This window comes from Marmota marmota, unplaced genomic scaffold, assembly GCF_001458135.2.
Source record: "Marmota marmota marmota unplaced genomic scaffold, marMar, whole genome shotgun sequence".
NCBI lineage: Eukaryota > Metazoa > Chordata > Mammalia > Rodentia > Sciuridae > Marmota > Marmota marmota.
Window position 1 is genome coordinate 6,582 of NW_026000146.1, and position 68,520 is coordinate 75,101.

At 35.0% G+C, this 68,520-nt stretch overlaps 1 pseudogene; it reads left to right on the plus strand.

The window, feature by feature from the left end:
• Positions 1 to 9,539: 9,539 nt before the first annotated feature.
• LOC107161009 lies at positions 9,540 to 18,540 on the plus strand (annotated as a pseudogene).
• Positions 18,541 to 68,520: the final 49,980 nt, after the last annotated feature.

Genomic DNA, 68,520 nt, shown 5'->3' on the forward strand with positions numbered 1-68,520 from the left:
CTAACAACAACAATTAGAGCAGGACAAGTTTATGTAGCTCATAGTTTCAGGTCTCACTCCACTGACCACCAACTCCATAGCTCTGGGGCCAAGGTGAGGCAGAACATAGTGGGGGAAGTGTAAGGAGTGGGAAAGCAGCTCAGCATACGGCAATGAGGAAGCAGAGAGAGAACTCTGCACACCAGGGACAAACTATGAACCCCAAAGGCATGCCCCCTCTGATTGACTACTTCTAGGTCTACCCTACTTGCTACAGTTACCATCCAGTTAGTCCATACCAGTGGATTAATGCACTCATTAGGATTAAGCTCTCAAAACCCAATCATTTCACCTCAAAACTTTCCTGCATTGTCTTATACCTGAGCTTTCCAGAGACAACTCATATCTAAAGTATGACCTTCTCTTACCTTTAAATAAGCCTCCCATGAATTCTAAGGACATGTAGAATGTAGGCCATTTCTTGCCAGAATAACACGAGTGGCTTCTAATCCAATTCCCAATAAGGTACTTACTTCAACCTCAAAACATCATGGACACAGCCTCTATTGTCTGCATTTTTCCACACATTCTGGTCTGACCTCACATTAGTATCACCCACAAAGCTCTGTTCTAGCACTCTAGGCTTTCTCTAGCCTGTTTCTCCAAGCTTTGTCAACATCTTCTGAAAACCAGTTCCAAAGCCTTCTGATTCACATGAGCAGGCAGGGTCACATTTTTTTCTGGGCTAATCAGTCATCTGTCACAGTACTAAAATATCTGGGATCAACACCACGAATGGAGGAATGATTAATTTAGACTCATTGTTTGGAGGTTACAATCCATGATTGCTTGGTCCTCTTGCCTTTGGACCTGAGGCTGGGCAGTATAATATGCTGGAGGAAAACTGCTCACATCAATGTGGCCAGGAAGCAGAGAGAAAAAGAAAGGGCGTAGGGATAGGGAAAGGCTCAGGTCCCAATATTCCATTCCAGAGAACAACCCAATGACATGATTAACTTCCATTACATCCCACCTCCTACAAGCTCCCCTTACCTCTCAATAGCACCATCCACTGGAGACCAAACTTTTAATTCATGAGCCTTTCTCAGATGGTGATTATCCAACCCTTAGAAGGGACTGAGAATCCCTCACTTATTCCTTCTACCATCTCTCTCTCTCTCTCTCTCTCTCTCTCTCTCTCTCACACACACACACACACACACACTCACACACATGTACCATCATGCTCAGGAACCATCCCTGGGTCACAGCCAGAAGGAGAATCTGCCTAAGGAGCCAGGCACAGAAAACATCATGTGAGTCCCAGGAAGGAAGGACATGTTGTGGTGTCCCCTGGTGGCCACCTTGAGCATGCAGCTGATAGGTCAGCCACTCAATGGGAAAAGAGAAAATAAAGAAGGTGGCAACACAATATGAGACAAACATGAAGCAGGGATTTGTTTCCTACAGGAAAACAATGCTTACCCTTCAGAAAAGAAAAAAAAAATATTACTTCAACACATGACCCCATGGAACATAGCTACCAAAACAGAAACTGAAATCTTCTCTGAGAATTGGGGTCCCTGGAGGTCCTGACTAGCTCTGAAGCCTCAGGTTTCCACAGGGAAGAGTTATCTGAACTCCACCAGCAAACACCACACAGGGCACAGGTGGTAGCGGGCAGTGGTTCTGCAGGCTTTCAGCTCATTTTCAGTTGTCTATGAATCTCTATTGATTCATATGTGGTTCTGAGAATTGAACATTCCCAATGAAGAAACTAACAGAATCCATAAACCAATTTGCAATTCCTACTGTTAGGAGCAATGCTGTGGATCAGAATGACCAGGATCAACACTTTCCCCAAAGGGTCCCTGATGCCCCACTCATAATACATGTACAATCTCCAAGATATGAACATACAGTTGTCTGAATACATTTAATTCACATGGATGCCCAGTATTAATAACTGTGCACACAAACATCCAACATACACACACACACACACACACACACACACACACATACATGAGGTTTGTTAGTAAACTTTTAATAAGATATATAGGGGTAGGTAAGAAAGCCTTTTCTTTTAGTGTATGAGGTATATCTATCTCAGACTAATTTCAACCTAATGACCTGATGCCCCTGAATACCAAACTGAAAGGGATGGATGGCATCAGCTACCATAGCTGGTTCCTGGCAGTTCCAGCCCACTAAGAATATGTACACAAAATTCACCTGCCCCCAGGGTACTAACCTGAATTCCATCCACAAATACACAAACCAAACCACATTGACATCTCCATACAAAAATGCACTGCATGGCTTCTGAACAGATGAACATCTGACATCTCCACCCTACACATACAGAAACACCACCTGTTACTACGTGAATTTTGGAGAAAAATGCCCTATTCTTCCTAAATATTCATGTGTGTTCCCACAATTGAGCATACACATACAACATGGGCTGGGCACATACCTCTAAAAAAAACACACTGCTCATATATACCCAATGAATACCCTAAAGCCACAGACTCTGGCCTATAAAACCAGTCATTGCTTGCACTACACAAAACAGAACCACATGAAATCCCGCAGTTCTAAATTACATACATTCCACAACACCTGAAGAAAATCTATTTGGAAGCACACTATGAAACTCTCACATCTGCCAGAGTATGCACTCCAGGAACCCCCATGAATTCAAGACATGCTCAGCCACCAACAACCTAGACTTCACAAATGCATGAGACTAAACCATAATTATATACCAGAACTATACACATGTAATAATACCACCAGAATCTTTAAGAATTTTATGCCACAATAAACACAAACACAATTCCTGAGCATCTTGTGTACACACAGATTCTAAATACACACATCCAAAAATCCATAAACATACACCTAATCACATGGGGGGTGCCTACCCACATAATACAAAAATGCTAATCTTGCATGCATGAGGCAGATTTCAATACCAGCACACGAGAAAAACCATGCACACATTAATCTCTATACACAGATCAATATATACATAATTTCCACACAGGCAAGACAGACACAGATATATATCCAAAACGTGAATACAGATATTCTCCCAAACACTACATAGTATTCTACGTATTCAGAAAGCACCCTGCCAACCTCACCAGCCAAACATTCCTATCTATATCTAGAAATGTCACAGCATTCTCCAAAGAAATACACTTTCCTAGCAACCTCACTCCCAATGAAGGAACTAACAGAAACCACAAACCAATTTGCACACACAAGATCTAGCTCCACCTGATCATATAAAATACACATATTCTCACTTACAAATCCCAGATAATCATGGGCAAGTAGGATACACTTTACCTCTACTCCAATTCAAAGAAATAACTGTATCATATATCCCTAACACATATAAACAAAATTCCCACAGTCCCCTGTGTAAATACACAATGTCACCTTTCCATCACATACATATATCCTCAATTTTCAGTTACAAATAACTTTCTACTTAATACATATATGGCCCTAGAAAGCATACATCAACTGTCATGTCCCTTAAATACACATACTAATGGACACCTAATTATTTTTCTTCTCACAACTATTGTTACTACCTTAAACACAAATACACACACACATACACACACACATACACACACCCACACACACACACCCCTGAGGTGTGGTAGTTAATACAAATTCAGTACACAAGTAACTCTCCATAGGCACCTCATTTCTACATGGTGACCCATTTCAAACAAATATGCAAATATACCCATATATACACAAAATATTATACTATCTTCATATACAAGCTCACACAGTCCCAAATACGAAGAAATAACTCCTTGTCTTCCAAAATACAGAAACGTTCCATCTCCACACCACACAGTGAATATATTCATCCTACTACTCCACCAAATTGGTAACTGACCAGCCTTCACACACTCAAGTACATATACATGAATAATGAAAATAAAATTTAGTCAAAATCCCACATACCAAAACACCATGTCTGGAATATACAAATACCCCTCCTCCACTTCCCAATTATAACAATCACAATACAAACCCAGAGATATATACCCAAACACATTCATTTACATAGTCCATATGCAAACACACATATTACACACAAACTTCCCAGGGTGCATTCATTCATGGGTCAAAACAAATATACAAGAAGACCACAGGGAAATATTACAGAAAAAAAATTACAAACACCTAAGCCCAACTCCCTGAGTTTATGCTCCTTACTTCTCACACCCTCTAAATATACGAGTACCACTTTCCTTTGATCTCATGTATCCACCCACATACCACCCACACTGTGAACACATACCACATTATCGTCAGTCAGTTGAAAACAAAGCAAGGTCCAAATTATGAATGCAATATCAACACATTAGGGACACCACCACCCCGCCAAAGTAACAGTGAAAATATCTGAAGCCCTCTGAATTCTTACCATCCCTCCAGGACCAGCACAGAATCTCATTTTCTCATCTAAATAACCACCCCATGATTTTCATGCCCATTAAAATGAAAGGAAAATTTTCTGGCATCCAGAAATACATACAAGGACTCGCCAACATCCCACCAACACCCACATGAGAGCATATAATCAATTTTACTGTGCAAAATTTAATAATAAAATATGAAACTCTTTATTGTAAAACAACCTGTGGTCAAATGTTTCTCCTGTAGTCATTTAGTTGCTTTCTCCAGACTTTTCCACCAACAGCCAACCTATGAGGGCACATCAATCGTGATGTGACCACATCAGACTCAGCAAAATCAGCTCAGTATTCCATTTTGCAAAGTCACTAACATCATGAAAAATGAGCGTCTTTCTCCTGACAACCCGGATGCCGGCTGACAGTGTCTCTAACATTCACAGCTCTCACTGGGGAACAAGAAGATGACCATCACCACTTTGTCTTACACCCCCCAGGAGCTGCTGACCTGCTGACCGGGACCACTCTTCTCAAGCACTGCAGAGGCTTCTGGGAGCACCAGCGCCACTCAGGCTGCAAGGGACATGGACCACGTCTTGACGTTGGCGCCGCACTGGTCAACATGCCCATCACTTCTGGGCCTGGCGGCATGCGGCACAACACAGGCCTGGTCGGGGTGGCCCACGTTTGTCGGAGGTGAGGAAAGGCCTGCTCCTCAGGCTTCCCAGCGAGGCGCACGGGCCTGGGTGGCGTTGCCAGCGCAGAGACACACCCATAAGGAGGCTGACTGCCCTGCCCGCGGAGGGAAGATTGGGCAGGGACACACGGGAAGGGAGAAGTTCGCGGGTCCAGTACCTCGGGGGCCTTATGGGACAGGTTCTGGACGCCACTATGGGAACAATGGCTGACGGTTGGGAGTCCGCTGTCCCTGCTGGTGCCTGCAACTTGCCCCGCTGGAACAGCAACCAACGCTGAAGCCCTTGGATGGCAGCCCGGGAACGCTCGCTTCTAGCGAAGTGCGTGCGCGCGCATGCGTGAAGGCTGCAGGAGGGGAGCCAGGAGTGCTGTGCAGGAAGGGAGGAAGTGGCTACGGAAGTCTGCAAGGCGAAGCCTGTGAAGTTCCTTGTCCCAGAGCCTCTGGGCTGGCCCTTCTTTCAGGGAGCGTCTGAAATGCCAAAGTGATTTTCACTGTTACATACCAGCCACGCCTGCAGTAGGGACCACCCTGCTGCAGTACTTGGAAGCAGAGGGTCCTCATTTGGGCTCAGTGTTTTTATGCCCTCCACACTACTTCCCTTTGATTCATGTTCACTCCTCCAAACAGCAGTGTGTGCTTTCCTCCTAGTCCATCTTTAGGTCCCATTAAAGAACAGTTCTGGCAAAGAACTATCTTGGTCACACTAAAGGAGGCAGACACGTTCCTTAGCCATTCCCACAATGTTTCTCATTAGGTAGACATCCATGTTCAGAATTTTCATTTTTTTTTTTTTTACCCTTCAACAATCAATGTTAGTTCAGACGTTAGAAGAGCAATGGTCAGATAGTAGAAAAAAAGGACATTTCAGTGAGCCAGTTTGCACAAATTGAATTTGGCTAGTGTTATTATATGTGCACTTTTGGTCTAGCAGCTTGAAACAGTGCAAAACTGCATGGGGTAAGGGACGAGGCTCAGTGGCAAAGCACTGACCAAGAGTAAGCAAGGCCCCTGAATTAGATCTGGGTCTAGCAAATAAAGCTTGCTTTGAAAATTTTGTCTCCGGCATTCATTACAGTAAATAATTATTTAAAAAAAGATTGGAATGAACAGAAGAAGATAGTTGTTCTATACTGCATATTTCATATCACTGGTTAAAAAAAGAAAAAAGCCTCCCACCAGCTATATTATCAGTGATATCAAATAATAGATAACAAGTGAAGGAAGAATGAAAGAAGTTTCTTTTTAGTGCCTGAGTATCATGGTTCCCCTCCCCATTCATTGAAAAGACTCATAATAAAGTGTTGAATATTTCATGATCATCCAAGTGTGTGTTTTGCAGAGGAGGGATGGAATTTATAACACACACACACACACACACACACACACATTGTACATAAAAAGCAATCCACACACAATACAGTTTAAAGTATTGACTGTTTATACCCATGTTTATACCCATGATTGTGTGGCTCATGGAAGCCATGGCTTACTGGTCCTGTCCATCAGGGAGAGCAAAGACGATTGGGGTGTTGAAATAGAGGGGCACCTGTCAAACCACTCTCCTGTGGATTTTAGAAACTACTTCAAAATGACCCAAAGGCACACACCACTTGTGTCACTTCTGAATTGCCTGAAGGGAACTTGAGGTTCTTCTATACCTACCAGAGCTCTTCATGGAATGTCTGCCCAGCCCCCACCCAGGCCAGCTGCCCTTGCACCCCCCCCCCTGCAGAACTTCTGGACCCAACATTCCACTGGGGTTTACACTAAAACTTTGCCCAGCTTGGCTCACTTTGACCCTGAGCATCTGTTACAGGCAGGTCACTCTCTGGGTCCTATTCTGACTTTTACCACTGTGAAGACTGTGAGACACTGTTCCCAGTGTCCCGACCTTTAGAAGGAGGTAAGCCTGGGGGGTCAGGGGTTTGTTATCTGACTACAAGTCACCCTGTAAATCCTTGGAAGTTAGAATGGAATATTTCTCTTGTGTTCAACTCATTGACCAGAAGTAAAGGAAGAAAAGAGACTTAGACAATGCATTTGACATGGCCCAGAAAGCCCAGGAAACACTGGTACTACTCATGGGGAGGAGGACTCCTAAGACCCAGGTCCAGACAAATCAGGGGAAGTTCACTGGGTCAGTAGAAAGGAGAGAGGCCAAGGGATTGATTCCTTGTAGAATGGACATAAGTCACTGCATGGCTTTTTAGGCAGTCACAGGTGGTGTCACGGTGGTGGTCAGTTAGGGCTCCATGGAGATGCTGAGCCCCGTGTCCATTCTTCATTCACATGAAAGCTGCCTGTGATATCATTCTGAGAGGATTGGCTGAGAGTCTCAGATCATAACTGGGTAATGAATAGAAATGTTCTTAGCTAGAAAACTGTCCAGAGGGGTTCTTAATGACCACAAATGCAGCCTCTGGGTGAGGCTGCAGGGCACTCCAAGTGCCAGAGCCCAGGGTACCTCACCAACTTCTTGCCCAGAAAAACTTTACCTTCCATTCTGACAGCAGGTGTCCTTGATTCCTGAAGGGCAGGATACCCAGGAAACTCAACCAACATAGATTTGGGTCTCTGTGAGGTCTTCTGAATTGTTATCACTTTCACACTCTCTATGTGTAGCCTCAGCTCATTGTTTTTACATTGACACAGACACTTTGCTTATCTTCCTGGTTTTCTCTTCCATGAAAGGGGAGCACATGTGGGGTGTTCTTCATTTTCCAATATCAGGTTTGAAGATGACTGGGTTCTAATGAAGACAGGAAGGAGTATAGCACACAGTTAGGAAGGGGCCCTACTGGAACTCTCATTTGAAGTTAGGCAGGTGTCCTGATTAATACGTGCAAATATTGAAGTTTGATGGACCTCCCATTTCTCGACTGTGCTCTGTGTAATGTTCTGATGAACAGGAATGTGCACCCAACAACCTTGCCAAAGGTAGCAGCTAGCACAGGCCTGAATCTGTGTGACACTTTCCTTCCTATTACTGGGAGCGCAAAGGAAAAGGACCTCAGAATGGCTCCAATTCCCAAAGCCAATTAAACAAAATGACCAGTGTCTGTGAAAATCTCTGGGAAACCCCAATCCTCACCATCCCATCAACTTCATAAACCTCAGTGGCCTTTCCTGGTCAGCCCAGGAGAGGATCTCGGGAACTCAGTGTCTATCACGTAGACCTCTTCCCTGGAAAAGGAGCTCCCTGCATGATGGCAGAAACCAGTGAACACTAGGGACACAGGTGGCCAGAATTTGACCCCCATTAGTATTTCCTGTGGGAAGTGCTGGGAGAAAACCACATGCTGGGCAGGATGTGCTTCTGGGTGAACTTCAAGATTCCTCAGCCTCTAGGTAGGCAGAGATCTAATTCAAGTGTCTTTTGTTTGTTTGTGGAAGCCTAGGAAAGAAGTAGAGGGGTAAACAAGGAGTAAACAAAAGGAAGCCTGAGGAGGTGATAGGGCAATAATCTTTAGAAACAGTCATCTTCACTAGTGACCTTCGAGTACCTTCATCTTTCCTGGAGAAGATCCCTTTCCTGTTGGTGAGCATGCAGCTGGGCATGGTGCCACTGAGCAGAGTCAAATTGATCCATTTCTAGTAAGTCACCTAGAAGGCCAATGGATTTTCTGCAAAGGATGCACAAGGCGTCTCTCAGAGGCAGGGAAAACTGAGGTGTCATGGCCAACAGATAGCGTTCAGGGAATCCTGGTATACTGAAAATTAGTTTTCTCAGTGTATAACTATGACTAATGGAAAACAGCATGAAATTCATTAAGGGACATTTTCAAAGTGCAAAATTTCCCTGCCCACAGGACCCTGAGCTCTTAGCATTTGTCCTCAGAGTCCCATTGACTAAGGAACTGGAGGTCCTTAATCCTATTGCCATTTTCCCTCCTCCACTCCCCCCTTTGCTCTGCCTCCACAGCATCTGCATCACGGGGACCAGGCAGGAATTTCAATCCTGAGGCCCACATGTCTGCATTCAAGGGCCTGCACTTTCTTCCAGCTGCCCCTGTGCCAACACACCACCCATTCTGGGAGCCACTCCTGGCACCATGTGTGACTTCACCCATCTCCCAGGATAAACGTCTGGTGCTTTCCACTTACCCTGGACAGCCATATGTGCCTAGGTTGTTCACCTATGTACAATATGGGCCACAACTGAGGCCAGTAGGGCCTCCTCATATTCAGAACATTACCCACACTCAGGCACCCCTCAACTGGAGGGCCCCAGAGGCCTTCTGTAGGGGTGTGGAGCATCCTGCTCCATTCCTCATGGCACCTTCTGCACTGAGGACCACTGTGCCTGCCTCATCCAGTGGGGGATCCAAAACTGTGGGATCCACTGGCACTTGGGCTTTCTTCCTCCAGCACTACGACCATTTGCCCAGCTGGTCCCCATCATGTTCCCAATGAATGCACACCAAAGGCCAGGTACATTGTATGCGGCGGGCACACCACCCACCTTCCCGGCTGTGGTGCCACCAGGTGACTCCAGCAGACCTCACAGTGTCTATGAGAACTTCAGGCCCTGGCACCACTTCAAGACCCTGGTCCACAGGCACCTTCCTCAGACTCCCAATGTGGGAGTAGTTTCCTGCTACTTCGTGTGAGTATTCTCCTCAGGATTATCCTTGAACTCTGCAAGGAGGAAAAGCATGGGTTGTAAAGAGGAGGCTGGGATGTAGGGAACTGGAAGAAAGGTCCTGAGGGTGGGGGACAAGCTGAGACACCTGTATTCACAGACGCACTCATCTCACACCAGGGAATAAAAAGACAATCTTTGTTTTCAATGATCATGACCATCACATGGAGGACTCAAGGTCAGAGGTGGTTCCTGGGATAACGGGAGACGGGAAATGAAGTTGGCTGTCTCACTACACATAATGGTGTCTCCCCCAGTCATTGCACCTTCCACTATAGACCTGATTGTTCCCAGCATAGGGGACATCACAACCACAAGTGGGGTTAGGGGTGCTGGCCCCAAAACAGAACTCTATGGATACCCACGCACATTGTCATGAACTCCTCATTGAGACCCTCTGGTGATGTGGTACTTGGGGGAAACTGTCTTTGGATAATGGATGGAGATGTTCATCTTTGCCCCAGTTTATAACCATGCTCCCAGTCAATTCTGTGCACTGTCTTAGTCAGCCTGTGCTGCCAAGTATGACACTATGGAACATGTGAACACAAACACAGGCATTCCTTTCTCACTGTTCTGGAGTCAGCTTTCCCAGATAAAGGGTGCCTGACCCAAAGTCCTGTAAAAGCTGTCTCTTCTCTTTGCTTGAAAAGACAGCTGGTTCTCCTTTGTCCTCACATGACTGACACCTCTTCAGTGTCTCTTCCTTCTCCAGGAAGGCCACTGATGTCCTCATGAGGCCCCACCCTCAGGATTTCATCTAAGCACTAAAGCCAATCTCCAAATACCATCACATTGGGGGTTAGGGCTTCAACAGGTTTATTTGGAGAATAAAAACATTCAGCACATAGTACATGACATCATTGAGGAATCCAAGCACAATCATACTGGTCAATGCAGCCCTTGGTGTTAAGGTCTGGTATAAGTTTCCTGGAGTCCCAATGCCAATACATTGAGTTGAACATGATGGGGCAAATGTAACAAAGGTAGGAAGGTATGTTGGCTTGGTAAGCTGAGAAAAGAGTCACATTGTGGATGCTGATCCTGATGAATTCCAGCCCAGTGCTTCGGTCTCTGTCCCAACGGGAGCCCACTATAACCATGGAAGAAGGCCTGCAGAAGGGTTTGCAGGAATGTCAGTACACAAGCGACTTTGACCGGATGGTCTTCTATGACACTGCAGAAAAGTTAGACATTTTTCAACACCCAGAGCCTACTGGTGGGGGATCATTGTTTGCAGATCAAGGTCTGGTACAGCGTGTCACCTACCTATGTGTTGGCTCCGCCACATCTAGCTCTCCAAATAGTGGCTTCCTCTAGCTCGAGAGCTGGGAATTCTCTCTGCAACAATCTCAGAAGCTGCAGCCTCCATAATTATGATTCCAACTCTGCCTTGAGGTTCAGGATCAGGATGGGGGTGAGTAACCAGCCCAGTCAAAGGATTTCCTGCTTTGCTGGCTCTGCAGAGAAAAAAAAAATTGCATTAGATTCACTCAGGCCACCTGCCTGGGAACTGGCACCTCTTTACAAGGTGGGGTCAATCATAAATCATGAAAGTGACCACTATTTCAACCTGATGTTCCAGAAGAGGGTGGCAGTGGGGAGTGTATCATCAGGGTCATCAAGCACCTCAGATGCCTCAAGGACATATCTTGGTCTTTACTGCCTTTGGGAAACCGAAACTATGAGGCACTTTTTTATGTAATTGGGACTTTTCATTTTCATGCTCATGTTCCTGACAGGAGGCATGAGTATGTTAAATGCCAAACCAAATTAAATTTCAGATGGCCAGAACCTAACAGGTAGTTCATACTTTGAAGGCTCTTCTACTACCCCTCAGCATATCAAGGACAAAGTAGAAAGATGCTCTACTATCTCAGCACATTGAGGACAAAACTGATAATGAACAACGATTATTCTCAAAAATGTCATGAGAATTTTAGGCACCACAATGATTATATCAACTAGAACCCAAGCCTATATTTCCGGCTTCTCAGAAAACCTAATCATTATGCTTATTGAACAAAACCCACCATAGGTAGTTTAATTTTGATTAAGGAAAGTTATGTTGTACACTTAGGAAAGTTAAGACATATAAGGATACATTCTTTTCGTTTCTATAAACCTTCTTTTACTTCACTTAGAAATTTATGGTGAGCATATTTAATATTGGCGGAAAGTGGACTGATGTTCAGAACTTATTTTTAATTGCAAAAGATTATAAAGATATAAGAACTAGTGTACCTGACTGAGAAAAAAAGAAACTCTTTGAGAAAGCAGCTCAACCAATTTTATAGGAACAAATTTATGAATTAATTAAAGTAGTTTTATAAGACATATTCTTAGAATAATATTAGAAGTATTATTCTATTTAGATTCTGGTGTTTAGAATTGTTAGGTTTTTAGTTTTATGGGTTTCTGATATGTTTTAAGAATGGTTTATAAACTTTAGGATATTTTAAGTATAAGATTTAAAGGGACTTTTTTAGATGGGAATTTTAGATTATAAATAAAAGTGCAGGTGTACTTTAAAACTTAAAATTTAATGATACATTAGGAGATTGAGAGACTTGTTATGTAGTTTGGCATTAGTTAATAAGAAAATAGTACATCTTTGCAAAATCTGAAAAAAATGTAAATTAGTGATGCATTTTATTAATTATTGATAGCTAAAAATCACATCCTGGAAAAATGTAAATTGATGTTACATTTTTTCATCCTCCTAATTATGGTTAAGGAAACATTATGTCTTGGCAAAGTTTTGAAATTGTATAATCAATGATGTATTCTGAATTTATAATGATGAGAAAAATTGCCATAAAAGATGATCCAGAGACAGCTTCATTAGAGCTCTCTCTCTCTGGAGATTGCTCCAACCATATGATTCCTGTCTCATCTTTTCGCTGATGCCACTCATCTTTCAGGACTCCCTGGACTCCGCTAGGCCTTCACCCTGGCACTCCTGCATGTCTCCCTCTTTCCTGCTCTTTTTTCTTTCTCCCAGTGAGGTGGTTGTTTTAAGTGGCAAATGCCTAAACTGCAGAGCCCCAGGCCAAGCCCCTTGAGGTTTTATTTTGAGGCTTTAGTTTTTTGGATAGCTGGGCTAATTTGTTCATTAATTTCATAGAAAAATAATTCTTGAAACTATATGCAATGACCTTAAATATTTTTGGTTGTCATTGTATCTAGTGCTTTTGTGTTTATTTTAAACTATGGATTTTTTTCTTATACAATTAATTTAATTTGGACATCATATAGTTTTGCATTGTAACAGGTTTGCTAGTATGAATTTCTTTATTATTTTTACATATACAATTGGCTGTCTTTCAGTTACTTGTTTATAGTTCAAAGATTCTTTTTATATTATTTTTATATGTTATTGTCACAAACACCCTGAAAAGTATGTAGGACTACATTATCTTCATGATTTGACTAATAAGGAAACAGACACAGATCAAATTACTTTCCATAATAAAGTTAGTGATAAGAAATTCTAGGATTTTTAGGTAGGTCTTGATGCCTGGGACCCCTTTGAAGTCCTCAGTTTGATTTTGTTGTTGTTGTTGTTATTCCATGTAATCTTCCTAAAAACCCTTGAATAGAGTAACTATTCCCACTTTATATATAAGGAAGCTGGTTTAGGGAGATTAAATTGTTTATTCAATGTCATCCAACTCATAATGTAATTTTTGCTGTTTGCATTGAACTGTGTTGTCTCTTGAGGTATTCTTCAAAAAATAAAATTGACAATTTATGAATAAACTTACCTAATCTATGCTTACATGACTAAACAGATCCCTTGACACATAGTATAATTTGCTGCTGGATTTGGTTGTTAAATTGAATGAAATACTGCTAAGATTTGAAATACTGAAAGTTTACTGAGTTTTCTTTAACCATAAGGTATCACTGTTTGCTATTTAGAATATATTTTCAAGCCCACTAAATCCAACAGTAGTCCCAGAGCTAGCTCTCAGCTGTTTTTTGAGTATAGCTAAGGCAGGTGGCCAGGATTTATATTGCCATCCTTATACAGACGGATTTTTGCAAGCCTCCCATTTATCTCATTTTCTAACTGTAATCCATGAAGAAAATGAGATAAACTGGGTAGCCCTTATTTATGTCATGTTTGAGGGGGAGCCTGTTTTTCTGCACTGTTACCTAAACCTCAAAATGACTTGACTTTAACAACAGAGTATATGATAATAATACAGTTTTTATCTTCTTTCCGAAATATTCAGAGTTTATTTTACTCTGATCACATCATGTTTGTGAGGTGATAGGAAATGGTGATAGTAATTTTATTTCCTAGATAGGGGAATTTAAGAATTTATTTGTTTGCACAAATCAGTATAAAATATGATTTTCAATTTAGGGCTTCAGGTTCTACAAAACGAAGCTAGATAATCATGTTCATTAGGTTAAAATTATTATATACTTAACTATTTAAGCAGTATTTTAAAAGATTATTTGATGGTATTCAATTCTGGGTATAAATTTCAGTGTTTGAATATTATAATGTGTCATATAGTACACTCATTGGCTGGATTTGGATGATTGACAATGTAAAACCGTGGATTTTGGAAGAAGGGAGAGAGGGAGTTTGATCTTGGCTAGTGTGCATATATATTGAAAAAGAAGAATTATAATTTTAATAAAGGATGAAGATTCAAAACTTGACATTATATTGAATTATGGTAACAAATAATTTTTCTCACCCCAGGGGAGAAAAATTTTAATTTCTAAATACTCATTATAATATTGAGTTAGGAAATCACCATCAAATATTGCTGAAACAATGCTGAATTACATATTTCCTAAGCAATGGAGAACTATGCTTGGAGAACACAGCCCTGCATCAGGAAAAAAAAAATGTTCTTATATGAAGTTTGAGGAAGCATGGCATCTTAAGATTGGGTGATTTTCAAAAGTTAGACAATTTAATGATTGGTTAACTTTAAGCTTGGAAATTAGAGAATGACCGACTTTGAGGAGATTATGGAATCCAGGAAGTTGCTGATTGGCTATTTATCTTCACTGAATGGAAAAGTTGAATGGACCTTAAAGACTGATTGATCATGGCAAATTTAAAACTAAATGTTTACTTGTTTACAGCTTTTGGCAAAAATGGAAGAATAATCTCTTTCTTGAAGTTGAAGAATAGGTACTCTTTATTCTTGACACTTATGTTAAACATATTAGTATTAGCTATTGTGTGTGTGTGTGTGTGTGTGTGTGTGTGTATATATATATATATATATATATATATATATTCTGATTTTGATTTTGAACCTTTGAAAAGAGGGTATAACAAATATTATTTCTTTTCAATCTACCAGTTTCAAGATTATTTCACATTTGAGACACACTGCTTCAAGAATTATTCATGTAGTAAAATGTTTTTTTTTCTTTTTGTAGAAATACTTTAAAAATTATGGTGAAGATTGTGTTACTTTTATGTCTGTTATTCTCTCATTGTATCATATGTGTGACAATGTTAGTATTCATAGATGATGAATTATGGATCTGAAAGATTGTTGCTTTTTGTTGTTATTATAGATAGATAGATTCTTTCTTTTTTTGGAAAGAAAGTTTAGTAGCAATTATTCCTACTAACATTTTATTATATTTGATGGTTATTTTATATCTTTTATATAATAAGGTATACTAAATCATTTTAGTATACTTTAATTATTTTACTACAATTATTACATCTTAGCACTATTTATATAAATACATTTTATTGTTTAATATTTAGAATGTATTTACACTTCAGAATGAAATAAAATGCTACCTTCTACATCTTCTGGAATTATAACAAAACATTTTTTAATATTGATTCACAGTAATTTTATTTTAATTATTTTTTCCTGTATAGATGTTAAGATAAAGTGGGGGCATTCATTATCTTAGAAGTAAGAGAAGCCAAAATGAATTTTTTCATGTAATTTCCTTTTTTATGTTTAAATTTTATTTTAAAGTACTATATTTTATTATGTTATAAGTACAGAATAATTTTTTTAAAAGAGTTGGTATTGTTTTTACATGAAGGCTGTAACTTTTTTAACCTGCGTTTTTTATGTCAAACCTGTGCCTTCCAGATAGGTATTATCTAGTAGCAAAGCTATAATTTTGGTTCTGATAAAACAATTTTATGTGAAATCTTTTGAAAAAATGTAAATCTTGACTCTTTTGTTTACAGGCCAAATGTCTTACCTGCAAAGATAACTAACTACATTCATCTTAGCCCAGCATTAAAATTGATATTAGAGTATTATTTATGAAAATGCTATTGTTTATTTACCATATGATATTCAACACCTTTATCCTTAATATTTAAAATTAAAAATTTATATTTAATTAGTAATTTCATTTATAAGAAAAAAAACTGTCACTGATTTCTGAATGTGGTTATTGTGTTTATTTCAGCAATATTTGTCATACAAAGTAGTGGATTTGAAATGTGTTTCTTTGCATATATCCAGTGATTAGTTGGGCCTTTATTGCCTAGTGAACTGATTTGCAAAAGGATCTTTAACTGCCCTGGCGACCTCTCCCTGGCGATGGATTCCACTTCCCCTCTGCTAGCACTTCACAGGCAACTGCCTCTACTTCTGCCTCGGGAGGAGTCCCTGGTCAGAATGTGCTGTGTATTCTGGGCACGGTTCCTGGGCTGAATCTGTAACTGCAGCAGTTTACTGGGGCTGCAACTGAAGCATTGGCGCCTTCTGGGGGCTGAAGCTGTAACTGCAGCAGCTGTAGGGACTGCAAGTGCAGCACCAGCGCTGCCTGTTTACCCTTTTATTCCACCTCTGGCTCCTTCCCCTTGGGCATTTCTGGTTGTGGCCACTGCCTGCTGCTCTTACACAGGGCATCTGCGGCCGCCTCTTAGACACGGGACCTCCAGATCAGGCCTCAGCCCACCAAGAGACTGGTGGGCCCTTCCCTGGTGTCCACCTCAGCAGCAGCCACAACCACCTACTTGTTTCTGTATGCTATTCTGCCACCCCAGTCACTGGCGGCCACCACGAGCTCATCTCAGAGCTACAGCCAGGAGTCCAAAACTATCTACCTGGAGGGCCTTCCACCACTCCGTGAGTATGAATTGGCCCCATCCAAGTTACAAGAGGAGGTGGATGATATTTATCTCATTGGAGCTCAAGGATTGCCTTGGTCAGGTACTGTGGAAGATGTGCTTAACTTTTTCTCAGACTGCAGAATCCACAATAGTGAGAACGGAATACATTTTCTTTTAAATAGAGATGGGAAAGAAAGGGGTGATGCCTTAATTGAAATGGAATCAGAGCAGGATGTGCATAAAGCCTAAGAAAAGCACTGTATGTACATGGGTAAGTGATATGTGGAAGAATATGGGATAAAAAGTGAAGATGGGGATGCCTTAATGAAGAGCCTACAGGTCAAGTCATCACCTGTGGTGAATGATGGTGTAGTTAGTTTAAGAGGATTTTCTTATAGTTGCAATGAGAAAGATATTGTAGACTTCTTTGCAGGAGAAGAAAAACATGGAAAGCATATGTGCAGTTTGAAGAACCAGAAATGGCCAACCAAGCCTTGTTGAAACACAGGGAAGAAATTGGTAACTGATATATAGAGATATTTCCAGCAGAAAGAATAAAGTTCAAACCCATGTTGGCTCTCATAAGGGAAAGAAAATGGCATTTTCTGCTACTGCGAAGTATATAACTAAGCCAGAAATGGTCACTGAAGAACACGAAGTAAATGAGGACATTAGACCCATGACAGGTTTTGAAAAATTGCCGAAAGAGATGTCAGAAAAGCTTCCAGAGGCTCTTGATTTTGGAACTACACCTTCATTGCATTTTGTCCACAAGAGAATATTACCTTTTCAAGATAATGCCCAAGATGTTGTGATTTTTTGTTTCCCTGAAGCCTGTGAGAATCACCATGGAATACAGTTCCAGTGCAAAAGCTACTGTAAAAGCTGATGTGCCAAATTTTAAATTCAACTCAGCTGTGATAAGTGGTATGGTTACTGTTTATGCTGTGGTATTTTTATTTCAATTAAATCTTCTTTTTCATTTATTGGCAGATACCAGAGAATATAAAAGCATTCAAAATAAAAATAAAATAAAGACATTATCTATAAAAAATAATTGATGTTAACAGCTTGGTATTTTTAATTTATATATTTTTAAATCTTCTATTATGTGTAAATGTAGTGTTATAATAAATAAATATTAGTTGATAAATTATGATTGTGCATATATATTCAATCTTTTAGCTTTTTTAAAAAAATCACATTATGTTTTGACCCAGAAAGAGAAAGAATCATATTTTTGTTTTGAAAGGACCCATCCTTTGTGGTCTGTGCTATGTTTTTGATTATAGCAGACAATGCTTTCTTTTCCAGTTGTCTTTGAGAGTAAAGGGAAAAAAACTTAAAAAATGACTTTATAGATAAATTTAGATATATAAGAAAAAAGAGTGGGCATAATGGAGCATAATTTATGAATTAAAAGAGACTTAAGAGACATTCAATAAATTGCAATTTGTGGATCATATTTAAATTCTGATTCCAATAAACTATAAAATTAAAAAAAAAAAGCTGATGTGCACTTGGATACCCATGAGGATGCTTTTGCAGCTATGCTCAAGTATAGGTCCCATGTTCACAATAGGTATAGTGAACTGCTCCTGAATTCATGTCCAGAAGGAAAATGAGACTTCCAGGGACACCCGATAGTAAGGATGAAACAAGAAGCATTTCATTTTTAAATCTTTCTTGGACATGGTCTATAAAGTTTCTGTTTATTGGCAGCAACAGCTAGAGAAAGGATTTGGGGTTTGAGGTTCATGCTTCTAAAAAACATTCATAGTGAACTGCTGAGAAGGAGAAAAATTCAATTCGGTATTGTGAAATAAACCAAAAAACTTAATTATTAAAAACTGTTCAGGATCTGATTAAGAAAATCTGATTAATTCTTTATTTTGTATAATTAAGCAGTTTCTTTTTACAGAGGATATGTTACCCATTGTAAAGACCACACATATTTATTCAGTACTATCTTTAAAATCTTTTTCTTTTTTGAAAAGTAATCTGTTCAAGGTTTTGATTTTACCTATGAATTGAGAGCTCTGATGTAAAACGTCTTATGGATAAAATAATGCTTTATTGTAACAAAACACTCACCAAAGCAAGGAAAGATTTCAGACCTTTAAAACACTATGGTGTGGCAGAATAGCTATATTTGATTATTTAGATAGGAGTGGTGATTAAAATAAATACATACTACAGGTTTGTGAGTATAAATGACAAGTTGGCAGTTTTATGTCTTTATACATATTTTGCCTTTATAAACCTTGAGGTTAAAAGAATTTAATATTGGTGCCTGTCTGTTTTGAGGGAAGTCTAGTCTTAACTTAAAAGTTGACCCCGCCTTTTTTTGGATTGGGTAAACCTTAAAGGTATTTGTTTGTGGTAAAGTGATATGTCACAATAGTCCAGACTTGGAAAGACATTGATGGCTTTACTTGATTTAAACCATCTCTATACAGGAAAAAAGTCTGTCTCCTCATTTGCTTTTTCAGTGCAGTAGCACATACCATATTTTAGAACAAGTAGGGGGGCCTTGATTTAAATAAAAATAGCATTTAATGTATAATTGGGTGAAGGGTTTATGGATAAAGCTACTTCTGCCACATTGTGGCAGTACCTTCTGCTTTAATATTAAATAGCTTGTTATTTAAATATTGGACAAAATGGCTGGCTTTAAAATGTATAAGTTATACATTAATTAATAACCTATCTTTATGCGCAAACAAAGAAAAAAATCTTTAGATGGTCTTTTGAGTAAGTTGTAAAAAAAGAGAATTGTATGTTTTTCAAATTGGAAAAAAAGAGGATTGTATGCTTTCCAACAATATGCTTTGATTTCTAGTGTTTGCTAATATAATAGGTGAAATGGTATTTTTGGTTTAATTTGCATTCTTTGAATACTGGTGAAACTGATCTTCTCTTTATTTACTTGTCAGCTGTGTGGATTTCACCTATAGTTGCCAAATTTATAAAATAAATTGAGGATTCGTTGATAAATTTGAATTTTATGTAAACCACAACTAATATTTTTGTTTGTACTATGCAATAACTGGGATATATTTATTTCTGAACAACAGTAATTATCTATTTGAAATTCAAATTTAATGCAGCATCCTGAATTTCTCATAACACTCATTTTTTTAACATATATTTTTTAGTTTTCCGTGGACTTTTATTTTGTTTATTTATATGTGTGGCTGAAAATCAAACCAAGTGCCTCAAACATGCTAGGCAAGTCTTCATCACTGAGCTACAAGCCCAGCCCATGGTAATGCACATTTTACTTTATATTTTTTATCAAATTTTCAGTTGTATTTTCTGTTTTTTATTGTGTTTGTAAGAGTACTTAGCGTATATTGAATATTAGTCCCTTGTCTTTTTTAAATGTTGGAAACATGTTCTTCTGGTGTTTTGACTATTTTTTAAATTCATAAAGTTCTTTGTTGGAAAACAAGTTTGTAATTTCAGCACAGGTAATTTGCTCAAAATTTCACTGTGTTGCTTATGCTTTTATGTTCTTTAAGAAATTGTCATCATCTAGAGTTGCAAATATATTATTCTACAGCACTGGTGGTTCCAGACTTAACATATCTAGACATATGATGGTGTGATCAAGGATTTTTCATCTTGAAATCAATAAACATTTAGTAGAATATAATTTCAGATTTTGAATTTAATCTTTTTTTAATAGCAGCTATTTTTTATTGGTTGTTCAAAACATTACAAAGCTCTTCACATATCATATTTCATACATTAGATTCAAGTGGGTTATGAACTCCCATTTTTACCCCAAATACAGGTTGCAGAATCACATCGGTTACACATCCACATTTTTACATAATGCCATATTAGTAACTGTTGTAGTCTGCAATCTTTCCTATCCTCTACTATCCCCCATCCCCTCCCCTCCCATCTTCTCTCTCTACCCCATTTACTGTAATTCATTTCTCTCCTTGTTTTTTTCCCATTCCCCTCACAACCTCTTATATGTAATTTGTATAACAATGAGGGTCTCCTTCCATTTCCATGCAATTTCCCTTCGCTCTCCCTTTCCCTCCCACCTCTCTTCTCTGTTTAATGTTAATCTTTTCCTCCTGCTCTTCCTCCCTGCTCTGTTCTTAGTTGCTCTCATTATATCAAAGAAGACATTTGACATTTGTTTTTTAGGGATTGGCTAGCTTCACTTAGCATAATCTGCTCTAATGCCATCCATTTCCCTGCAAATTCCATGATTTTGTCATTTTTTAGTGCAGAGTAATACTCCATTGTGCATAAATGCCACATTTTTTTAATCCATTCATCTATTGAAGGGCATCTGGGTTGGTTCCACAGTCTAGCTATTGTGAATTGTGCTGCTATGAACATCGATGTGGCAGTAACCCTGTAGTACGCTCTTTTAAGGACTTCAGGGAATAGTCCAAGAAGGGCAATAGCTGGGTCAAATGGTGGTTCCATTTCCAGCTTTCCCAGGAATCTCCATACTGCTTTCCAAATTGGCCGCACCAATTTGGAGTCCCACCAGCAATGTACAAGAGTTCCCTTTTCCTCACATCCTCGCCAGCACTTATTGTTGTTTGACTTCATAATGGCTGCCTTTCTTACAGGAATGAGATGGCATCTTAGGGTCGTTTTGATTTGCATTTCTCTGAGTGCTAGAGATGGTGAGCATTTTTTCATGTACTTGTTGATTGAGAAGTGTCTGTTCAGGTCCTTGGCCCATTTGTTGATTGGGTTATTTGTTATCTTATTGTTTAATTTTTTGAGTTCTTTGTATACTCTGGATATTAGGACTCTGTCTGAAGTGTGAGGAGTAAAGATATGTTCCCAGGATGTAGTCTCCCTATTTACCTCTCTTATTGTTTCTCTTGCTGAGAAAAAACTTTTTTAGTTTAAGTAAGTCCCATTTGTTGATACTTGTTATTAACTCTTGTGCTATGGATGTCTTATTAAGGAATTTGGAGCCCGACCCAACAATATGTAGATCGGAGCCAAGTTTTTCCTTCTATCAGATGCAGAGTCTCTGATTTGATATCAAGCTCCTTGATCCATTTTGAGTTAACTTTTTTGCATGGCGAGAGATGGGGATTCAGTTTCATTTTGTTGCATATGGATTTCCAGTTTTCCCAGCACCATTTGTTGAAGATGCTATCCTTCCTACATTGCATGCTTTTAGCCCCTTTATCAAATATAAGATAGTTGTAATTTTGTGGATTGGTTTCTGTGTCCTCTATTCTGTACCATTGGTCCACCTGCCTGTTTTGGTACCAGTACCATGCTGTTTTTGTTACTATTGCTCTGTAGTATAGTTTGAAATCTGGTATCGCTATGCCGCCTGATTCACACTTCCTGCTTAGAGTTGCTTTTGCTATTCTGGGTCTTTTATTTTTCCATATGAATTTCATGATTGCTTTATCTATTTCTACAAGAAATGCCATTGGGCTTTATAATAGACATAAACGGAAAGTACCTTCCATGATTATGATATATATGCATTGATAGGATGCCATCTTAAATTTATTTGCAATAATTTTTCTAAATGTTTAATAGAAAGAAATACAAGTATGAGTTTTAGTGAAAAAAATGAATAGAAATTAATGGAAAACATCTAATAATTTAAATAAAAATCAATTGTATGACACATATGATGTAAGTAAAGCCACCCCTGTCACAAGAGTGGTCCCTGATACAGAGATGAAAATTCAATTTCAGGTATCAACTAAAGAGGCCATATTTATCTTAAAGTTTTCTGATTACTAACAATTCTGTTAATAAGTGAGAATAATTCCCAGTAATACAGGTGAAACAATATTTTTTCTTTGTGAAATACTTAAACTAACCAAGAATGGTGGCACAAATCTAAAATTCCAGTGGCTCAAGAGGCTGAGATAGAAAAATAATAAGTTCAAAGATAGTATCAGGAACTTAGTTTGGCTCTAAGCAACTTTGAGGGATTCTGTCTCTAAATAAAAATAAAAAGGTATGGGGATGTGGATCAGTAGTGCAGTGCCCCTAGGTTCAATTCCAGGTACAAGAAAAAAAAAGTTTTTTTTCTTTAAAAATGTCATGCTTCAATTTTTCTCACTAGTTGTTCTTGTTTATGTCTCATAAAATTAATTTGTTATACAAATGGAAAGCAACTAATAATTTAAATAAATTTGCTATCTATTGTTATATTATTGACCTTGACATATCCTATCACCTTAATCAGTATAATTATTTGAATATTCAGGTAGTATATATATAAAAAAGATTGGACAATACAATAATGAGAAAAAATGGAAAGTATATAAGTAAATTCCACATCTCTGGTCAGTTTAATTTTGACAATTTTGACAGAAAAATTAAATGGAGAATTAGTAGTCTCTGCTTTAAGCAAAATTGATATAAATGAATATTTATGTTTCACATTATGAAATTGGATTTTAGATGAGATTATGTTCAATATTTAACATGAAATGTAAGTGTTAAAACTATAAAAATTAAGAAGAAAACAATTACATATTTAAAAATCAGATTTAACTGTGAAGTCTTAGATATGCTTCCAAAGAAAAATAATAAATAATAAATTTGACTTAAAAAAAACTTCTGTTAATAAGTGAGAATAATTCCCAGTAATACAGGTGAAACAATATTTTTTCTTTGTGTAATACTTAAACTAACCAAGAATGGTGGCACAAATCTAAAATTCCAGTGGCTGAGATAGAAAAATAATAAGTTCAAAGATAGTATCAGGAACTTGGTGTGGCTCTAAGCAACTTTCAGGGATTCTGTCTCTAAATAAAAATAAAAAGGTATGGGGATGTGGATCAGTGGTTCAGTGCCTGTACAGGGCTGGGGATGTGGCTCAAGCGGTAGCGCACTTGCCTGACATGCATGTGGCCCAGTTTCGATCCTCAGCACCACATACAAAAAAAGATGTTGTGTCCGCCAAAAACTAAAAAATAAATATTAAAAAATTCCCTCTAGCGCTCACTCTCTCTCCCTCACTCTCTCTCTTTCTCTCACTCTCTCTGTTTTGTATTTTTGGAAGACAGATGGCACCCAGAAGTCATTAACCACAGAACTACATCCCTAGTCCTTTTGATTTTTTTTTACAATGACAGAGGGTTTTTCTAAGTGTATTAGGCTGGCCCCCAGTTGATAATCCTCCTGCTTCAGCCCTCAGTCCTGTGATTACTGGCATGTCTTGCCATATTTTTCTATTTATATCCTTTTTAGAGGATATTTAATGCCAATTTTTAACATTGTATTGTATATATTTCTTATTGCTAAAATAAAATTTTATCATGTTTTAATTAACATTCTGCTACTACTCTATTGATGATTGTTTTTTGAATGGATACATATTTCACATGATTAACCACTATCTTCTACTACTTCACACATGTGCTTTCTTATATTATCTATTTATTTTATATAGAATATAAACTTTATCTACCTGCTGAATAGTGTGCTGAGTCTCACACTCTCTCAGTTCACTGGTCTCAGCCTCCTCACTCCAACTTTTTCTCTAGTTCAGTGTAGGCATTCTCTCTTACCTATGCTAGTGCATAGGTCCTGGGTCTTACTCTAACATACCAAGGCACAGGTCTGTGCTAAAGTAAAAAAAAAAATCATCTTCCTCTCATAGCCACATTTTCAAACAGAAAAAGCTAATAGGAGCAGTCATATGTAAGAAAAAGAATTCAGAAGGCATTTACTAAAAGACAAAACGAAACCTGAGAAATAAGATCCTGAGCATAAAGTTCCCTGACATGTTATTTACACATTTGTTATATGAGTAATTCAAAAAGATGCAAATTATACAATTTATCATACATCTATAAAACTAGCAATTTTGGAGGCTGAAACCAGAGGAATACAAATACAAAGCCACCTAAGCAAGGTCATTCTATTTCCAACTGTGCTCTCTTAAAATCTAATAACTGTAGGGGGACAGTGGCTCACTACTGTAATCATAGAAATGTTGAAGATTGAGGCAGCAAATTGCAATTTGGAGTCCAACTTCAGTAACTTAGTGAGGTCCTATGCAACATAGAGAGACCCTGTCTTAAAATTGAAAATGCTCAGGCTGTGACTCATTGGTAAAGTGTCAATTGGGTCAATCATCAAAACCCCTAAAAAAAACCAAATTCCTGCAATTTACTAAAAATGAATTATCTAATATTTCTTTAAATTACAAAATCAGCACTTAGTTCTTAGGTGGAAAAAAATCTGCTCTACACATTGTTTAGTCTCAATTTTCAGTTCTACCTGAAGGAGATAACTTACAGTTGCAAATCAAAGGTATATGATATATATTGTAAATTACTGAAGAATTGTAATCTCCTGAGACCAGGACATGTACATTACTTTTATTTCACTGTGGGTAGACTTTAATTTTTTATTTATTTTTGTATATGTGGTGCTGAGAATTGAACCCAGTACCTCACAATTGCTCAGCAAGCACCAGAAATGATAGCATATATCTATAATTTTATTAAGTTGAGATGGTGAGGCCAACTAAATAAGTACAAGACTCCTAGTCATGATGGTGAATTTCTGTAGTACTGGCAGCTCAGAAACCAAAAGCAGGAAATTCTCAAATTTAAAGGCAACCTCAGAAATTTAGTAAGCCCTTAAGCAAATTAGTGATTTCCTGTCACACACACACACACACACACACACACACACACACACAAAACTGTGTATGATGGTGCCTCAGCAATTTAGAAGATCTATAAACAACCTAGTCAGACCCTACCTAAAAATAAAGCATAAAAAACCTGGGAATGTGGCTTAGTTAATATGCACCCATGAGTTCACTGCATGGTACCAAAAATAAAAATAAAGAAAGAAAGAAAAGAAAAGAACAAAAAGAAAAAAAAAGTTTTTGATGTGACTCACTGGTTAAGTTCCTCTGGGTTTAATTCCTGATACCAATTAAAGTATAAAACCAATTGGGCAACTTAGGCAGAGATAATATTGCTCAATTATAGAACACTATTAGATTTGATCCCCAGTACAAAGAAGAGCAAGAATAAGAAAAAAATAAATGAAGAGCCAATCATTTACTTAAGTCAATTCCACAGTATTTTTTAAAATTAATTAATTAATTATTGCCTTAGTTAAGTTGGTAGACTTACAGAATTTACATAAGAGTGGCTCCTGCACATTCAATAAGAGAAAATCTGGATTAACAGAAATTGAAAGATAGTTTTTCCTCAGCCCATATGAGGACTATCCATTGATGAATAACTAATGTGGCACTAAGCACATGGTAGACTGCAAGATACACATCCTGAAGCTATTGATTGCACCCTGAAAAATAGTGTAAATTAGTAAAATTAAACCATGTTTTCTGTTCCAAGCCAAATGTACGTGTGTGGGTGGTGAATAAAAATGTTAAACACTTCAGTATGCAGACACTCCCTATTTTTCACTTTTTTCTTGAGAAACCCCCCAAAATGTGCCAAAGATTATAAGGAAGAATACCGAGAATGCATTCCCCATGGTATGAGGTTTTTTTTTTTTAAATTTTTGTGGTACTAGGTACATATATTCTAAATATGCAGTTTTATACGTTGCTTTCAATATCCATGAAGAAAGTAGAAAAGTGTGTATTTCTATTGACTTTTGTACTTTGATTGTACCTGTACTTATCTATTTTCTTGATCTATACTTCTGAATTAGCATTATAAATAGTTGAAATTGGTTTTTTTTTTCCTGTTCATTAGTTCTGCTGTGCTAAAATTTCATAGATATCTTCATGCTGTCATGCTAAAGATCTCTAAAAAGATCATATTTTAATGAACGCATACTGAGTAAATTATGAGCTGTTTCTAATGGACACATTGTAGTAACACATTAATTACTAAGCAGAATTAAATTAAAACAGCTCACAATCACCTATGAAGTAGTTACAATACTATGTTCTTTATAAGCTTATCAGATGTGAATGATGACCTGAATAAATAGAATTAAATGTCTCTTTTTTGGATTAATCCAAATTTTGTCATTGGCCTACTCGTCATAAAATGACAAATTTGAATACAAACACTAAAAAGTGTGTCTGAAAGTAGCAAGATTGGGGTCACATAAGATTAAAGAAATATGAGCCTATTTATTTTTACTTACAACATAGCTACAAAAATATTAAATGTTGTAAAACACTGTCAAGGAAATAACACTAACGTAATGATATATCATATATTAAATTTAATAAGTAATATGGAAAAATCATAGAGAAACATTACCCCCCCCAAATTGTTACCATAATAATAGCTATAAACTAAATTGAAATATATTTCCCTAAGTGCAATATAGTTGTATTTTCAAGTTTAAAATAACATCAAATTCAAAGATGCAAGATGTAGCTGGGCAAGGTGGCACATGCCTATAATCCCAGTAGCTCTGGAGACTGAGGATGGAGTATTTAAAGTTCGCAGTTATCTTCAGCAACAAGACACTAAGCAAATATGTGAGACCCTGTCTCTGAATCAAATACAAAATAGTCCTGAGTATGAGGCTCAGTAGTTTAGTAGCCCTGAGTTTAATTGCTAGTTAAACCCACCTCCCATCAGCAACTTTGATGGAAAACTTTGAAGAAACCAATATCAAACCAAATATTCCCTAGAATATTAGAGAATGGCATGCTAAAATTGATCAAACTACATTCACTCAATTAAACAAATGATAGAAAACTAGCCAACAAATTGACCAAGTGTAAATTGAGTAGGTTAAATAAGCCAATCACCAAAATATAAAACAAGAGTGATCAGGATATTTATAACAGTAGAAAACCTCCTTCTCTGAAAATCAGTTTTTTAGTTCCAAATAATAAAATGTATCATTATTAGGTTCATAAGGAAAAATAATTAAGGCAGAAGTTACCAGAAGTAAATAAAAGCAAAGAGAACATGTGAGTGTCTAGCATGAAGAGAATAGTTTATCAAAGAACCCCAAGAGGTTACATACAAAAAACCTGGTATTTCTTTTTTTTTTTTTTTCTTTCTTTTTTTGTGGGATTGGGGATTGAACCCAGGGCCTTCTGAATTCAAGGCAAGCACTCTACCAACTGGTTATATCCCAGCCCAAGATACTGGTACTGAGAAATGAATCACAAATACACTTACATACTATTATGAAATTTAAAGCTGCCTGATCAACATGTTACTGACACTCAGAAAAGGCAGGGAAGTTTCAATCATGTTTTATAGGAACATTGATCAATGTATGCTTAATTCCTACTTAATGCTGATCACATTATTATGATGGGAATTTAAATACATATATTGAATTTACAGTAATTTCAGATTTATAATATAGCTAAAAAAAGAATTAGACACTTATTGAAATGAAATAACTAGAAATTATCTCTTACACTTATGGATTATTTAAATACAAGACTTCCACAGTGTGAGTGACTGTGAATGTACAAATTTCAAAGTATTTCAAAGTGATGAAATAGCTGCACTACCTATAAAAGGTCTAAGAGAACATTATTTCTTTCATTTTTGCAAATATCATGGATTCTAGTATTCCTTAGCTTGTGACCACAAATGCCTTCTCTTCTGAGTTGATGGGGCACTAAAAACACAGAAGCCAGATAAACCCATTTCACAGGAAAGATGGTAGTAACACAGCAGGGAACTACCCTCAAACCCCACAGGGTCTGAGAATCATATTACATGATATGGAAGACTTTCCAATAGACTGGCTCTTCCAAATATTGTTTGCAAAGATAGAGAAAAGTCAGTACATTGAACAAAATGAGTGAATAAGTTGTAAAAGAGCCACAAAAGTGAGTTCAGGACTGGGCATCAGAAGACACAGCTCACGAAATCCTGAAAATAAAAGAAAACAATAATTTAGAAAGAAATTTATTCACCTAAGCTCATTTGAGAGAATCAAATTCAGATGAACAGCAGAGGAAAGAGGCATATCCAAAGGGGAATAACAGTATTATTTTTTACTATTTTTTATTATTTTCCACAATTATAGAGTTCTAAATCATGTCAATTACTACTTTCTTCATCTTTTGGATGTTATCATTACCTTGTACATACAACTCATGCAGCACACTGATTTTATCCCTGAACTTATGAACTATCATTTATCTTTTTCTCTATATAACTATATAGGTATGTGTATATTTTTCATCCCACATTCCAAGATTATGCCATTAAAATTTCTTTGATACCACCTCCATAAAATGCATTTTTGTCATTTCAGTTCAGTACATCTAAATGTTCCACTCCATGTAGTTGGGAAAGATGGGGCAATTGCAAGTTTTTTCTTATTAGACTAATTATCAAGAGAATTAAAGATCAACCTTGGTGCCTCCAGATGAGTTAATTCTCCTTCACCTTTCTATACATAGTGTTTTATTTATTTTTATGCAAGCAGCAGTAATTGTATTTAAAAGATGAATAAAAGATTCTGAGATGTACATGGTGCTTTAGAGGTTCCCAAATCCCTAGGGTGGTGGTTCTGACATTACCCCCAAATCATCTTGATTGCATTCCATCTTGGACACTACTATTATGCTTCCCCTGAAAGTGATTAATTAGTAATGAATATTGTTCTTTTTCTCCCCTTAATACTCTTAGAATGGTGGGGATTGGTGATAGGTCAAGAATCATAATTTTCAACACACTTATCATAAACCCATTTGATAACAAGAGACACCCATATTCTAAGAAGAAGAAAGAAGACCATTTACCAAATCCTAAAGAACTAACAGAATAAACTCTGGGAATAAAATGGTAGTCATTCAATAATTTGTTTCAAAAATATTTAAGTTGGTATCATATCACTGCATTAGAAAAGAGTGATGCAAATGCAATTTCAATTATTAGAGTTGTGACTGAGTATTTTAAAGAGAGTATCAAAAGCTGTGTGCAGTGGTGCATGCCTGTAATCCTGGAGTCTTCTGAGTCTGTGGGTGTTAGATTATTAATTCAAAGCCAGCCATCCTCAGCAACTTAGTGAGGCTCTAAGAAACTCAGCAAACCCTTTTTCTATATAAAATATTTTATAAATGGCTGAGGATGTATCTTACCAGAAAAGGATTTCTGGGTTAGACCTGTAATATAAGAGAGGGAGGGAGAGAGAGAGAGAGAGAATAAAAAACGGTAATCAGTGACACTTTCAGGGTCAAGAATTTAAACAATGAAAAATAATAATGGGTTAGTCAATGAAAACTTATCTAGCTTTATTAAATGCTGCTTTGGGAAGTTAGCCTGCTCTCAAGCATCTACAAGTGAGAGAGGAGTCATATCTTAAGGTGTGTATAAGAACAAAGAGTAGTTTTGACACAACATTTAGTTGACCCAGAGGCTCACTTTAGTTTTTGATTGGAATTATGCCCAGGTGATAAATCCTTAAGCTGTTTGAAATACTGTGTTTTTATCAAGTATTCATAAAACAAGATTAAGACAAAATATAAATCAGGCTTGGCAAAGGAAAAACATTCAAATAACAAGTATATAAATAAACACATAAACCAATATTAGAGAAGTTAACATTCAGGATATTTACACCATTATATAATCACCAGGAAAATAAAATCAATGAAAACTAAAGAAAAGTGAATAAATAAAGAAACAAATAAATAATGGAATGAATAAATGAATAACCAAAAAGTAAAAATTTGTAATGTGCCTGGAATTGGCAAAGAGAATTTGTAGCCTTGAAAAAGTGTAAAAGTACTTGGAAATGGTGTTTTACTACTTACTGAGGAATACATTGTGAACTACCAATTCCACATCTAGATAGGAAGAGTTAAACACACAAGCCATTCACCTGGCTCCATCACTTGGGAACTGTAAAATAGTTACCTTTTTCTTTCTCCCCAAATTTTATTTCTGCTTCCAAGAACACTACCCCTCTACCCTCATGCTGTCATTGTAGACTTGTTGCATCTGAATCCTTCTAATGTTCAACTTTTTTTTCTTTATTCTTTACTTCTCTTTCCCCCTACCCCCATATATTTAAAAAATACTTTGAAATATTTATTTTTCAGTTGTAGTTGAACAAAATTCCTTTATTTTATTTATTTATTTTTATGTAGTGCTGAGGATTAAACCTAGGGCCTCTTACATGCTAGGTGAGCACTCTAGAGCTGAGCCAAACTCCACAGCACCTCCACCAATATTTTTTTTTTTTTTTGCAAAAAAGGGCACCTGCATACACAGCATCCACCAGTCTTATATCCTGCTCCATCCATTTCCTGCATTGTGCATGAATAATTCTAAATATCCTCCATTCAGACATTAATAGTCCACAGTGTTCAGAATTGGGGTAAAATATGCAGAATATTAGAGGTCAATTACACAACATTAAAGCCATAGTGGGATGCATCTAAAGCTGAGGATAAAAAGAAAATCTACAGACTTCGGTAGTTAAAATAAAAGGTCTAAAATTCATGTAAATCAATAATTTTGAAAAGATAATTTCATAAAAAGGAGAGTAAAAAACAGAACATACTAAGCAAAAATGAAAATTTTCAAAACACAAAATTTACATATGCACAGAGTGCTTCCAAATGACAAATTAATTTGAAAGACATATGATTAAATTGAAATATAGCAATAAAATGTTAATTGTATATAATGGTAATATACATGTACCTGTCCAAAAAATGCTTCATTAAATGATGGGTAAACATTGCAAGAAATGCACTCTAAACTTCCTTTTTTAATGTCATAGTGAATACTGACATCTAGATTATTGTACTACCAAATGTTTAGGTTACATATTATATTTACTTGAAGTACATCACTGAACAACAGATGATTTTACCACACATTGTTGTATACTATGAATTTATAGAAATAAGTATATACCTTATAATAATATGAATAAATAGAATTGTGTAAGTAACATAGAATCTTTATTAAGAAAAGGAAAAAGAAAAAGAAACAGTTGAAATTTAGAGAAAGTTTGCAGTGCTTTGCAGAAACAGAAATATGACATTATTTTCAAAGAAAAACCATTGGGATGAGAGAATTTTGGGGGGAGAAATTATATTATATGCTTTCTTAATACCAGAATAAAATGTCATTTTCAGAAGTAATATATATTTCAATATAAAAATAAAATATAGCTGTGAATGGTATTACACTTATAATCCCAATGACTTCTGTGACAGAGGCTAAAAAACCAAAAGTTCAAAGAAAGCCTCAACAACTTAGCAAGTCCATGACCACCATGAGAAAGTTTCTGTCTCAAAATAAAATAATAAGCGGCCTGGGTATATGGCTGTGGCTTAAGGGTATACCACCCCTAGTTTCAATACCTAATGTATATATGTCAAAACTATAACTAGGGATTTGTGCTAGATGGAGTAGCACAACCTGAATTCCCCAAACTCTGAAGACCCAGGCAAAAGGACTGTGAATTCAATGCAACCCTCATCAAAATGTTTCACTAAGAAACTCAGTGTGACTCTGTCACTAAATAAAATATAAAATACTACTGGGATGTGATTCATTAGTCAGCTGTCCCTGTATTCAATCCACAGCATGAATAAAAGTGATTTATATTGAAAATACCATAGTACATGCCTCTAATGCCATCTACTTGGGAGACTAAGGCAGGAAGATTAAAATTTCAAGGTCAGCCTGGGCCACGTCTGACAATCTGTCTCTATATAAGATTAAAAAAAGGCTGGGATGTTGATGAGTATAATGGCAGCTTTGGTTTAAATCTCAAGAACCACAAAACAGAGCAGTAATTTATTTTCAAAAAGGTACACAAATATGTTAACAACTTATAATTTGGGCAATGTTAAAATAAAAATTTTGTTCATTAAATAGTAAAAAGATGGTCTTGGATGATAGATTAGTGGTAGTTCACTCAGCTGGCATATGTGAGGCCCTTGGTTCCATCCTCAGCACCCCATATCAATAAATGAATAAGGGCATTGTGTCCAGCCACAACTAAATTATAAAATATTTAAAAACAAATGAAACAAAGCAAAACAACAAAAATATATAAAGAGAAATGACAAAGTAGAAAACTAATTAACTCACATAAAATTAAGCATGTTTAGTAAAAAAGGAAATGACATTTTTGGTAGTAAAAATGTTCAAAAATTTAAACCTCTCAACATCTTAACAAATTAGAAAAATACAAACTAAAATCAGATACAAAAAATTACACAGTATTCATCAGGACAAAAAACAAATTATCTTGAATTAGAGAAGGAATGTAAATTGCTAATGTTTTTGTTTATGTATTTAATATATATGATATTCCTCAACCAGTAGCATAGCCTATAGAAATTACTGTGCTTCTGAACCTTCATAATATAATAGTTACACTATAGCATAAAGTTTCGTCTATGTTAGCCCATGCAGTTGAAACCAGGGAAATAGGTGCAAAGAGGAGGTACATTCAAAATAAATAAATACTAAAGTTTGAAAAAAAATATTTTTGGGGGATGAGACACATTTTTAGTTTTATTGAAGTTGCACCCCCTTTCTCCACAGAATAGTCTTAGTTTCTTCAGAAATCTTCACCTTGGCTGATTTTAGGACTATCAGCAAAAGAGTTTTTACAAAAGAGTGCAATGTAGATAAACTTCTAATTTTCATGTTTCCCTGTTTTACTTGGCCTCTGGCCAGGAAAAAATCAGTGCTCCAGGTGCAGGACATCCCCTTACTAGTTTCTCAAAAGCATGTAGTAGAGTAGTTTGTAAAAATGTGCAAGCAAGGCCCTAGCCTTGAGCTGGGGCTTCACACAGATGTCTACATTTCTAAGATAAAAGAAGTTACCAATTGGGCTCCATGGTAATTAATAGCTGGCAGGGGAGAAAAGAAAGGGGAGAAGAAGCTCTCTTCTTCTCAGCTGCTGTCCTTAAAGGGTTAATTTGCCCAGAACAATGAAAGAAAAAAAATGCTTCTATGTGAACTTCTGCAGACTGTGAACTTCTGAGCCCCTCCCCTTACATGCTGGGTATAAAACTCTGAAACTACTTGAATTTAGGGTTTAGGGGATTGATTCATTAGAGCAAAAGTGTGCCATCTGAACCTGGCTGCAGCCAAATAAAACTGTTTACTGCTATCTTGGTGCCTTGCCTCATCTGTTTCTACAACATCCTTATATCCAGTTTAATTGACAGAACAAAATATTACATAAGTATTACACACAAGTGAAATCTATGTAACACATCACATGTATAGAAGCTTTTAAAGACAATATATGCAACTCAACACAAAACAAAAATTTAAAGAGGACATTAAATGCTCCACTATACAAACCATGTGTGTAAATAAAACTCATAATTAAAAAGAAAACTATTTATCTCAGTTTAATGTACAATATAACCCCATTAAAATTTTTGTATATTTAAATTGTTTTTCTGAAATTTATCTAGGAAAAAAACATGTAAAATAGCTCAGAATCTCCAATTTTGAAGACCAAATAAATTTACTAGTGTTATGTGACATTAATGTGTATTATGAAACTATATGCAATAATACAAACAATAAATCATAAATTAACCAAATATGAATCCATACATATATCATTTTCTGGCATTGCAAAGAGCAATAGAAAGGCCTAAATAAAACCATCCATATTAAAAATAATATTAGACATGAATTGGGAAATTATCTAATCTGAAGTTGGAATTGGGACAAGTAGCACAGTTCACTAGTAGAGTGTGTGTGCAGAATGTGCAAGGTACTCAGTTCCAAACTTAGAAACACAATAAAAGGCATATGTTAAGGGGCAATGATGTTGAAAATAAAGCAGAATATTAAAATTCTGGGTTCTCCCTCCATCTATAAATACAGTTAATAAAAATCCACTCATGTTTCGAGTGTCTATTTAACAAAGTTATAAATGAGTATAGAGACTTAAATACATTTGACAATTTAGCAAATATCTACCTTCAATTAGAATGAAAAGCTGGGGTACACTGAATGTTAATCTTGTCATGAGCAAAACCCTGCATTTGGGACCAAATCCCTATTGGCCAGCATCACCCACAGTAAACAGAAGTGTAGGAGTACTGATATACAAGTGTCTAAGCCATAGAAAATATGGTGATTTCTAGGAGCCATAAAAGCCGCTCTAAGTGTTTTATCAGCTGGGTTCAAGGCAGGAGAAATAGACAAATATCAAACCTGTTAAATTATCTCAAAAAGACATTTGCCAACATATTTTCCTAATTGCTGTTGCTGTCAGAAAAGATTTTCCCTAGTTTGTATTTGAAAAACCAGCCTCTATCTCAGAGCAAAGCCTGTCTAAGGAAGGGACATGGCCTTTGTCCTTGGGAAAACCCACAGAGCACTCCTAAGCACATTCCTACCCTGCTAAGTTGTTTATCTACAAATAACAGGAGAGATCTGCTGTGCCAGGTGTCCCTGACTCAGTCAGGCTAGGTGGGGATCCATAGCAACCCCCTAGCAGCCACCAAACAGCATGAGACGGAAATACCTGGGATGCCAGATGACCCTCCCAGTAGTTTATGCTGGTTGATAACATGTTGGGAAACCATGTAGTTCAGCAAGTACACCCCTCTTGGCTTAAACCAATCAGTTCAAATGAATACCCCTTCTGTACTGACCAATCTCACCTACCCAACTTGTTCCCACCAGTGAATGTGCTAATCATGTTTTAGAGTTGTTATTTGATTTTCCCGCGGTGTGTGATGATTTGCTAAGGGATGCTATGATGTATGTGAAGTCTATGCCCTCTCCAAAGAATGTATAAAACTGCTGCAAACCCAGGGCTCGGGGCCTCTCAGTGTCACCAGTTGCTGTGTGTGTGCCTGGAGGACCGAGCTAGCTCGCAATAAACACCTCTTTGCTGCTTACATTGATCTTGGGTCTCTGGTGGTCTTTGGGGGTCCCTAATTCGAGCATAACATATGGGGGCTTGTCCAGGATCTCCCTAATAAGCCTACCCAGACACCCCAATCGAGAGGTGATGAAAACCTGGCTGGTAAGTAAAGGCATTGCTGATGTGTAAGATTCTGTATTTTGGTTGCATGCAGGTTCTGGTTTTGTGTTGTGAGGTCGGCAAAAGGTCCAGGTGGACACACTGAAGGGCAGCCAATGGGGATTGTGGGAGATATCCCCACAAAGTCATAAGTAAAACAAATAAAATAAATAATTATAATAATTAATAAATAAATTTCTATAAATTCTTATAAGTTATCACAAAATTGTCACTTTATAATAATTTAAGGTATGAAATAATTAAAATTTTTATTACATAATAAAATTATGATTATAATTTCTAAGAAACTATTATATTTTTAACCCAAAATATCCATAATTTTATCATTCTAATATAGAAACAATGAAAATTGTAAGCTAACTACATGTATTTTTCATTTAACTTTCAAATCTCACACTTCTTTCCACTTCTAATACTTCTAAATTTAGATCAGCCACATTCCAAAAATTCATTAGCCACATGTGGCAAATGGCTGCCACATCACAAGTGTATATCTGAGTACTGTGGTTTCCTGGACTGCAGATAATTTAATAACTGAAACCCTCCTTTCTTATCAGAGGTGAGAAAATACGTCTTCATTAACATTATTCCTCCTTTAAACAAAATGAGAAAGAAATGCTATTTTTAGACTCAGGATAGTGCTATAAGATGAGAGTTGCCTAAGGCAGGCCATTTTCCCAAACTGATAACTGTTAAGGTCAATAGCCTTTTCATATATTAGACAGCGAACAAAGGATAATGCGAATTCATGAGGAAGTGTTCTCATGTCTTCCTGTCTGACTACACCTTAATACTGAAATTTAGTTGTGAACAAAAAGATTAAAATTTTTGATCTTGCCATTGGGCCTTCATCCTAATGATTCAGCTATGGTTGTCTGGTTTATCTTTTGTTGTAGAATATGCTGTGAGTTAAAGTACTAATAACATTTTCATATCTCCATGCATTTTGGCATTACTCAAAATCATTTTATACGACTTTCAACATTAAATCAATAAAAATAAATTCAGTGTTTTTCCCACGCCTACATCTATGCAGTTAACTTGAAATTAATATTTTTTTTTAAAATTTATTTATTTATTTTTTTAGTTTTTGGCGGACACAACATCTTTGTTTGTATGTGGTGCTGAGGATCGAGCCTGGGCCACACACATGCCAGGCGAGCACGCTACCGCTTGAGCCACATCCCCAGCCCTGAAATTACTGTTTTTAATCCTGTTTTCCTGTTTCTATTAAATGTATTTGAGCTATCAAATATTACCCAGCAATCAAGTATTACAAACTACCATCAAACTTACTAATTCATTGATTCAAATGATCAGTTTATGAGTAAGTCAAATTCAGACTGGGTTTATCTGGGATACTCTGATTTCAGCAGAAATTTTACAACATATGTTCTGCTATTTGACATGGTTACACTGTTCTGGGAAGAGAGATGGCTGTCCACTGTGTTTTTTTCATTCTCATCCACATGGCCTCTTCTCCTTCATAAGCCTAATATGAGCTTCTTCTTCTTAAGATGGCAGGGTTTACAAAGATAAAAGTGGGAAGAATTCAAGACACTTTAGATCTAAGCACAATACCAGTACATTTCCATATTCTCTCTCTTCTACTGGCTGTAATATATTAGCCATTTTTTAATTCACCTAATGTCAAAGATACTGTCCCTTGATAAAAACAGCTATAAAAGAGTATTGCCAATTTTCTGTGATACAGGGAAGGATATAAAACTGGACATATTTTTGCATTTTATACTTTTTTTCTTTTCTCTCAGAGAATATTTTTATGTCTATTCTAAATTAATAAAATTTTACCATACCATAGATACTAAGAGGCTAGTCAGGTTTTGAACTCAGAATCACAACTGCTTGCCTCAAAAATTCAAAGATTTTCCTAGGCCACAATAATCATGCAACTTTTCTAGGGCTCTTGATATAGTTAAAATTGGTACAGTGCTTGCCTTGAATGAAAAAGACCCTATGTTGATCCCCAGCACCATTAGAAAATATAAAATTTCTTTAGTAATTTAGTAACTGAAGAATTACACCTCTGCTATAGAAGCATGATTCTTTTTAGCTTTATATCCTTTACTACTTTTTACTATTCAAACACTTTCAAGAGCACTTAAGTTTTTTTTTTTTTTAATAGGGAATAATTTGGGTAAATCTATTTGGACTATGTTTTGAAAATGAAGCTAAATGATTCACTTTTATTTCTCATCATGAGATAACAGTAAAAATGTGCATAACACAAAGTATACCTAGAACTTAATTTGTTATTTGTCTTTGGTGTTCATAGTCTACTTATGATTTTTAACCTAGACAAATCCTAGACATTCTTTTCATGAAACAGTTTCTTGATATGAAAGCTAGAGAACAAGATAGATGTACTGAAAAAAATATTTCCTCCACCAGCAGTTTGACTAAACACCTGAAGATATAATAAAAGCATCCTTTTATTTTTTTCAACATGACAAATCTGTTCTCTATAAACCCCCACAAGAAAGTCTGAAGTGGACAAATCCACACAGCACACAAGAAAACCACACAGAGCTAATGCATTTTCAACTGTGAACCAATGGATTCCAGTTCTGGCTAAAGTGTACAATCAACTGTAGTGTCTCTTAAATCTAAAAAAAAATACATTAAAACAATGCAATCCATATCCCTGGAATCCAAATCTCTGGAAAGGAACCCAGGCTTCAGTGTTTCTGAAATATTGGATAGAAATTATCATGGGTAGTAAAACTAAAAACCACTACATTAAATTAACATTTTTTGATGAATGAGTTGCCAAGACGTATACGATATGTACTCATGATTTTGGTCACCCAATTTGTCAGTTTTTGTTTGTTTGTTTTGTTTTGTTCTTAGCTATAAAAAATACTTGTGACAATCAACTAACAAATTTTTAATCAAAGTTCTGGAGATTCCTGTAGATGAGTGCTTGATATTATAGCTTTATGTTTGAGGTGAGTGAGCATATTATGGTGGGAGCACATGGCATAAAAAAGCACCAGGTGTCAACAATTCATTTCAAGTACATACTCTATAATGAACTAAACAATTCCTAATATACATTATCCTTGTAAAGTTTCTACTAAATAGAACAACCTTGGGAACAATCCTCTAATACATGGACCATTATGGAGCAGTTATCCAAACCAGAGCACCTGTATTGTATTATCGATATTCTTTGCATACACTTATTTTTGATAGTAATTTTCACCCATTCAACTCAGTTAAAAATTACTGAGAATACACAAGGCACAGGACACAGTGCCTTGATCATAAACCACATCATTTTATCAAATAATTTAATTGAAGAAAATTATTAAAGAAAATGTGTTAAGCCATGTGTTGTGCTGCATGCCAATAATCCTACAATGAAGTTGTCTGGTACTGCTGGATTGCAAATTGAATTACAGGATTGAGGTTTGGTAACAGTAAGTGGCAAAGTGATACTTACTACCATTCCCTATACTGTGGGGGAAAATGAATAAAAAAAGTTTACCAAATTGTTGCTGGTATTTTTAAAAAACCCACTTATGCCCAAGTGTTAAAACATGTAAAAATGTCTGAGAATATTTAAATATTAAAATAGAAAGTGAACTAATTTGAGATTTGTACTGAATTGCAAATTGTTGCTAGTTTTCTGTTATACCTAATTATTTCACAAACATAACTCTTAAAATTTCCATTAAAGTATGATGCACACATAAAAACACATAAAGCATTTATGTAAAGATTCAGAAATTTTTAAAAAGTAAAGACATTTTGAGTCAGTCTTGCTCAGGACAGACTAATACAGTTTTTCCATCTACAATCCCAAAAAGCAAAGAGATTCTTAATAACTAGCATGGGAATGTTTTATCAGATAAATGTAAAGTGTATATAAATAAAATGAGTATTTTACCAGTTACCCAGAATTAATACCTGCTTATTATATGTCATTTTTAATTTTTTCTACACTTCTACCTATTTCCCAACATGGACGAGCCCCTCTCCTTGTATATATATTCTTGGTGAGGTCATTTGTACATCTCTTGAATGTCATAGAAATACATTATTTTAGTTTTAACTAATAGAATGATAAAAACCTTCACTGCTTTTAAGCACAGGATATTTACAGCATCCCCCCACAGAAAAATTTCCTTTTACATGCAACTTTTTATTCTCAGAAAGATGTTAGTGTAATGGACTATAGAACCATATTTTTATTTTGCCTTATGTCATGCAATATAATTTAAATACAGCTGCTGAACTATTCAGTATCTGTGACAGTCAATAAGCATGTGTCCATCAGTGAAGTGCTCCTTTGTATTGATGACTGCTTTTGTATTTTATGGATACACTACAAATTGTTAATTTCAACATTCAAGAACATTTGAGTTGTTTCTTATTTTGGACCATTAGGACTAGTGAGGCCATCAATAATTTTAAACAAATAATTATTATACTCAGCTTATTCTTTTCTAGTATTTCAATGACACTGTATATTACTTTTACTGGTTGCTATGAAAATTATAATTTCCATATTACCATTTCAATTTAATTAGAGTCAGTATTATATATGCTTACTAAAATTAAAATAAAAATCCTACTGCAGACTGTTTATCTTCTTGTACCCTTTGTGCAACTATTATAAATGTTTATGTACACAATATACACCCCAAAATACACTATATAATTTTTGTAAAAAATAATCATAATTATTATAAAACAAAGAGAAACAAGCACCAATCGTAAGATTGCTAATATATGCTAGCCATGATGACACAAACCTATAATAATTTCAGTGACATGGGACAATGAGGCAGCAGGATAACAAGTATAAATATTGCCTCTTTTACTTAGCAAGGTTTTTTTTCTAATTTTACACCCTTCATTTTGATGACCTTGAAAGTATCTACCTTTTAAGCTCTGTTATTGCTAATTTGGGGAAAGAACAAAATTAAAATAGCAAGCTAAACAAGGAAGCTACTTTGTATATACCTTACTTTCACCATGATAAAAACATTGGGGAGAATCTTAAAAACTTATATTTCAGAAACATAAAAAAACAAGACCATCAAACAGACACAAATACATATACTTAGTGAAAGAAACATAAACCACTAAATTCCCTCTTCTCAGTTAAGTAGATGACAGAAGCAATAAAGAATTCTTTCAATCTTTAAAAACAAAAACACATATTTTCAGGAAGTTTGTTAGAATCAGCCCTACACTTTTGAATACTGCAAAAAATAAAATATATTCAAAAGTGTTTTAGAACAAAATATTTTATAAAGAATAAGTAGTGTGAAGTTATATAAAAGATAGAGAGAATACTTCCTAAAGTCACATCTGCAATAAGCAGAAGTTAAAAAATTAAAGAAAAAACTTAAAATACTGAAGAATTTGAAAAATTTACCTTGCCAACCTGTTTCTATTTCTACAAATATGGTAGGCAGCTTTCTATTATAATTTGCAAATATATTCACAACCTGGACAACAGTATTTATATTTGATACCTACCACTTTAGCATGATTCAGTTTGGTCACATCATCAATTAAACTTGCAAAAAATACCTAGATTCCCATTGCTACTAAAAGAAATAATCACAAATATAACAGCTTAAAATAATAAAAACTAATTATTTTGTACTTATGGATGTTTTATTATCATGAAAGAAGATTAATATCAAAGTATTAGCAAATCTACCATCTTTCCAGAAATTCTGGAAGATAATCTTTCTAGCTTTTAATGGCTATTGGTATTTTTGTGTGTGTGTGGTTTCAAGTTTCCCTTCTTCTTGTAGGATACAGCCTTCAAAAGAATAAAGAGAGACTATATATATATATATATATATATATATATATATATATATATATAGAGAGAGAGAGAGAGAGAGAGAGAGAGAGACAGAGAGAGAGAGAGAGAGACAGAGAGAGAGAGAGAGAGATGTCACAACAAAACATTAAAGCCTCATAGAATCTGAGAACTATAGAAACATAGAAGAGAGATCCTCCATTGAGCTTATTTTTTTTTCTTGCAGAGAGTATTTGACAGAATCACACAAAAGGAAATTTCATGCACAGTGGATGAAGAAAAAGATGGGACTCTGAGCCAGGAGAATGTAGCAAGACAGGTTAATTTTGCACAAAAGTGAGTGTGGTGTGTAAAAATGTGACATCATACATTGTCTTCAGATACAGGGCAGAGGACAGAGCCATGCCCAGAGTGGAGGTCTTATTTGTTTTGTTGTTGTTTGTTTGTTTGTTTGTTTTGGAAACATGGAAACTCTCTCAATCCCATGGAGTTTTGGATTATTCAAACTAATATCTATTTATACTTTCTACATATCCTTGGTCATCCTCCTACAATAAATGTGCATAGTACTTATTTGAATATTGGGAAAAGAGAAATTACATCAGTGATCTCTGTTACTTAAATTTAAAACCCTTCTTTGTATATATCAATGGATGTATGTATTTGAAGTCCAATTTTTAATATTTTAGAATGAGGAATGCTCAGTGATGAGAGCTAAAATACAAAGTTGGAGAAAATACTTTTAAAGTTCATATGTAGCAAAAAGTTGATATGACAGAATGAAAGTGATGTTATATTTGTGAGGAAAAGAAGGAATACCAAAAGATTTTGTTACAGTCAAAATATTTCCAAATTCACTTAATAAAAGAGGAAATATTCAACCATCACATAAATTTACAAAAGGGAGTATAATTCACTACTACTGAGGCAAGTTAACAAAAAAGCAAATTCACAATTGCATGCAAACCAGGAAGGAAAACATGAAATAGAAAGAAAAAAAAGACTGAAATTACAAATATGTTAATTTATTGGAATTGTCAAATCCTATTCTTTGCCATGCAAAACATTAGAGCCTTGTGGAAAAATTGATTTGGTACTGCCTACATAGGTACACCTTAACAAGTCATCACTTCTACTCTTGGAATCCAAAATATTCTGACTGTTTCAACAGGTAGCTGCCACTGCTGCTTTATCCATGAGAATAAACTGCATCTGCCACCACCTTCCACTGTCCAGGTTCCCTAAGTCAGGGCCCTAGTTACCAATATTCCATGAGCCTATGCCCAGTCCCACAAAAATGTCAGAGTAAAGCATAAGGAATGTGGCATAGTTGAGAATCAAGAATCTGAACATGGACACAATGGAAGAAAAGACAAACTGGAATCAATAGAAGAAAAAGTGGTAAAGGAGTAAAAGCATGGATCTGAGAAGGAAGAATAAACTGCCAACTGGGTATTAGATGAGAAAAAGATTGATCCCAAATAGGAGAAGACAGGAAATATTGTGGCAGCATGATACTTACCCCAATGGCCTTGTATTTGGAAATTTCTTAAAACCAGAACTTAATCGTGTAATGAAACAAGAATGCCACGGTCCTGGCTTCCTGCTCTTAGAGCTCTACCAGAGATATTACACTCTTTTTCTTTCAAGACTTCTAATTTCTACCTCTCCAGGCACTGCTCATCCAACTTAAATCTGCTATTGATCCACTTCTTGACCTGTTCCATCTGAGCTACCTCAGATTTTCTCCAGTAACTCATACCCAATATTTTTTTTCTTTTTCTTCACCCCATCACACCAATCCTTATACTCTGGGAACCTCTCATACCTGAACTCTTAATGCTTTATCCCTGACATTTTGAGCTACCCCTCTTTCTTTCTGACTCCTAGATCACCCTCTAATTTGCTCCACCAACAAAGGTACAAGCATAATTGTTGTAAGATTTTTGTTTCCTACACAATGAGCTACATATTTTACTCATTTTTGTATAATTAAATAAATAAATAAATAATCCCACTACTTTTTAAAGAATAATACTTAACAGAACTAGTTGGAGAAAACAAGTTGAAGCAACCACTAGGGTTACTGGATGGTATTGTGAAAGCAAGAGGACATGAAGCTGTTCTCTGTAGCATCATTAATGTTCTATTTCTTAATATAAATAGTAGTTACATTGTATATTCCATTTGTAATAATTAATTGATCTGTAGAGTTTTGATGATTATCAAGAATTTGCACTGTTAAATAAGATCAAATTAATTTTATAAAAGGTGGTGGGGAAGAGCATAAGGGAGAGAATAAATAATGAGGGTACCAGAAATCACACTATTAAATGATTCATTCAAAATAAAAGTAAGAATTTTTTAGCTAAATATTGTCTTCAATATTTTGAGAAAGCCAATTTTTATAGGTAGTGAGTAGAGGGAATATACTAATAAAGGAATAATATTTAAATATATTAACAGTGAATATAGCATAGAAAGTTTCATTAATTACAAATGTTGCATTGATAACACAACTAAAATTAAAAGAGTTCAGGTAAATTCCACAAGTAAAATCTTTATGTTATTTATATATTATATACTTGTAAAGTGTATAGTATGTCTAATGATGCTTCATTTAATGATGTGGATACATTATGGAAAATGCACCATAAGATGATTCTGTTGTTTTGCTAATGATGCAGAGTACTTACATAATTCTAAATGGTATAGACCACTACAAACCTAGGTTATAATTTAGATATTAAAGTAATAAAGTTTATCATTAATGAAAACATTGTACCACATATGACTATAGGATATAATATTACAGCAATCAATATAGATCTTATAATGAGGTGAATTATTAGTCCTGTGGAACTAAAGACAGAATAAGTAAAAAGACTCTGGCCCTTTAGACAATGATAAAACACAGAAAGTGAACTATCATAAAGAAGAAAAAGTGACAACCATTCCAAAGAAAGCTGCTGAAACAATGGAGTATTTTCATAACAAAAATGACATTGTATCATTTCCATGATGACTTAATAAATCATTCACTGGTAAAAAAAAAAAGTACTTTAATATAAAAGAAAAATATAAGATAAGCAAAGTTTATACAAGAAAGAGATATATGCAGTGTACATAGTGGTTGGTGACTGTAATACAAGCTACATGGAAGAAAAGAAAGAAATATTACAAAATTAAGATCAGCTTAATTATCTTAGTGAGATACTTACTCAAAATGAACTATAAAAATGACTGTGAATGTGTCTGAGTAGTATGGCACACCTTTCTGTAATCATCAAAAATAATAAAATAATAATAATAATATAAGAGACAGAATATGGTCGTTTGTCTTCAAAGTTAAATGGTACCTTTATAACAAAACAGAAAAATATTTATATGTAAATTATATTTATAATATGATACCATAAAAGGGTACAAACTGAAGTAAGAAATTGGGGAAAAAAACTAATTGCCTCATATATGACAAAATGTATGCCTCATATATAATAAAGGTGTAATAGAAGCTAGGGCAAGAGGATACCAATTTTAAAGCTAGACTTAGCAACTCATCCAGGCCCATAAGCAAATTAGAGACCCTGTCTCAAACTTGAAAAAGTAAAAAGATCAGGGGATGTTAAACAGTAGTAAAGAATCCCTGATTTTAAAACTGGGTACCAAAAAAAAAAGTAAAGAAATTTTTTTAAAAAATGTCAAAAACAGAAACTCCAAAAAAGAGAAGGTAAGAGCTATGAATGGTGATAGATTTCTATACTCCCAGCAGCTTGGGATACTTAAGAAATAGAATTGAGAGTTCAAACTCAGTCTCAGCAATTTATTGAGGCCCTAAGCAATTAAGTGAGACCATGTGTCAAAAGAAATGATAAAAAAGGTCTAGGATGTTGTTCATTGGTTAAGTGCCTCTGAATTTAATTCTCAGTACCAATAAAAGGAAGGGAAGAGACTTTAATAGCCACCTTTTAAAAGGAAACATAAGTGTTCCATAATTATAAAATACTTCAATACCTTTATAAATTTCAAAATGGCAAATAAAATCATATCTGTGAGACAAAAATCAAATAGTAGCAGTAAACACATGGAGCAAATAAATTCTCAGGAACTAAAGAGAGAGTATAATTTGTTATTTCTTTCAAGAAATGGCTATTGAAAATACATGTTCACTCTCCAGCAGAAGCCTACGCTTATTAAAGTTACTGCATATCTGAACCACAATAACATATAAGGATTTGGCAGTATCAGTCCACACAGATGAAATCCAGGACATGGAGAAAAGGCAATGTACACTGAGAAAGATATAAAGAGAATAGGGTTAGAAAGACAAAGAAAATTCAGTGAAAAACTGATTTCCAGAACCCATTTTCATCATAATATATCCAGTTTAACAAATATGTGAGTCATCATATAATTTTATACATGTGATATTTTGCATTCATGCATGTTTAAAAATAGGTATATATATCAAGAAAATAAAAATATACAAAGGAATATAAAAGACTTGACCATACACAACATATATACACACCATGATAAAACTCATCATTACCAAGTTGTAAAATTTCTTCTAAATCTACTATATCACCTCATTAAAATGTTAGCATATTTTACTTTTAATGAAAGAAGTGACCAGAACAAAAATTCTAAAATTTATCTGGAATGTTATATGTAGGTATATTTTCTCAGAAAAGTAGGTGAAAGAAAATTTCAAATTCCACTGATTTAAAAAATTACTCCATTAAATTAATATTCTAGTATATTGTGAAAATGTTACCTTCTTTCACATTCATATAATTGTTTAAATTTTTTATAGTAGCCATTCTAACAGCTGTGCTTCAGCTGCAGAAGATCTTACACTTGTCTGGTGCATGAAAAATTTGTTGCATTTAAAAATAAAAATGTGATTTACATACATATAAGTTTATCTATTGTGGTTTGTAATTTTATAACATATATTAATGTCAGGTAAAGATAGCTGGTACTTTTGCTCTTATATATCAGAAAAATCCTTGGAAAATTTTATATACATTTAACCTTTTAAGAGAATTTTATTAATTTTTTGCTTTGATTCTTTCTTTAACAAAAAGTAAAGTATGGTAAAATTTTGATGGGGTATTATTATAGGTTAACCTGGGGAAAATGGTCTTCTTTATAATGACAGTTTTATCATCTATAAATAGGGTGTGCAATTGAGTCTTTTATGTGCATTTTGTATTTTTACTTTCTCAAACTCTGCACATTTCCTTTTAAAATATGCTTACATGTAAAATGCAACATTCATGTGACATCTACCAAAAGTATACCTGGTGTTTTATATATTTTTTTAAACTAGATGTAATACAATAAGGAAATAAGTATTATTTCCCACAATATAATACTTATTTCTTCCTAAATGTACATTCAATTTAACCATGCCTTGGGTTTCAAATCTGAAGAAATACAGCTGTATCTTCATATGTACAAGTTTTATAATTTTAGTTTCTGTTTGTGGTAGAAGTGTATCATGTATGTTTATTAACAAAAAAAAGTTTCTATAAATGGATACTAACAGTTTAAACTCTATATTCTTTTTTGAGAATGCATTTATTCCATATGTTAATCAATAATATTTGTGTATATGATGTGATTTTATTTTTTATTATTTTTGTGATATTGGGGATTAAATCCATGGTGTCCTATTAATGAGCTATATTTTCAGCTATTTTTAAAATTTTGTTTTGAGCTGGGGTTTTTCTCACTTGTGTGGTTTTACTTTAGAATTGTGGTGCTCTTGCCATTGCTTTCAGAGTACAGGATATTTCAGGTGTACAAAAAATATTCATTGTATGTCCCTCTTACTTATGTTAACTTATGAATTCTTTATGCTTTATTTTCTATTTAGGAATTATTTATTATTAACTCTTATATTCAATGTTTAGTGTGTGAAAATAAGCTGTTATATTTTATTAGTGAAGGGTACATTAGCATTTTATTATCACACAGATGTCTCAATACCCTAACATTTTACTTTTGAATGAATGTCTTGTTACTTTCTCTGTACACAATAACATCTATGAGTTACCATTGCCTAAATAGCAAGAAAGGGTTTTGTCTGGAGTTCTCCACTTATTTGTTTCATTATGAGGTCTACACTTAAATATTGAGTCTCATTTTTTTTGTATTTTATTTACAGAAGGGATCTTGCTGAGTTGCTAAGTGCCTCACTAAGTTTCTGAGACTGGCTTTGAAATCATGATCCTCCTCCCCATACAGGACAGGCTGACAATTTCCCCAGAGCCTAAAGCCCTGTTGGTGACAGAGATATGGTCACAGGCCCTAATAATACCAATCTGGAGGAGAAAAGTGTAGACAATATTTTCTTCTCCTGAAAAGTATACTCTGGTTTTATGAATACCCAGAACATATGGCCTGCCTTTTTTGATGCTTTAAAGTGCTAATTCAGAAGGTAACTGAGAAGGTGGAAAGATAGCTTGAATTTGAATCTTGGGTCCAAGCCTAGCTCTACTCCAGACTATTGTGAGCTTTATCTGCTAATGTACCTCTTCTGCAACCCATATTTGGAACAATAGCCAAAGAAACTGTATGCAACAGGAAAAGTGCCTGCACAATTCCCACATTCTAGGTGCAGTGCCCCTCATTTCCTCTCACCTCTGGAAGCCCTTTGTGTACCCCAGCACTAATATGGGGGAAGGCCTAACAGAAAGCAGGGCCTTCAGTGCCTTCTCATGGCCAAGACCAAGTGGTACAGGTTACAGATGTAGTTGCTCTGGCCCTTTTAAGGAGATTTATAGATATTCCACTGTCACAAAGTGCCTTGGGTTTGTTTTAATCATATATAGGAGATGCACATAAATACATGCACTGTCACAGAGAGCTAGTTTTCTTTTTTAAATGTTATTTTTTAAAGAGAGAAAGAGAGAGATTTTTAAAATATTCATTTATTTATTTTTATTTTTCGGTGGACACAACATCTTTATTTTATTTTTATGTGGTGCTGAGGATTGAACCCAGCGCCCCCTGCATGCCAGGCAAGTGCATTATCACTTGAACCACATCCCCAGCCCGAGCAACGGTTTGCTATAAGCAGTAGTGAAGAGCCATTTGGGAAGCTCCAGGGGTGGTCAGGAGATGAAGGTGTGGGAGGTGATGGAGAACTTGGAAAAGAGATTTTCTTCTATTTGTGCAGGAAGAAAAGATGAGACAGTATAAGTAGATTTAGGGTTACTATATTATTATAATTTCAGTGAGATTTATGAGGCATGAGCCATCTCTGGTATTCTGGTACCTGGACATGTAATGATTAGAACAAACAAAGACTGACCTTGGATGTGGGAGCACAATGGGAAGGATATTGGTGGTATGGAAATTATATTAGTTAATTTGCACATGAACCACTTGTGAAGATGGCTGACTATCTCTAAGAATTACCTGTCTACAGAAGGTCATGACTGGGTAAAGTGGTCTATGCCTGGGTGAGTTGACCCATCCCTATAATTCAAGTGATTCAGGGGACTGAAGCTGGTGGATTGTAAGTTCAAGGTCAGCCTGAACAATTTAGAGAGTAAAATTAAAAAAAAAAAAAAAACACATCTAGGGATCTTCTTCAGGTATAGTAGAACAGCTCTGGAATGCTCCTGAGTTAAATCCCCAGTACCTTCCTCTCTCCCCAACATACACACACCCACCAACAAACACCCCCCACACACAGTCTAAAAATTTGTCCCCTTCATGGTCAGCAAAGCCCCATTGTCAAAGAAAGGGACTCCCAACAGTAAAGGCCTTGGTAACACAAGTACTTTGTATTTCTAGGGAAAAAAAGGAAAGGACTCTGTAGGTGCTTCTAGAGGCTGGCTCTCTCCTCCCTCAGGCAAGGAACTGTGTTTCTGATCATTTTTTTTTTTTTTTTTTTGCTTCATGGACCCTATGCAGCCTTGTGGGTGACTGCAGAGCAGCAGGACTCTGTTTTAATAGAGAGTCTTCCAGTGAGGCCTAAATCTTGGCCAGCAGAGCAGAGAATTCTGATGCCTCTCAACAGTCTCTCCTCTGTCCTTTGATTCTCAATTTGTCACCAGGTGATACCTGCCTGGGGCAAGCTCAGGATGTTTTGGACAAAGACAGACTACTCAGGTACAGAGAAGAGGCAAGTGGCCTGGCTTTGAATCTCACTGGAGCTTTATGACTCTAGGATGGCACCTTAGAAGGGGAAAGTTAAACACTGCACAGAAAATTCTGGAATGTGCAGGATCAGAAGTCAAAGGTTTTTCTTGTAGATGACAAGATAATGTTTTCACCAGCTCCAGAATGGGGCTGCAGATTCTGATGGCCTGAATATTCATTTTTGTGTGTGTATGTGTGTGCGCGCGCGCACACATGTGAATGCAGGTTAAGTGCTCAATTACTCACTATTCATTCCTGGAATATAAGAATACTTCCTCAATGGGGTTTGTGCTAAGGAAGAATCTTGCCTGTTCTTCAAGTAGGGTCATCTGGCTTGATATTGACAACTGACCTAGGACTGGTAAGGTTTGGGAAGAATGGTAGAACTCTTTGACAGAGAGAGTTAGTAGCACAATAATCAGGCTCAAATTAATAATTCTCCTGCCTGCAGGCTTCAGGTACCTTCTGATAATATTCTGTGTGACTCCTTCTGCTCCTTCTTTTTTTCTTTCCTCCCTTCCTCACTACTGGGAGACAATCATTGTGCTTAAAGCACTGGGAAAAAATAATAAATTAGAAAAATACCAGTGGTTTTTTTTTTTGTTTGTTTGTTTTTTCAGCATGTATGATCTACCCCAGGGTTACTGAGTCTCAGCATGGTTAAACATAGAGACCAAAGGCTTGTTTCTGGTAAGGGGCTTATCCAACACGATGATGTTTAGTAATCCTATTCCCTACCTTGAAAATAAAAAAAAAAAGCCTCTAGAAGGCCCAATGTCCACTGGGTGTAACCACTGCCATGGCTGAGAACTACTGAGCAGTGAGGCACAAAGCTAAGTTCACACCTGCAGTGGAGTTTGCATGGTTGTCTCTGTGCCTTCTTAGGGTCTGTTTTATTTAGAGTTATGATCCTTCTAAGTTCCTAAGCTTTGCCACATTATTGATATTTGTATGGTTTTTCCCCAGTGTGAATTCTCTGATGTTGAGTAAGGCATAATATTTTATTTAAGCTTTACCACCTTCTTTACATTTTTATGGGTTTTCTCCAGTATGAATTCTCTGGTGTTGAGTAAGGCATAATTTTTTAGTCTGAATTACTAGAACTTTCAGGGGTTTAGTGCACACCTGTTGTGAGACAGTAATTGAACAGAGGCTACGAAATGAATCCCCCATCAACAGAGGTACCATCTTAATATTCTGAGGTTATCATGGAGGTATTTCTAAAAGTCAGTGGAGCTATCTGTGCTTTATAGCTATTATCATTTTTTTTTAAAAGCTGTTTAAATGATGCAATGGTTCAGAGTTATGCACAGCAAAAACTGAGTCTGATAACCATAAAACCCGAGTCTCTTTGCATTTTTTTTTTTTTTTNNNTTTTTTTTTTTTTTTAATTAGGGTTAGGATCTTTCTAAGTTGCTTAGATTCTTGTGAAACTGCTGAGGGTGGTTTTGAAAGTGTGATCCGCCTTCCTCAGCCCCCCTGCTGCTTGGATGAAAAGTGTGTACCTCTGTGCCCAGATGAAGTCTGAGTCTTCCAGAATCCTGAGAGAACCTCAAGTACTGCAGTGGAAGAGATTTCCTCATACTTTATTGACTGTTAAAAACATCATTCCCTGGGAAGAAGCACATTGAGGAGCCAAGGATGGGTCCAGGAAAAGATGTAACTTTCTGAGCTTTCACAGTGTGGCTTGGGACAGACCTGCCTTTTCCTGGGTGACACAACTGTATCCTTGTAAATGTTACTGGAAAAATAGACTCATCAGTGCAAATGCTTTTCATTTACGCCATTTTTTAACCATTCTTTTTTTTAAATGTAACAAAATTATTGATTTAAAAATTGTGCATGGCTGTGGTTTTCTTTTAAGAGATAAAAGTGCAACTATGTTTCATCAGGTACTCTCTGAGTGTTCTCTAAAACAGATGTCATGTATATGCAAGCAGACTCTCACATTGGTACAAAGACACACAGTGCTTCCCCTGGTCTGTCTAGTAAATGCTATAGTATGTTTAGGGGTGGGAAAATGTAGTATGCTTGTTTCTCATTTGTGCAGACCTTCTGGAGGCTCAGGGGCTCAAAGTCATAAATGGAGGATCAGGGCCCTCAGGGGTCATGGACAGGCCTCCTGCTATTTAGTGCGAGCATTCACACCAACTACATGTGTCGATTTAACCACAGCATGCATTGAATTTTGCTGTTCAATATCTTTGTTTTTCAGCCACCTGGTTTCAAACTTGTAAACTCTGCATTTGATGTAGAAAGCTAAGATGTATCATGTAGGACATTTTAAAAGCCAGAATCTGATGCCTAAAGTGTGACAAAAATATATTTGAATGCTTTTTATGGATATGAAAACCTGAGTAAAATTTTTTAACTAACTACAGAGCAAAAGACATTGACTTCTGGATGCAGTGATGCATGCCTTCCATCCAAGTAGTGCAGGAGGCTGACACAGGAGAATTACAAGTTCAAATCCAGCCTTAGTAGTAAAATTGAGGCCCTAAGCAACTCAGTGAAATTGTGTCTCTAAATGAATACAAAAAAGGGCTGCTATGTGGCTTAGTGGTTGAGTGCCCCTGAATTCAATCCTCGGTATACCCCCAAAATAAAATAAGATAAATAAGACATTTACAAAGGAACATGCTGTCCATCTGAGGTTATGGGGAAAACATTGATGTGATCTTAGACTTCAGGCATAAGACATTTTTATTAATAAGTTGGTTTGGTACAAAAGAGGCCTTTAAGTCCAGGGATAGCTTTGGGGGAAAAAAAAGATGAATTAAATTCAATCAATACAGAGAAACTGAGGAAAAAACGAGTGAACCTGGAGAGGTCCACACAAGGAAAGAGGGCCAAGGATCCAAACATGCTTCCTGCTCATTTCCATGGGCTCCTGAGTAATGGCCAGTTGGGCAAGGGTTGGGGTTTCATGGAGTCAGCTCTGCGGAGCTGTTTCTGGGCAATTGTAATTTTTCGTTCCAGTATGAAGTTTCTGGTGACCAATGAGGTGTGATTTTACAACAAATGACATTTACAGTTTATAGATTTGTGAGAATTGTCTCAAGTATGATTGATCTGTTTCTTGTTAACTCTTGAAGCATACTTAAAACTTTGCCAAATTCTTAAGATTTACATGGCTATTATCCAGTATGAACATTTGGTGAACAACAATACTTTTCCTAATAAAATAGCTTTGCCACATTCTTTGCAGTTGTATGGTTTCTCCCCAGTATGAATTCTCTTGTGTTGAGAAATGTGTGATCTTTGATAAAAAGTTCTGCCGTATTCTTTACACTTGTATGGATTTTCCCCAGTGTTAATTCTCTGGTGTCAAGTAAGGAATTATCATTGATTAAAAGCTTTGCCACATTCTTTGCATTTGTATTGCTTTTCTCCTGTATAAAGTCTCTGGTGTAGGCTATAGTGAGATTTTGCATTAAAAGTTTTGCCACATTCTTTACATTTGTATAGCTTTTCTCCAGTATGAATTCTCTGGGGTTGACTAAGGAGAGATTTTGCATTAAAAGCATTGCCACATTCTTCACATTTGTATGGCTTTTCTTCAGTATGAATACTCTTGTATTGAGTAAGGGTTGATTTTTTATTAAAAGCTTTGCCACATTCTTTACATTTGTAGGGCTTTTCTTCTGTATGATGTCTCTGGTGTTGAGTAAGGGTTGATTTTTTATTAAAAGCATTGCCACATTATTTACATTTGTATGGCTTTTCTCCAGTATGAATTCTCTGGTGTTGAGTAAGTTGTGATTTTCGATTAAAAGCTTTGCCACATTCTTTACATTTGTATGGCTTTTCTCCAGTATGAAGTCTCTGGTGTTGAGTAAGGTGTGGTTTTTGATTAAAAGATTTGCCACATTCTTCACATTTGTATGGCTTTTCTCCAGTATGAAGTCTCTGGTGTTGAGTAAGGGTTGACTTTTTATTAAAAGCTTTGCCACATTCTTTACATTTGTGTGGCTTTTCTCCTGTATGAATTATCTGGTGTTGAGTAAGGGTTGACTTTTTATTAAAAGCTTTGCCACATTCTTTACATTTGTATGGCTTTTCTCCAGTATGATTTCTCTGGTGTTGAGTAAGGCATGATTTTTGAGTGAAAGCTTTGCCACATTCTTTGCATTTGTATGGCTTTTCTCCGGTATGAACTCTCTGATGTTGAGTAAGGTGTGATTTTCGATTAAAAGCTTTTCCACATTCTTTACATTTGTATGGCTTTTCTGCAGTATAAATTTTCTGGTGTTCAGTAAGGTGTGATTTTTGATTAAAAGCTTTGACACTCCTTTTACATTTCCAGATTTTCTCTCCAGTATGATTACTGTAGTGTTTTAAAAGGTTTGAGCAACACTTAAAGACATTTTCACGTTTCTTCAATTTGTAAGGTATATCTCCATTGTAAAGCCTATGGTTTTTAGTAATGGTTGGAATTTGAGTAAAATATTTTACACAATTTTTACTTATGGAGGATTCATCACTGCTCTGATAAACAATTGATGAATCTTTAAATGCTTTTACGTATTTTTTTAACTTGTAGGGCTTCCCACAAATATTAATTCTCTGGAGTTCAGAAATTCTTGTAGTTTTATTAAAAGTGCTTTCACATACTCTATATCTGTAATTTGTCTCTTGATTATGAAAGGTTGGATAAATAAGTTTTAGGCATGGATTAAAACCTTTTTCACATTTATCATTGTAAAGCTCTTTTAAATGATCACATGGGTGTTTTCTAGGATTTAAAAAAGAAGTAAATTTTAATGACTTTCACAGAAATGTACATTTTTTTACACCAAATCTAATATACTGCTAACTACCTAGGGTAGAGTTTGTGTATAGGTCCTGAAAGACTTATCATAAATATAGAGGTCTCTCCAAGTATCTACATCTACCTTTAAATTAAGCAACACTAGGTAAGTACAAATACTCCCACATTCATTATAATTCCATGAATTGCCACAAGGAGAAATTATTCATTTCATCATTTTTGTAAAGTAACAATCAGACAGCCTACTAAAACTCAGAAATTTCTTCTTCTTTTCCTCCTCCTCCTCCTCCTCCTTCTATCTTGTCTACAGAAATATTTGTATTTACAAAATGGTGCATTTCAAATTATTCCAGTGAGTAACTAAAGCATGAAATAGACTACACAGAAAATTTTTCATCTTTTAGAGGAAGGGTATAATTACAAAATGCTATGCAAATATATTTAAAAGTACACACAAGTCCTCAAATATGACTGCCATATGTGTTGTTGTCTCTCTCCAGCTTAGCCAATGCCCCATATCCCTACAGTTCCACTTTGCCTCCAACACACTATTGTCTGGTTTTAAGTTGTGGGGAATCCTGCAGGCACCGGGACATAATCATGGCCCCGATGTGCCAGAGCATTTTTCATTAAGGCAAAGAGCAAACTACATCTGAGCTGGGATGCTCAACTTTCCAGCAAAAATATCTATCACTGAGGGTGTTGTTGAAATTCTTTCTATGTAACTGGCTCACTAAAATAAGTTAGAGAATACTTTTGAATTGTTGAAAATGTATTCCTTGAGATACACAGATGAGTAGTGCTAGGGCATTAGAAAAATCTAATGGCAAAAGGATTTAGTTCACTGGGGACATGTATAAGATCGAGGAAGTCTCTGGATCAAACACTTGGAAAGTATTTCCCATTTCACCCACAACAACAGAATGCATAGATCTTTTGAGATATTCACTTGGAGTTTGGCCAAAATCCCTGTTGCTATGAAAGATGAAGCAGTGCATGTCAGATGGAGCTGCTGAAATATATCTATAAATTATGCATGAAATGTTAAAAAAACCATGGAAGCTATTAGGGAAAAAAAGTCTGGTATCTGGGGACTCACAGTTAAAATACAGATGGTTTAAGACTATCCAGTACATGTTGTATACTTCCTAGTTTTGTCTAAATTCAGCATGGCACTGGAGATGGTATCATCCCTTGGAGCCACATAGCCACATAGCATCACAGATATAGGAGAGACTTGCCAGAATGCCAATCAAACTTTCTGAAGAAAGACTCTTCCTGGTAGAATCTTATTCCTACCTCTGATGTACACTCCCTTAAATAAAAAATGGAAAAATTATCTAGTAATTTTTTTTTAGATCCTATGTGGTCTAGAGAATCTACAAAGTGCTTTACCTCTTTTAATATAAGTTATGGCCCTGTCTCATACTCCTTTACTATTTATTTCAGATATTCTATTTTTTTTTTTTCAGGTGGCTCATCACTTTCCAAGAAGGAAATGGCTCAGGTGGGATGCTTGAGGTCCCATGACATGGAATGATTACGATAACTTATGAGCCATAAATAGATAGGTAACTACAAAAAGACTGCTTCAAGTTGAGTTAAAATTACAAATGAACATTTAGAAGCACCCTTGACAGACACCATCAAGTTTCAGGGAGAAGGGTCTACAAAAATGGTATTCTGAAACAGTAGACAGAATCATGGAATGACAAAGGCATTATAGATCTTTATTTCCTAAAGGAAATTTCATGGTAAGCCATGCCCCATTCAAAGGTGGTCTTACCTCACTACTGTGGCTGTTTTAATTGTCTTTTAAAAGTTTTAGAATTAGAAGCTTTAGTCCTTCATTGTTCTTCAGTAGCCCCACACTTTCCCTATTGCTTATGTCCCAGGCATATTTTCTGCCCCTCAGCATGAGTCCAGAAGAGTGTCAGAACACTTACACTGTTCTCATAAGACCCTCATCTCTGCTTTTGGGGTGTGATGCATTCCTGCAAGCCATTTAGGCTTTTGGATTTCTGAAAGACTGTGCTAGAAGTTCCTGAGTCTTTCCTTTGTTTCACTTGCTGTACATGACAGATGAGCTGTATGCTTATTTGATGTGTTTTAGAAGGACCTAACTGCTTCTCTTCTCTTTTATTAATTATTATTGCATTTTAAAAGCAATGCCTACCAAACCTTCACCTTAAACATATTTAATTACTCAATAGTTTTTTTTCAACAGAAAGTCCTAGTGAGGCTTATTGTAATGGAAACATTTCTCCTTAATCTAAGTATTTTTTCTTGTCTCTAAGTAGAAATACTATACATCTGTTTAAATAATGAGATAATTTGTCTATACTGTCTGGAAAATATTGCAATTTTGTATTAGTGATCTGTAGACTGTTATCTAATGTGCAATTACATGGAGATTATTAAAAGTTAAAACATAACTGATTAATAAGCATTTTAAAACTGTTTAGATTTTTTTTCACTAAAATGCCCATTTCTATTCTAATTTTATTTGTAAAGCTGAGTAAACTGGTTGAATCACTATTTTCCTGAAGGTATTTTAAAGATTCAGCTTTATAATGGCCTGTAAACATTGAATATACATGTAGTTTGATATATATTTTTGCATTTGAAAATACTGTGCATTGTAAGTGGTTTTACACAAAATACACAGTAGTAAATATTTTACAATTAATGTACTTAAAACTTTTAACCAAACAAAAAGTGGCTGGCACAAGTTGAGGAGTCAGTATTCTGAGATGTTGGTAATAATGTAACCTGATGAATTTGTAATTTTCTGTGTAAATAATTTTCATGATATTTTTCTCTTTATTAAAAATTTTCTGAACTTCCCTCTCTTTTAATTTCTATTTCTTGTTTAAAATTAAGTATTAACTGTCTTGGTATGCATACCTGCTCTTTATCATGTTTTGCAAAAAATGTTTTATTTCTTGTTCTTCTGAAAATCCTGGGTTTGGATTAGAAGTCATACCTGAAAAAAAAAATTGAAATACTAAGTTATTCCACTTACAACACTATGGTGAATATACTCTGCTAATATACAAAACCTTATCAAGGTGGGGGGGGGGATAGCCACAGAGCAGTAGGATTCCAGGCCATTATTTGTCAAGATATATATAGAATTTACTACAATATGCTGATAAAAGCAGTGAGATCTTTGAAAATCATCTTACCAATTTATAGCACCACAGATGAAGACAACATTCAAACTGACTGATGTTATTACAATCACAGCCCTTCATTCCAACATATTTAAACTCCATCTGTGACTCAAATGTTGCAGCAAATAAATTTCTTATTTAGTTATTTTTTTATCTTTTTGGGGAGTATTTCTTAGGATTAAACATTGGTATTCTATCACTAAACTGCATCCATAGACCTTTCTATGTTTATACTTTTTTTTGAGACAGTTTATTTCAACAATGCTGAAATTTATTTCAAACCGGCTTTCCACTGCCTTAGATTCTCAATCATATGGAATTACATTTATATATAATTGCACATGACATGTTTTTGTTTACATTGTAACTTTCAAATATTTTTCAAAATGACAATAATCATCTAGTTTAACAGATTTTAAATAGAAAAATACCAATGAAAATTAATAGCTCATACAAAGGATATAATCAAATCAAGTGAACAAACAATTGAGTGTTGGAAAATTGATGTTGTTAATTATCTAATCAATGCCCAATAACCACTTGAAAGATATTTATTAAACTAAATAAAAATGTAGATAATTAAAAAAATTCACAAAAGAAACCAACAGAAAAATTAGAAATTATATACTAGAAATATTCTTTAAAAAAAGTCTCAGAATTGGGATACATTTTAGATGGTAGATTGCTTGCCTCATATGCAAAAGGAGGGCTTGATCTTCAGCACCCCCCCGCCCACACACACAGTCTCATAAATTAAAAATTTGAGGAAGAAAATATATCAATGTATAGGATTAATTAAAAGAAATAGGTAGTGCTGGACACAGTGGTGCATGACTTTAATCAGAGCATCTCGGGAGGCTAAGAGGAGGATCACAAGTTCAAAGACAGACTCAGCAATGATGAGGCACTAAGCACCTCAGTGAGACCCTGTCTCTAAATGAAATACAAAATAGTGCTGGTGATGTGACTCAATGGTTGAGTGCCCCTGAGTTAAGTTCCCTATAAATAAATAAATAAATAAATAAAAGAAAAAAGTTAATCAATTTATTATCAAACTTTTAAAACTCTTCAAGAAAAATTGATATAAAAAGATATCAAAAGATATAAAAAGAGAAATCTTATTTACAAAGATATTATTTTATGATTAACAGTTGATTTCTTTGCAGAAGACTTCCAGAAAGGAATTGTGATACATAGGTAGGAATGTTGAAAGAAAAAGAAAATATGAACCTAGAATACTTTATCTACCAATACCTTTATTTTGAACTTTAAAAATAAAATCCATCTTTCAAGATATGAAAATATTCAAAAATTGCTTTACTTCTTGACCTGCCCTAAGAGAAATAAAATATTTTATTTTCCAATAAAATAAATCTACACAACAGAAATCACATAAACTTTGAAAGCTTTTAAGGAAAAGAAAAATATATACAAATATATATATTTTATTATACTTTCATTGTTGTACATAAAACATTTCATTCTATTATCGAATGTGGAAAACTAAAGGATACAAATTATCATAAATCTTTGCTAATTAGTATAAATTAGAAAAGCAGGTGTGAAATCAATAATAAATCATGGCAACACATGCAAACACTGATTGTTTTAGGAAACCAAAATTAATTCAGATTAAAAAGTAGTGCAAACTAAGTACTTTATTGTTTTTCATTACTTTTTCTTTAGTTATACATGACAGTAGAATGTATCTTCACATATCATACATTCATAAAATACAACAACCTATTCTTCTGGTGGTAAAGTATGTGGAGTTAAATTAGTTTTATATTCATTTAAGAATATAAGAATGTCATTTCCAATTTATTCTACTGTTTTTAAGCACTTAAGTAATTCCAAAGTAATGAAAAAATAAACATCAAAGATAAAAAATAGAAAAAAATACCACCATGAAAATGTATGAACTACAAATTAAGGCATATTTTAATAGTAAAAAAATTATAAGAAATTAACAATACTTGAAAATTGTAAAAGTATGTTTATTCTCATCAGTAATTTAAGTATCAATAAACTATTTTGAAAAAAAAAACTAATCAAAACACAATATGACTAACAAGATTAAACCTAAAAATATGTTAACTATGTCAGATTAAAATCTACAAAAATAGAAGGTCACAAAAGACTAAAAACAAAAGGATAAAACAAATATTACATTCAAAATTATTGATAATATTTATATAAATGAGACAAAGTAGAATATCATATAAAGATAAATATGGCAAATCCCTAGAATACAATCATGGTGAATATATTTGTAACTCAAATAATGTTTTTCATATACAGAAAGAAAACACAGACAAAATTCAACATGATAGAAAGCAACAAAGTAATAATAGGAGACACCAATCCACAATTAATGCAAATAATAAAAAATAGCATTGCATTATTTCCATAGGAATAAAAAAAAAAAAAAAACCTTCAAAAACATTAAAAGCAATATTCTCTATAATCTATGGAATATTATTCCAAAGAGATCAGGGTATAGGCACAAAACAAATGTTAACAGATATGTTAGCATAACATAATAAGTTGGAAATCAAAAGCAAAAGTGATATTTAAAATTTATGAATATGAGTTTAAAGCCAAATTCATCAAATAAGCAAGGCCCATAAGTAACTTATCTAGGCATTGTAACAAAAAGAAATATAAAAACAGCTGCCAGCCAGGTGTGATAACACACACTTGTAATTCAAGCAGCTTGGGAGTCTGAGACAGTAGGATTGTGAGTTCAAATCCAGCCTCATCAAAAGCAAGGTGCTAAGCAACTGAAGGAGACCATGTTTCTAAATTAAATACAAAATGGGGCTTGGGATGTAGCTCAGTGGGCAAGTGCCCCTAAGGTCAGTCCCCAGTACCCTTCCCAAAAAAGGGGTGTAGATGTGGCTCAGAGGTTAAACACATCAGCTACAGAAAAAAAAAAAAAAAAAAAGCCTATACCACCCAAAGTAATCTTTGCAGTCCATGTAACACCAATCAAAAAATCAATATTATTTTTGCATGCAGAAAATAAGTTATTTGAACAATTCTATGGAATATCCTGGGTGCATACATAATTACACATATTATTTTTTTTAAAAAAATGCTTCCTTACATAAATATAATAAAAGTTACAATATTCAATAGATTTATGTTAACTTGAGGTTAAATGAGGAAGACATGAGTAATAAAAATGAAAGCATGTCAATTAGCCATCAACTTGATTTTCAAATCAAAATATATTTACAGATCTATTCTCATTAAAACAACATTCAATAGAGATCAATGTGGCAAGCCAATCAAATTACAATTCACATGACTACATGAAGGCAATTTGGAATGAAATGTGAAGTTTTAAAACTTTACAAAGATAATAAATTATATAATATCTACAATGATCAACTTTTAAGATAGTATATTAAGTGAAATAGTAATTCACACACACAAAAAAATACCTGGTAATTCTATGTATGAAAGATATCTACTGTAGCCAAATATAGAGACCAAAAATAATGGCATCAGGGATGAAAAGGTGAGAAAAAGAAGCATTTGTTTGGAGGAAAAATGAACTTAGTTTATATGTGATACATACTTTCTAGAAACAAAATTTTACAAAACAATTTAAATGAGCACTACTGACCAGTAAATTCAAAATATATAAGACCGTAAGTTCAGGAAAGTTATACAGTTACAGTTTTTATCACAATTAAAAATCTGACAAATACATAAAAGATAAACAGAATTGGAAACATCTCTATAGTACCTTTAAAATGATAAATTCTTACTCCTAGACAAAAGAACAGATTCATATATAGAGAGATAATGAATATGCCATTAAGTCTAGCTACTTGGAAGAAAGGCTGAGGCATGGAAATAAAATTTCATCATCAGCCACTTAACAAGAGTCTATTGTAAAGTAAAAGTCTAAAGGGGGTGATGATGTAGCTCAATATTATAAGAACCTCTGAGTTCAAACCGCAGTATGAGTGTGTGTGTGTGCGTGTGTGTGTGCGCGTGCACGCGCACGCTCACGTAGATACATTATATGATTAAGCACAAGAACTGAGTATAAACAATAAGGTACTATATAAAAATCATATATAAAAGGAGTAATATTTATACATGTAAGTAAAAGCATAGAAAACTTGATTGAAAATTGGCACATGGTTCACGTGAAGTTTAACTTCAACTAATGTTTTCCTAAAGTGACAAACCATGATAATTTCTATTCAATTATAACATATAGATATAGAAATAAAAACAATATCACTGATGTGACAAAACCTAAGAACAACACTGAAGCTCTTTATAGAGTGAAACTGAAAAAAAAAAAAAAAAAAAAACCACAATAATTAGAAAAATGTAACCCACAAAATTCTGGACACTTGTATTACAATAGAAATATTTCTTTTAACTTTTTTTGTAGTGATAGGTGGACAGAATGCATTCATTATATCTGTTTATTTTTATGTAGTGCTAAGGCTCAAACACAGTACTTCATATGTGAGGAAAGCCCTCTGCCACTAAATTACAGCCCCAGCTCTGAAAATTCTTCTTTAAACCACATTGATCAGCAATACTTACATAATCATTAGGATCAGGTATTGTGAAATATTGCTATTCATTACATGGCAGAAAAATTTCACAGAATATCCAGTATAAGCATTCATATAAAGCTCTGATGAGAAAATTTTGAATGAATAAATATTTAAATTATATTAAAGATTTTCTCCTATAATAGCAATATATTACAATGGTGTTACATAGAAATACTTGGAAATGAGAGAAATTTCTAGGGATTCCCCCAAATACCAATAAATGTCAGGTTGTAAGTATCCTCACAGGCATTGTGGAATACTCTATAGGGATTCTGATTGTGGAAATATACAGAGAAGCAGTCCTCTGGTGAGCAAACTCCCAGGGGTAACAGGCACTCTGTTTCCCACCCATAGAATACCCTGCAATTTCCCCAGGAACTAGTAAAATAATAAAATACATGTGCAAATGTCAAGCTGCTATGGCAATTCCCTGCTTGAAAAGGCTCTGTAATGTTATCAGCCTAAAACATGATCTCTGGCACACAGCTCCTGGGAATAAAGGAACTCTCTTTATAGATAAGCACAATGTTTCACTGACCTTAAACCTGTCCACATAACAGTAAGTTTATACAATGGACTTTCTTGAGAGCTACACAAATCTCCTAACATTAGGAGTTAGTATATAACTGAGGAATAAGCTGCATAATGTTGCTAAGTTTCTAACCTGCCTAGTAATAAAATGAACAATATATAGAAGTGATGCCAATGACCTAAATTAACCTATTGATATGAATAAAGCTTGGCAGCTTGGCCTCCTTGTCATTATGACACCTTTCCTGCCTCTTGTCTCTGTTGTTTTTATTTTTATTTATTTATTTACAATGCTTTGTTAATTTGAATGTAGGGAGATCACTGGAGAACAAGAAGGAGCTTAAATAATTGATTTGTATGATAAACATAGAATGCTCTTTAATTATTGCAACAGAAATAAACCTAGGCTTGAAAAAATTAATTGTGTCAGATTTTAGCTTATCAGTTAACATTTTAAAAAGTGAATTCCTCTTTGACATTTGAACCGCTTATCTGTATTCTTTGCTTCATTGATTTCCACCCACTTTGATATATGTCTACTGTCAGTTTTCTCTTCAAATCCCAAGGTTATTTCTTGGTGGACAGAAAGGTAACCAAGGATAACTTACAGAGAGCAAGACGTTTTTGACGGAAAATGGAATATGTCACATTTTGTTATTTTCTTGGTAACTACAGAAGTCTTTTTAATGTTGTCCTCAGTAAAAAAAATAAAGATAAAACACTCTATAAGATTCTACACAATTATTTTCTCAATCCTTTTTTTTTTCAGAAAAAAAAGCACTAAAATACTTTCAAACCATTTTTATTCTCTACATTGTGAGCACTACTTAGAAATGATAAGTCAAACATGAAGAAAAATCTTTAACATTTTCTTTTCTACATAAACAAATGCCCAATCTTTGTCCTAAAAACAGGAAACTGAAACTTTTTCATGCAAAATATAAGCTGGCAGAAGATATTCTATAAATTAAAAAATTAAATACTGTTTTTTAATTAGAAGTTCTGAATGAAATTTAGGCTCACCAATAAAGAGTAGGTTTATACAGATCTCTAACATCACATCTCCATATAAAGTCTGCTGAGAAGGGTCCAGGCATTTCCATTCCTCTTCCGAAAAATCAATGACCACATCCCTTAATGTCAATGGCTCCTGAAATAAAAATGAGTAAATACATGTCACATAAATCATATGATTAATAACATAGTATTTAATTTCATACAAATTTTAATGAGAGTTAAAAGAGGTGGCTTTCACATATGGTAGTGATGTCAACCATTCAATAAGATACATTTTTGTGGTGCTGGGGATTGAACCCAAGGCCTTGTGCATGAAAGGCAAGCACTCTACCAACTGAGCTATATCCCCAGCATCAATAATTCATTATAAGCAGTAAAATTGGTGGATCATTTTGGTATAATGAAACCCAGGGAGCAGCACATGTGAAACAAAACACTGAAGCAATAAAGTGGGAAAAAATCCAACATAATTCCAAAGGATAAATAATAGTTGCAATTAGTTATTGAATATTCAAAAGAAGCACAACCAAACAAAGCAATGATACTTGAGACAGGCAGAGCAAAATTATAAGTAATAACTATACATACAACAGTGGTCATCACAGTGTGTAGAAGACATAAGAGATCACTAAAGACACACCAAACTTTCAACAGTCCACATATTTATTTGAATGGTTATCTCCAAAGTTGTCTATCTTCTCATTATTTAAATATACCATAAATCTATACTGTATTTAAAAAATTACTTTTACTTCTGCAGACCACAACATCACAATTCACTTCTAAAACAATAGAATAAAAAAATTTTAACTATCAAACTATTACAAAACTCTTAGGTACTTGGGTCAAATTGACTTACATGACACAAAGTTATAACAAAATTAAAAATAAAAAAGCAAATTAAGTGAATAGACTGTTAATCTCTCAGTTCATAAGGAAACTGACATATCAGGTTTAACATTCCCAAATTTGTAAAACCACTCTCACTGTGAAACTGTATCCTCACTTGGCTCATATCAAAGTAGAAAGGGAGAGAATACTAAGCAGTTAAGAAAAAAAATCTGAAAGGTTCTGGCACCCTAAATCCTCTCGGACAGCCTGGAAATACTCCTTTTTCCAGGGTCTCAATTATCACTAGTGAACCAATACATACATGAAGTTAGTTTAACATTCTGATCTGTGATGTCTTTCTTCTGAAAGAGCATTGTTTTTTGGGTTTTTTTTGTTTTTTTCTTTGTTTTTTTTTTTTTAAATTAGAGTTTTAATCCAGGGCACTCTACCCCTGAAATGCATTTCAAGAAGTTTTGATTTTTTAAATTGTGATACATGGGCTTAAAAATTTGCTCAGGTTTCTCTAAATTAATGAGTCTGGACTCAAATTTACTTTCTTGCTACCTCCTTTTTTCCACATCACTATGGTTACAGGTTTGTACCACCACTCCTAACTCTGCAACCACTTTTGATACCAAATGTGCAAACTTGCACAACAACCAATATTTCAAAAACTAGTAGTCCAATAATTCTTATACCATCTAGTACAGATCCCACAGGTTTGGTGTTCACTACTATCAAATGTTACTACCTGAAGGGCCAGTTTCAAGCCCCAGAATAGAACAATATTTATATTTATGATTCACTTCCTATAAATTAGGGGTCTCTACATCTACTCACTCAAGTTACTTATTCTGATATAAAAGAACACACTTATGTATACCAGCATATTATAAATTATATAAATCTGAAAGTTGAGAATTGAAACCTTGCATAGACATAAAAAATATTAGAGGAAAATGGGAAACTTATATAGCGCATTTTAGGAAATAACTGGTTGAATTACCTCTAATTTTTATGTTCTACTACAAAAGAGCCCCCTTCCCAATATGATTTAGAAGATCCTCACTGTTTTAAATATGCTGATTCAGATACTCATTTTGAATATTCTCATTGTTTTTTATAAAAAATATTTAATTGAACTCTTTTACATTCAGGGGTAAGAACAAAATATTTGTTTAAAAAACAGGTTAGTATTCTCTAGGTAATTTCCTTTATGTGAAACCCTTAGAATATTGAGCCATCTCATGTCAGCCCAAACCAACATACACACAATTTTCTTAAAATTCCTAAGTATTCATTGGCTTCAGGGTAAAGGATCCTTCTTTTGGAATTTTGATTTTTTTTTTTTTTTTTTTTTTTTTTTTTGGTACAGGGGTATACTAAAACTAAGATATATTCTAGGTCTTTTAATTTTTTTTTTTTTTGAGACTGTCTCTCACTAAGTTGCTACACTAAATTTCAACTTTGATCTTTGTTCCTAAACCTCCAGGTTATTGTGATTACTGGCATGTCCTAATATGCCCAGAAAGATATGAATGTTCCAAACTCCTGTGATGAATTTTCCTTTCACCTTGTTTATTTGCTATTTCTTCTAAAAAGAAACCCTTGACAGCCTAAGATTTTGGATGCATCCGTATCTTATGTTTGATGAATTTGAAGTATTGTGATTTAGATTTAGAAAAACAAAAGCAGCTTATTACCTATCTCTGAATTTTTCTAATCTGAAATTCTAGAACTAGCTACACAGCAAGAAAAATTATAGCCACAGATACAATAAAGATCTTAGTTAACCTTCAATGATGTTCTTTTACAGGCTCAAAAAATTACATTAATTTGAATACAATTTTATTTCAAATTGGCCTCTATCTTTTCTCTTTGGAAACTTTTTTAAATCTTTCAAATATTAGTGATAAATTGCATTTTATAGGTAATAAAAATGTTAGACTAAGTGAGACATGCTCAATCCACCATCCTATTTACTTAAATATTTAGTTACCACCCCAAACTTGAGGCATTACATTATGTCTTTCAATTAGCATATAGTGAGGTTTTCCTTAAAGACGTCTGCACAAACACTAGGATATTTTTTTCTAAATCCTTGCTACAGCATATTCTCCTTTCAAATTCTGGCCCCTTATAATCAATCTTCCCTACATGAGTAGGACAAAATCATATTTGCCTTTCTCTTCAGTTACCAAATCAATAGATCTGAGCAGTAATGCGTTCCTGGGGAGCTTAACCTAACATTTGGGGAATGTAATATTGATATTCCAATATTTGATCTATTTAGATGAAACGTATAAAGGATATTCTTGTAATCTCTAGAGTATCTAGAGTATCCAGCTAGTCCAACAAGGTGCTCCATTCCCTGGCCACAAGCGGCTGTGTAAGAAGAGAGGATCACACACAGGTTGGCATTCTCTAAGTAATTCAACAAACATAGAAATTGTGGGCACCTTGGGTCAGCTTCATGTAATTTTTACATCATAGCCACTCAAAGACATGGCAGATATTGAAGAGACATCACACTCTAAAGTTTCTTAATGGGGCCCTCAACTTGTATATGCTTATGAAAGACAAATAATAAAAGTTCAAAGATTTCTTATTTTAATATCAAGGATTAAACTCATCAGTGCCTACACACTGAGCAACATTCACCTCTCCTTTATATTTTTTATTCTCAATATATTGATCCTCTTGTCTTCAGCCTATTAAAAAGCTGAGATTATGAACATGCATCTTCACACCTGGCATTAGGTATAAATACTTTTTAAAGAGTTTCATGTTATAACCACATGTTCCTCTCATGTAAAAGTACAACCAAACACATGCACACACACACTCACTTTTTAAATTTCCATACAAAACTAAGAGAAAAAGATGACTTAAAACTCCATATAATTTTAAATGTTCTGGAAACAATACTTCATTATATAGTGAATTAGCAGAGAAAATATGGCATTTAGGAAAATCATGCTTACCTACATTGGAAGATGCACTTTAAAAAGCGGGTGCCACCTGATAAGGAAAGAGAAACTGAAAACTCCTTGGACCACAGCTACTCTCAAATATGAATTGTTTATATGAGTCAAAATTCTCATGTCCTGATCCCGTATATAACAACCACTCTGAAGGGGTGTAAGTAAGAAAGTACAGAGCTGGTTTCAGGCCAGACAGAGGTCACCAATCTGGCACAGGACAAAAAGTAGAATTCTGACTGTAAACCCCATTCTTAGGGCCAGACGTGGCAGTATATTGAGCTCTATCAAATTTAGACTAGGGTGAAAAGATAACAAAGGTGACCTCAGGAAAGTGCAGGTTCTCACAATTAGTTATAACTACTTTTACTCAGCCCATTCTCTTTAATTTTATAATGCCCAGCCCTGCAGACTTCTTATTTTTCAAATAATCTAGACCTTGAAAGTCAGAGGGAAGGGGCCTGTGACAGAGCCACGCAGGCATCCAAAAACCTGGAGATGGTTAAAGAGATTTGCCTGAGACAGAGTTGAATTGTCTCCCAGATTTTGAAGCCTAACCTCTATTCTTAGGTTTTTTTTTCTGATTTAATAATTATCAACTCAATCATTTTTTATTTTATAATTTTTACCTGAATATAAAAAATACCATGCTTAGACCCCTGTACCTCTGAGTGTAAGGTGAATAATTTCAATTCAGGGTGTAAGACTCCAAAATAACAAAATGTTAATCATATTCTTTCTCAGACAGAGCTTTCTAAGTGCAAGAATACCTAGCCATAAAAGGGGATATAAGTATTTAATGTTGAATATAATTTTATATCAATTATTAGTGACAATAATGCCAATGA